Genomic DNA, 72,089 nt, shown 5'->3' on the forward strand with positions numbered 1-72,089 from the left:
TTCTAATATCGAGCTCTGTGTAACCCCGCTGTATTCTAATATCGAGCTCTGTGTAACCCCGCTGTATTCTAATATCGAGCTCTGTGTAACCCCGCTGTATTCTAATATCGAGCTCTGTGTAACCCCACTGTATACTAATATCGAGCTCTGTGTAACCCCGTTGTATTCTAATATCGAGCTCTGTGTAACCCCGCTGTATTCTAATATCGAGCTCTGTGTAACCCCACTGTATACTAATATCGAGCTCTGTGTAACCCCGCTGTATCCTAATATCAAGCTCTGTGTAATCCCGCTGTATATTAATGTAGAGCTCTGTGTAACCCCGCTGTATACTAATATTGAGCTCTGTGTAATCCCGCTGTATACTAATGTAGAGCTCTGTGTAACCCCGCTGTATACTAATATTGAGCTCTGTGTAATCCCGCTGTATACTAATGTAGAGCTCTGTGTAACCCCGCTGTATACTAATATTGAGCTCTGTGTAATCCCGCTGTATACTAATGTAGAGCTCTGTGTATCCCCGCTGTATACTAATATTGAGCTCTGTGTAATCCCGCTGTATACTAATATTGAGCTCTGTGTAATCCCGCTGTATACTAATGTAGAGCTCTGTGTAACCCCGCTGTATACTAATATTGAGCTCTGTGTAATCCCGCTGTATAATAATATAGAGCTCTGTGTAACCCCGCTGTATAGTAATATCGAGCTCTGTTTAACCCCGCTGTATTCTAATATCAAGCTCTGTGTAACCCCGCTGTATACTAATATCGAGCTCTGTGTAATCCCGCTGTATACTAATGTAGAGCTCTGTGTAACCCCGCTGTATACTAATATTGAGCTTTGTGTAATCCCGCTGTATACTAATATAGAGCTCTGTGTAACCCCGCTGTATACTAATATTGAGCTCTGTGTAACCCCGCTGTATACTAATATCGAGCTCTGTGTATCCCCGCTGTATACTAATATCTTGCTCTGTGTAACCCCGCTGTATACTAATATCGAGCTCTGTGTAACCCCGCTGTATACTAATATCGAGCTCTGTGTAATCCCGCTGTATACTAATATCGAGTACTGTGTAACCCCGCTGTATACTAATATAGAGCTCTGTCACCGCTGTATACTAATATCGAGCTCGATGTAACCCCGCTGTACACTAATATCGAGCTCTGTGTAACCCCGCTGTATACTAATATCGAGCTCTGTTTAACCCCGCTGTATACTAATAACGAGCTCTGTGTATCCACGCTGTATACTAACATAGAGCTCTGTGTAACCCCGCTGTATACTAATATAGAGCTTTGTGTAACCCCGCTGTTTACTAATATCGAGCTCTGTGTTACCCCGCTGTATTCTAATATCGAGCTCTGTGTAACCCCGCTGTATACTAATATCGAGCTCTGTGCCCCGCTGTATACTAATATTGAGCTCTGTGTAACCCCGCTGTATACGACTATCGAGCTCTGTGTCACCCCGCTGTACACTAATATCGAGCTCTGTGTAATCCCGCTGTATACTAATATCGAGTTCTGTGTAACCCCGCTGTATACTAATATCGAGCTCTGTGTAACCCGGCTGTATACAAATTTTGAGCTCTGTGTAACCCCGCTGTATACTAATATCGATCTCTGTGTAACCCCGCTGTATACTAATTTCGAGCTCTGTGTAATCCCGCTGTATACTAATATCGAGCTCTGTGTAACCCCGCTGTATACTAATATCGAGCTCTGTGTAACCCCGCTGTATACTAATATCGAGCTCTGTGTAACCCCGCTGTATACTAATATCGAGCTCTGTGTAACCCCGCTGTATACTAATATCGAGCTCTGTGTAACCCCGCTGTATACTAATATCGAGCTCTGTGTAACCCCGCTGTATACTAATATCAAGCTCTGTGTAATCACGCTGTATACTAATGAAGAGCTCTGTGTAACCCCGTTGTATACTAATATCGAGCTCTGTGTAACCCCGCTGTATACTAATATCGAGCTCTGTGTTATCCCGCTGTATACTAATATCGAGCTCTGTGTAACCCCGCTGTATACTAATATCGAACTCTGTGTAACCCCGCTGTATCCTAATATCGAGCTCTGTGTAACCCCGCTGTACACTAATATCGAGCTCTGTGTAACCCCGCTGTATACTAATATCGAGCTCCGTGTAACCCCGCTGTATACTAATATCGAGCCCTGTGTAACCCCGCTGTATAGTAATATCGAGCTCTGTGTAACCCCGCTGTACACTAATATCGAGCTCCGTGTAACCCCGCTGTATACTAATATCGAGCTCTGTGTAACCCCGCTGTATACTAATATCGAGCTCTGTGAAACCCCGCTGTATACTAATATTGAGCTCTGTGTAACCCCGCTGTATACTAATATTGAGCTCTGTGTAACCCCGCTGTATACTAATATCGAGCTCTGTGTAACCCCGCTGTACACTAATATCGAGCTCTGTGTAACCCCACTGTATACTAATATCGAGCTCTGTGTAACCCCGCTGTATACTAATATCAAGCTCTGTGTAATCCCACTGTATACTAATGAAGAGCTCTGTGTAACCCCGCTGTATACTAATATCGAGCTCTGTGTAATCCCGCTGTATACTAATATCGAGCTCTGTGTAACCCAGCTGTATACTAATATCGAGCTCTCTGTAACCCCGTTGTATACTAATATCAAGCTCTGTGTAATCCCGCTGTATACTAATGAAGAGCTCTGTGTAACCCAGCTGTATACTAATAGCGAGCTCTGTGTAATCCCGCTGTATACTAATATCGAGCTCTGTGTAACCCCGCTGTATACTAATATCGAGCTCTGTTCCCCGCTGTACACTAATATCGAGCTCTGTGTAACCCCGCTGTATACTAATATCGAGCCCTGTGTAACACCGCTGTATAATAATATCGAGCTCTGTGTAACCCCGCTGTGTACTAATATCGAGCTCTGTGTAACCCCACTGTATACTAATATCGAGCTCGGTGCAACCCCGCTGTACACTAATATCGAGCTCTGTGTAATCCCGCTGTATACTAATATCGAGCTCTGTGTAACCCCGCTGTACACTAATATCGAGCTCTGTGTAACCCCGCTGTATACGAAGATCGAGCTCTGTGTAACCCCGCTGTATACTAATATCGAGCCCTGTGTAACCCCGCTGCACACTAATATCGAGCTCTGTGTAATCCCGCTGTATACTAATATCGAGCTCTGTGTAACCCCGCTGTACACTAATATCGAGCTCTGTGTTATCCCGCTGCACACTAATATCGAGCTCTGTGTAACCCCGCTGTATACAAATATCGATCTCTGTGTAACCCCGCTGTATACTAATATCGAGCTCTGTGTAACCCCGCTGTGTACTAATATCGAGCTCTGTGTAACCCCGCTGTATACTAATATCGAGCTCTGTGTAACCCCGCTGTATACTAATATCGAGCTCTGTGTAACCCCGCTGTATACTAATATCGAGCTCTGTGTCACCCCGCTGTACACTAATATCGAGCTCTGTGTAATCCCGCTGTATACTAATATCGAGCTCTGTGTCACCCCGCTGTACACTAATATCGAGCTCTGTGTATCCCTGCTGTATACTAATATCGAGCTCTGTGTAACCCCGCTGTATACAAATTGCGAGCTCTGTGTAACCCCGCTGTATACTAATATCGATCTCTGTGTAACCCCGCTGTATACTAATATCGAGCTCTGTGTAATCCCGCTGTATACTAATATCGAGCTCTGTGTAACCCCGTTGTATACTAATATCGACCTCTTTGTAACCCCGCTGTATACTAATATCGAGCTCTGTTTCCCGCTGTATACTAATATCGAGCTCTGTGTAACCCCGCTGTATACTAATATCGAGCTCTGTTTCCCGCGGTATACTAATATCGAGCTCTGTGAAACCCCGCTGTGTACTAATATCGTGCTCTGTGTAACCGTACTGTATACTAATATCGAGCTCTGTGTTATCCCGCTGTATACTAATATGGAGATCTGTGTAACCCCGATGTATACTAATATCGAGCTCTGTTTCCCGCTGTATACTAATATCGAGCTCTGTGTAACCCCCCTGTATACTAATATCAAGCTCTGTGTTCCCCCACTGTATACTAATATCGAGCTCTGTGTAATCCCGCTGCATATTGATATCGAGCTCTGTGTAACCCCGCTGTATACTAATATCGAGCTCTGTGTAACCCCGCTGTATACTAATATCGAGCTCTGTGTAACCCCGCTGTATACTAATATCGAGCTCTGTTTAACCCCGCTGTATACTAATATCGAGCTCTGTGTATCCACGCTGTATACTAACATAGAGCTCTGTGTAACCCCGCTGTATACTAATATAGAGCTTTGTGTAACCCCGCTGTTTACTAATATCGAGCTCTGTGTTACCCCGCTGTATTCTAATATCGAGCTCTGTGTAACCCCGCTGTATACTAATATCGAGCTCTGTGCCCCGCTGTATACTAATATTGAGCTCTGTGTAACCCCGCTGTATACGACTATCGAGCTCTGTGTCACCCCGCTGTACACTTATATCGAGCTCTGTGTAATCCCGCTGTATACTAATATCGAGCTCTGTGTAACCCCGCTGTATACTAATATCGAGCTCTGTGTAACCCCGCTGTATACAAATTTCGAGCTCTGTGTAACCCCGCTGTATACTAATATCGATCTCTGTGTAACCCCGCTGTATACTAATATCGAGCTCTGTGTAATCCCGCTGTATACTAATATCGAGCTCTGTGTAACCCCGCTGTATACTAATATCGAGCTCTGTGTAACCCCGCTGTATACTAATATCTTGCTCTGTGTAACCCCGCTGTATACTAATATCGTGCTCTGTGTAACCGTACTGTATACTAATATCGAGCTCTGTGTTATCCCGCTGTATACTAATATCGAGCTCTGTTTCCCGCTGTATACTAATATCGAGCTCTGTGTAACCCCGATGTATACTAATATCGAGCTCTGTGTTATCCCGCTGTATACTAATATCGAGCTCTGTTTCCCGCTGTATACGACTATCGAGCTCTGTGTCACCCCGCTGTACACTAATATCGAGCTCTGTGTAATCCCGCTGTATACGAATATCGAGCTCTGTGTAACCCCGATGTATACTAATATCGAGCTCTGTGTAACCCCGCTGTATACTGATATCGAGGTCTGTGTAACCCCGCTGTATACTAATATCGAGCTCTGTGTAACCCCGCTGTATACTAATATCGAGCTCTGTGTTATCCCGCTGTATACTAATATCGAGCTCTGTGTAACCCCGCTGTATACTAATATCGAGCTCTGTGTAACCCCGCTGTATACTAATATCGAGCTCTGTTTCCCGCTGTATACTAATATCGAGCTCTGTGAAACCCCGCTGTGTACTAATATCGAGCTCTGTGTAACCCCGCTGTATACTAATATCGAGCTCTGTGTAACCCCCCTGTATACTAATATCGATCTCTGTGTAACCCCGCTGTATACTAATATCGAGCTCTGTGTAACCCCCCTGTATACTAATATCGATCTCTGTGTAACCCCGCTGTATACTAATATCGAGCTCTGTGTAATCCCGCTATATACTAATATCGAGCTCTGTGTAACCACGCTGTATACTAACATAGAGCTCTGTGTAACCCCGCTGTATACTAATATAGAGCTTTGTGTAACCCCGCTGTTTACTAATATCGAGCTCTGTGTTACCCCGCTGTATTCTAATATCGAGCTCTGTGTAACCCCGCTGTATACTAATATTGAGCTCTGTGTTACCCCGCTGTATTCTAATATCGAGCTCTGTGTAACCCCGCTGTATACTAATATCGAGCTCTGTGCCCCGCTGTATACTAATATTGAGCTCTGTGCCCCACTGTATACTAATATTGAGCTCTGTGCCCCGCTGTATGCTAATATTGAGCTCTGTGTAACAAGGCTGTATACGACTATCGAGCTCTGTGTAACCCCGCTGTATACTAATATCGAGCTCTGTGTAATCCCGCTGTATACTAATATCGAGCTGTGTGTAACCCCGCTGTATACAAATATCGAGCTCTGTGTAACCCCGCTGTATGCTAATATCGAGCTCTGTGTAACCCCGCTGTATACTAATATCGAGCTCTGTGTAACCCCACTGTATACTAATATCGAGCTCTGTGTAACCCCGCTGTATACTAATATTGAGCTCTGTGTAATCCCGCTGTATACTAATATCGAGCTGTGTGTAACCCCGCTGTATACAAATATCGAGCTCTGTGTAACCCCGCTGTATACTAATATCGAGCTCTGTGCCCCGCTGTATACTAATATTGAGCTCTGTGCCCCACTGTATACTAATATTGAGCTCTGTGCCCCGCTGTATACTAATATTGAGCTCTGTGTAACAACGCTGTATACGAATATCGAGCTCTGTGTAACCCCGCTGTATACTAATATAGAGCTCTGTGTAACCCCGCTGTATAGTAATATCGAGCTCTGTGTAACCCCGCTGTATTCTAATATTGAGCTCTGTGTAACCCCGCTGTATACTAATATCGAGCTCTGTGTAACCCCGCTGTATTCTAATATAGAGCTCTGTGTAACCCCGCTGTATTCTAATATCGAGCTCTGTGTAACCCCGCTGTATTCTAATATCGAGCTCTGTGTATCCCCGCTGTATTCTAATATCGAGCTCTGTGTAACCCCGCTGTATTCTAATATCGAGCTCTGTGTAACCCCGCTGTATCCTAATATCAAGCTCTGTGTAATCCCGCTGTATATTAATGTAGAGCTCTGTGTAACCCCGCTGTATACTAATATTGAGCTCTGTGTAATCCCGCTGTATACTAATGTAGAGCTCTGTGTAACCCCGCTGTATACTAATATTGAGCTCTGTGTAATCCCGCTGTATACTAATGTAGAGCTCTGTGTAACCCCGCTGTATACTAATATTGAGCTCTGTGTAATCCCGCTGTATACTAATGTAGAGCTCTGTGTAACCCCGCTGTATACTAATATTGAGCTCTGTGTAATCCCGCTGTATACTAATATTGAGCTCTGTGTAATCCCGCTGTATACTAATGTAGAGCTCTGTGTAACCCCGCTGTATACTAATATTGAGCTCTGTGTAATCCCGCTGTATACTAATATAGAGCTCTGTGTAACCCCGCTGTATAGTAATATCGAGCTCTGTTTAACCCCGCTGTATTCTAATATCAAGCTCTGTGTAACCCCGCGGTATACTAATATCGAGCTCTGTGTAATCCCGCTGTATACTAATGTAGAGCTCTGTGTAACCCCGCCGTATACTAATATTGAGCTTTGTGTAATCCCGCTGTATACTAATGTAGAGCTCTGTGTAACCCCGCTGTATACTAATATTGAGCTCTGTGTAACCCCGCTGTATACTAATATCGAGCTCTGTGTATCCCCGCTGTATACTAATATCTTGCTCTGTGTAACCCCGCTGTATACTAATATCGAGCTCTGTGTAACCCCGCTGTATACTAATATCGAGCTCTGTGTAATCCCGCTGTATACTAATATCGAGTACTGTGTAACCCCGCTGTATACTAATATAGAGCCCTGTCACCGCTGTATACTAATATCGAGCTCGGTGTAACCCCGCTGTACACTAATATCGAGCTCTGTGTAACCCCGCTGTATACTAATATCGAGCTCTGTTTAACCCCGCTGTATACTAATATCGAGCTCTGTGTATCCACGCTGTATACTAACATAGAGCTCTGTGTAACCCCGCTGTATACTAATATAGAGCTTTGTGTAACCCCGCTGTTTACTAATATCGAGCTCTGTGTTACCCCGCTGTATTCTAATATCGAGCTCTGTGTAACCCCGCTGTATACTAATATCGAGCTCTGTGCCCCGCTGTATACTAATATTGAGCTCTGTGTAACCCCGCTGTATACGACTATCGAGCTCTGTGTCACCCCGCTGTACACTAATATCGAGCTCTGTGTAATCCCGCTGTATACTAATATCGAGTTCTGTGTAACCCCGCTGTATACTAATATCGAGCTCTGTGTAACCCCGCTGTATACAAATTTTGAGCTCTGTGTAACCCCGCTGTATACTAATATCGATCTCTGTGTAACCCCGCTGTATACTAATTTCGAGCTCTGTGTAATCCCGCTGTATACTAATATCGAGCTCTGTGTAACCCCGCTGTATACTAATATCGAGCTCTGTGTAACCCCGCTGTATACTAATATCGAGCTCTGTTTCCCGCTGCATACTAATATCGAGCTCTGTGAAACCCCGCTGTGTACTAATATCGTGATCTGTGTAACCGTACTGTATACTAATATCGAGCTCTGTGTTATCCCGCTGTATACTAATATGGAGCTCTGTGTAACCCCGATGTATACTAATATCGAGCTCTGTGTAACCCCGCTGTATACTAATATCGAGCTCTGTGTAACCCCGCTGTATACTAATATCGAGCTCTGTGTAACCCCGCTGTATACTAATATCGAGCTCTGTGTAACCCCGCTGTATACTAATATCGAGCTGTGTGTAACCCCGCTGTATACAAATATCGAGCTCTGTGTAACCCCGCTGTATACTAATATCGAGCTCTGTGCCCCGCTGTATACTAATATTGAGCTCTGTGCCCCACTGTATACTAATATTGAGCTCTGTGCCCCGCTGTATACTAATATTGAGCTCTGTGTAACAACGCTGTATACGAATATCGAGCTCTGTGTAACCCCGCTGTATACTAATATAGAGCTCTGTGTAACCCCGCTGTATAGTAATATCGAGCTCTGTGTAACCCCGCTGTATACTAATATCGAGCTCTGTGTAACCCCGCTGTATTCTAATATCGAGCTCTGTGTAACCCCGCTGTATACTAATATCGAGCTCTGTGTAACCCCGCTGTATACTAATATAGAGCTCTGTGTAACCCCGCTGTATAGTAATATCGAGCTCTATGTAAACCCGCTGTATACTAATATCGAGCTCTGTGTAACCCCGCTGTATACTAATATCTTGCTCTGTGTAACCCCGCTGTATTCTAATATCGAGCTCTGTGTAACCCCGCTGTATTCTAATATCGAGCTCTGTGTAACCCCGCTGTATACTAATATCGAGCTCTGTGTAATCCCGCTGTATACTAATATCGAGCTCTGTGTAACCCCGCTGTATACTAATATCGAGCTCTGTGTAACCCCGCTGTATTCTAATATCGAGCTCTGTGTAACCCCGCTGTATCCTAATATCAAGCTCTGTGTAATCCCGCTGTATACTAATGTAGAGCTCTGTGTAACCCCGCTGTATACTAATATTGAGCTCTGTGTAATCCCGCTGTATACTAATGTAGAGCTCTGTGTAACCCCACTGTATACTAATATTGAGCTCTGTGTAATCCCGCTGTATACTAATATCTTGCTCTGTGTAACCCCGCTGTATACTAATATCGAGCTCTGTGTAACCCCGCTGTATACTAATATCGAGTGCTGTGTAACCCCGCTGTATACTAATATAGAGCTCTGTCACCGCTGTATACTAATATCGAGCTCGGTGTAACCCCGCTGTACACTAATATCGAGCTCTGTGTAACCCCGCTGTATACTAATATCGAGCTCTGTTTAACCCCGCTGTATACTAATATCGAGCTCTGTGTATCCACGCTGTATACTAACATAGAGCTCTGTGTAACCCCGCTGTATACTAATATAGTGCTTTGTGTAACCCCGCTGTTTACTAATATCGAGCTCTGTGTTACCCCGCTGTATTCTAATATCGAGCTCTGTGTAACCCCGCTGTATACTAATATCGAGCTCTGTGCCCCGCTGTATACTAATATTGAGCTCTGTGTAACCCTGCTGTATACGATTATCGAGCTCTGTGTCACCCCGCTGTACACTAATATCGAGCTCTGTGTAACCCCGCTGTATACTAATGTAGAGCTCTGTGTAACCCCGCTGTATACTAATATTGAGCTCTGTGTAATCCCGCTGTATACTAATATAGAGCTCTGTGTAACCCCGCTGTATAGTAATATCGAGCTCTGTGAAACCCCGCTGTATACTAATATCGAGCTCTGTGTAACCGCGCTGTATTCTAATATCAAGCTCTGTGTAACCCCGCTGTATCCTAATATCAAGCTCTGTGTAACCCCGCTGTATACTAATGTCGAGCTCTGTGTAATCCCGCTGTATTCTAATATCGAGCTCTGTCTAACGCCGCTGTATACTAATATCGAGCTCTGTGTAACCCCGCTGTATACTAATATTGAGCTCTGTGTAATCCCGCTGTATACTAATGTAGAGCTCTGTGTAACCCCGCTGTATACTAATTTCGAGCTCTGTGTAACCCCGCTGTATACTAATATTGAGCTCTGTGTAATCCCGCTGTATACTAATATAGAGCTCTGTGTAACCCCGCTGTATAGTAATATCGAGCTCTGTGAAACCCCGCTGTATACTAATATCGAGCTCTGTGTAACCGCGCTGTATTCTAATATCAAGCTCTGTGTAACCCCGCTGTATACTAATATCGAGCTCTGTGTAATCCCGCTGTATCCTAATATCAAGCTCTGTGTAATCCCGCTGTATACTAACGTAGAGCTCTGTGTAACCCCGCTGTATACTAATGTCGAGCTCTGTGTAATCCCGCTGTATTCTAATATCGAGCTCTGTCTAACGCCGCTGTATACTAATATCGAGCTCTGTGTAACCCCGCTGTATACTAATATTGAGCTCTGTGTAATCCCGCTGTATACTAATGTAGAGCTCTGTGTAACCCCGCTGTATACTAATTTCGAGCTCTGTGTAACCCCGCTGTATACTAATATTGAGCTCTGTGTAACCCCGCTGTATACTAATATCGAGCTCTGTGTATCCCCGCTGTATACTAATATCTTGCTCTGTGTAACCCCGCTGTATACTAATATCGAGCTCTGTGTAACCCCGCTGTATACTAATATCGAGTACTGTGTAACCCCGCTGTATACTAATATAGAGCTCTGTCACCGCTGTATACTAATATCGAGCTCGGTGTAACCCCGCTGTACACTAATATCGAGCTCTGTGTAACCCCGCTGTATACTAATATCGAGCTCTGTTTAACCCCGCTGTATACTAATATCGAGCTCTGTGTATCCACGCTGTATACTAACATAGAGCTCTGTGTAACCCCGCTGTATACTAATATAGAGCTTTGTGTAACCCCGCTGTTTACTAATATCGAGCTCTGTGTTACCCCGCTGTATTCTAATATCGAGCTCTGTGTAACCCCGCTGTATACTAATATCGAGCTCTGTGCCCCGCTGTATACTAATATCGAGCTCTGTGTAACCCCGCTGTATACGACTATCGAGCTCTGTGTCACCCCGCTGTACACTAATATCGAGCTCTGTGTAATCCCGCTGTATACTAATATCGAGCTCTGTGTAACCCCGCTGTATACTAATATCGAGCTCTGTGTAACCCCGCTGTATACAAATTTCGAGCTCTGTGTAACCCCGCTGTATACTAATATCGATCTCTGTGTAACCCCGCTGTATACAAATATCGAGCTCTGTGTAATCCCGCTGTATACTAATATCGAGCTCTGTGTAACCCCGCTGTATACTAATATCGAGCTCTGTGTAACCCCGCTGTATACTAATATCGAGCTCTGTTTCCCGCTGTATACTAATATCGAGCTCTGTGAAACCCCGCTGTGTACTAATATCGTGATCTGTGTAACCGTACTGTATACTAATATCGAGCTCTGTGTTATCCCGCTGTATACTAATATGGAGCTCTGTGTAACCCCGATGTATACTAATATCGAGCTCTGTGTAACCCCGCTGTATACTAATATCGAGCTCTGTGTAACCCCGCTGTATACTAATATCGAGCTGTGTGTAACCCCGCTGTATACTAATATCGAGCTCTGTGTAACCCCGCTGTATACTAATATCGTGATCTGTGTAACCGTACTGTATACTAATATCGAGCTCTGTTTCCCGCTGTATACTAATATCGAGCTCTGTGAAACCCCGCTGTGTACTAATATCGTGATCTGTGTAACCGTACTGTATACTAATATCGAGCTCTGTGTTATCCCGCTGTATACTAATATGGAGCTCTGTGTAACCCCGATGTATACTAATATCGAGCTCTGTGTAACCCCGCTGTATACTAATATCGAGCTCTGTGCCCCGCTGTATACTAATATTGAGCTCTGTGCCCCACTGTATACTAATATTGAGCTCTGTGCCCCGCTGTATACTAATATTGAGCTCTGTGTAACAACGCTGTATACTAATATAGAGCTCTGTGTAACCCGGCTGTATAGTAATATCGAGCTCTGTGTAACCCCGCTGTATACTAATATCGAGCTCTGTGTAACCCCGCTGTATTCTAATATCGAGCTCTGTGTAACCCCGCTGTATACTAATATCGAGCTCTGTGTAACCCCGCTGTATTCTAATATCGAGCTCTGTGTAACCCCGCTGTATACTAATATCGAGCTCTGTGTAACCCCGCTGTATACTAATATAGAGCTCTGTGTAACCCCGCTGTATAGTAATATCGAGCTCTATGTAACCCCGCTGTATACTAATATCGAGCTCTGTGTAACCCCGCTGTATTCTAATATCGAGCTCTGTGTAACCCCGCTGTATTCTAATATCGAGCTCTGTGTAACCCCGCTGTATCCTAATATCAAGCTCTGTGTAATCCCGCTGTATACTAATGTAGAGCTCTGTGTAACCCCGCTGTATACTAATATTGAGCTCTCTGTAATCCCGCTGTATACTAATGTCGAGCTCTGTGTAACCCCGCTGTATACTAATATTGAGCTCTGTGTAACCCCGCTGTATACTAATATCGAGCTCTGTGTATCCCCGCTGTATACTAATATATTGCTCTGTGTAACCCCGCTGTATACTAATATCGAGCTCTGTGTAACCCCGCTGTATACTAATATCGAGCTCGGTGTAACCCCGCTGTACACTAATATCGAGCTCTGTGTAACCCCGCTGTATACTAATATCGAGCTCTGTTTAACCCCGCTGTATACTAATATCGAGCTCTGTGTATCCACGCTGTATACTAACATAGAGCTCTGTGTAACCCCGCTGTATACTAATATAGTGCTTTGTGTAACCCCGCTGTTTACTAATATCGAGCTCTGTGTTACCCCGCTGTATTCTAATATCGAGCTCTGTGTAACCCCGCTGTATACTAATATCGAGCTCTGTGCCCCGCTGTATACTAATATTTAGCTCTGTGTAACCCCGCTGTATACGACTATCGAGCTCTGTGTCACCCCGCTGTACACTAATATCGAGCTCTGTGTAATCCCGCTGTATACTAATATCGAGCTCTGTGTAACCCCGCTGTATACTAATATCGAGCTCTGTGTAACCCCGCTGTATACTAATATCGAGCTCTGTTTCCCGCTGTATACTAATATCGAGCTCTGTGAAACCCCGCTGTGTACTAATACCGTGCTCTGTGTAACCGTACTGTATACTAATATCGAGCTCTGTGTTATCCCGCTGTATACTAATATGGAGCTCTGTGTAACCCCGATGTATACTAATATCGAGCTCTGTGTAACCCCGCTGTATACTAATATCGAGCTCTGTGTAACCCCGCTGTATTCTAATATCGAGCTCTGTGTAACCCCGCTGTATACTAATATCGAGCTCTGTGTAACCCCGCTGTATACTAATATAGAGCTCTGTGTAACCCCGCTGTATAGTAATATCGAGCTCTATGTAACCCCGCTGTATACTAATATCGAGCTCTGTGTAACCCCGCTGTATTCTAATATCGAGGTCTGTGTAACCCCGCTGTATTCTAATATCGAGCTCTGTGTAACCCCGCTGTATCCTAATATCAAGCTCTGTGTAATCCCGCTGTATACTAATGTAGAGCTCTGTGTAACCCCGCTGTATACTAATATTGAGCTCTCTGTAATCCCGCTGTATACTAATGTCGAGCTCTGTGTAACCCCGCTGTATACTAATATTGAGCTCTGTGTAACCCCGCTGTATACTAATATCGAGCTCTGTGTATCCCCGCTGTATACTAATATATTGCTCTGTGTAACCCCGCTGTATACTAATATCGAGCTCTGTGTAACCCCGCTGTATACTAATATCGAGCTCGGTGTAACCCCGCTGTACACTAATATCGAGCTCTGTGTAACCCCGCTGTATACTAATATCGAGCTCTGTTTAACCCCGCTGTATACTAATATCGAGCTCTGTGTATCCACGCTGTATACTAACATAGAGCTCTGTGTAACCCCGCTGTATACTAATATAGTGCTTTGTGTAACCCCGCTGTTTACTAATATCGAGCTCTGTGTTACCCCGCTGTATTCTAATATCGAGCTCTGTGTAACCCCGCTGTATACTAATATCGAGCTCTGTGCCCCGCTGTATACTAATATTTAGCTCTGTGTAACCCCGCTGTATACGACTATCGAGCTCTGTGTCACCCCGCTGTACACTAATATCGAGCTCTGTGTAATCCCGCTGTATACTAATATCGAGCTCTGTGTAACCCCGCTGTATACTAATATCGAGCTCTGTGTAACCCCGCTGTATACTAATATCGAGCTCTGTTTCCCGCTGTATACTAATATCGAGCTCTGTGAAACCCCGCTGTGTACTAATACCGTGCTCTGTGTAACCGTACTGTATACTAATATCGAGCTCTGTGTTATCCCGCTGTATACTAATATGGAGCTCTGTGTAACCCCGATGTATACTAATATCGAGCTCTGTGTAACCCCGCTGTATACTAATATCGAGCTCTGTGTAACCCCGCTGTATACTAATATCGAGCTCTGTGTAACCCCGCTGTATACTAATATCGAGCTCTGTGTAATCCCGCTGTATACTAATATCGAGCTCTGTGTAACCCCGCTGTATACTAATATCGAGCTTGTGTAACCCCGCTGTATACTAATATCGAGCTCTGTTTCCCGCTGTATACTAATATCGAGCTCTGTGAAACCCAGCTGTGTACTAATATCGAGCTCTGTGTAATCCCCCTGTATACTAATATCAAGCTCTGTGTTCCCCCGCTGTATACTAATATCGAGCTCTGTGTAACCCCGCTGTATACTAATATCGAGCTCTTTGTAATCCCGCTGCATATTGATATCGAGCTCTGTGTAACCCCGCTGTATACTAATATCGAGCTCTGTGTAACCCCGCTGTATACTAATATCGAGCTCTGTGTAACCCCGCTGTATACTAATATCGAGCTCTGTGTAACCCCGCTGTATACTAATATCGAGCTCTGTGTAACCCCGCTGTATACTAATATCGAGCTCTGTGTAATCCCGCTGTATACTAATATCGAGCTCTGCGTAACCCCGCTGTATTCTAATATCGAGCTCTGTGTAACCCCACTGTATACTAATATCGAGCTCTTTGTAATCCCGCTGCATATTGATATCGAGCTCTGTGTAACCCCGCTGTATACTAATATCGAGCTCTGTGTAACCCCGCTGTATACTAATATCGAGCTCTGTGTAACCCCGCTGTATACTAATATCGAGCTCTGTGTAACCCCGCTGTATACTAATATCGAGCTCTGTGTAATCCCGCTGTATACTAATATCGAGCTCTGCGTAACCCCGCTGTATTCTAATATCGAGCTCTGTGTAACCCCACTGTATACTAATATCGAGCTCTTTGTAATCCCGCTGCATATTGATATCGAGCTCTGTGTAACCCCGCTGTATACTAATATCGAACTCTGTGTAACCCCGCTGTATACTAATATCGAGCTCTGTGTAACCCCGCTGTATACTAATATCGAGCTCTGTTTAACCCCGCTGTATACTAATATCGAGCTCTGTGTAACCACGCTGTATACTAACATAGAGCTCTGTGTAACCCCGCTGTATTCTAATATAGAGCTTTGTGTAACCCCGCTGTTTACTAATATCGAGCTCTGTGTTACCCCGCTGTATTCTAATATCGAGCTCTGTGTAACCCCGCTGTATACTAATATTGAGCTCTGTGCCCCACTGTATACTAATATTGAGCTCTGTGTAACAACGCTGTATACGACTATCGAGATCTGTGTAACCCCGCTGTATACTAATATAGAGCTCTGTGTAACCCCGCTGTATACTAATATTGAGCTCTGTGTAATCCCGCTGTATTCTAATATCGAGCTCTGTGTAACCCCGCTGTATTCTAATATCGAGCTCTGTGTAACCGTGCTGTATCCTAATATCAAGCTCTGTGTAATCCCGCTGTATACTAATGTAGAGCTCTGTGTAACCCCGCTGTATACTAATATCGAGCTCTGTGTAATCCCGCTGTATACTAATATCGAGCTCTGTGTAACCCCGCTGTATACTAATATCGAGCTCTGTGTAACCCCGCTGTATTCTAATATCGAGCTCTGTGTAACCCCGCTGTATCCTAATATCAAGCTCTGTGTAATCCCGCTGTATACTAATGTAGAGCTCTGTGTAACCCCGCTGTATACTAATATTGAGCTCTGTGTAATCCCGCTGTATACTAATGTAGAGCTCTGTGTAACCCCACTGTATACTAATATTGAGCTCTGTGTAATCCCGCTGTATACTAATATCTTGCTCTGTGTAACCCCGCTGTATACTAATATCGAGCTCTGTGTAACCCCGCTGTATACTAATATCGAGTGCTGTGTAACCCCGCTGTATACTAATATAGAGCTCTGTCACCGCTGTATACTAATATCGAGCTCGGTGTAACCCCGCTGTACACTAATATCGAGCTCTGTGTAACCCCGCTGTATACTAATATCGAGCTCTGTTTAACCCCGCTGTATACTAATATCGAGCTCTGTGTATCCACGCTGTATACTAACATAGAGCTCTGTGTAACCCCGCTGTATACTAATATAGTGCTTTGTGTAACCCCGCTGTTTACTAATATCGAGCTCTGTGTTACCCCGCTGTATTCTAATATCGAGCTCTGTGTAACCCCGCTGTATACTAATATCGAGCTCTGTGCCCCGCTGTATACTAATATTGAGCTCTGTGTAACCCTGCTGTATACGATTATCGAGCTCTGTGTCACCCCGCTGTACACTAATATCGAGCTCTGTGTAACCCCGCTGTATACTAATGTAGAGCTCTGTGTAACCCCGCTGTATACTAATATTGAGCTCTGTGTAATCCCGCTGTATACTAATATAGAGCTCTGTGTAACCCCGCTGTATAGTAATATCGAGCTCTGTGAAACCCCGCTGTATACTAATATCGAGCTCTGTGTAACCGCGCTGTATTCTAATATCAAGCTCTGTGTAACCCCGCTGTATCCTAATATCAAGCTCTGTGTAACCCCGCTGTATACTAATGTCGAGCTCTGTGTAATCCCGCTGTATTCTAATATCGAGCTCTGTCTAACGCCGCTGTATACTAATATCGAGCTCTGTGTAACCCCGCTGTATACTAATATTGAGCTCTGTGTAATCCCGCTGTATACTAATGTAGAGCTCTGTGTAACCCCGCTGTATACTAATTTCGAGCTCTGTGTAACCCCGCTGTATACTAATATTGAGCTCTGTGTAATCCCGCTGTATACTAATATAGAGCTCTGTGTAACCCCGCTGTATAGTAATATCGAGCTCTGTGAAACCCCGCTGTATACTAATATCGAGCTCTGTGTAACCGCGCTGTATTCTAATATCAAGCTCTGTGTAACCCCGCTGTATACTAATATCGAGCTCTGTGTAATCCCGCTGTATCCTAATATCAAGCTCTGTGTAATCCCGCTGTATACTAACGTAGAGCTCTGTGTAACCCCGCTGTATACTAATGTCGAGCTCTGTGTAATCCCGCTGTATTCTAATATCGAGCTCTGTCTAACGCCGCTGTATACTAATATCGAGCTCTGTGTAACCCCGCTGTATACTAATATTGAGCTCTGTGTAATCCCGCTGTATACTAATGTAGAGCTCTGTGTAACCCCGCTGTATACTAATTTCGAGCTCTGTGTAACCCCGCTGTATACTAATATTGAGCTCTGTGTAACCCCGCTGTATACTAATATCGAGCTCTGTGTATCCCCGCTGTATACTAATATCTTGCTCTGTGTAACCCCGCTGTATACTAATATCGAGCTCTGTGTAACCCCGCTGTATACTAATATCGAGTACTGTGTAACCCCGCTGTATACTAATATAGAGCTCTGTCACCGCTGTATACTAATATCGAGCTCGGTGTAACCCCGCTGTACACTAATATCGAGCTCTGTGTAACCCCGCTGTATACTAATATCGAGCTCTGTTTAACCCCGCTGTATACTAATATCGAGCTCTGTGTATCCACGCTGTATACTAACATAGAGCTCTGTGTAACCCCGCTGTATACTAATATAGAGCTTTGTGTAACCCCGCTGTTTACTAATATCGAGCTCTGTGTTACCCCGCTGTATTCTAATATCGAGCTCTGTGTAACCCCGCTGTATACTAATATCGAGCTCTGTGCCCCGCTGTATACTAATATCGAGCTCTGTGTAACCCCGCTGTATACGACTATCGAGCTCTGTGTCACCCCGCTGTACACTAATATCGAGCTCTGTGTAATCCCGCTGTATACTAATATCGAGCTCTGTGTAACCCCGCTGTATACTAATATCGAGCTCTGTGTAACCCCGCTGTATACAAATTTCGAGCTCTGTGTAACCCCGCTGTATACTAATATCGATCTCTGTGTAACCCCGCTGTATACAAATATCGAGCTCTGTGTAATCCCGCTGTATACTAATATCGAGCTCTGTGTAACCCCGCTGTATACTAATATCGAGCTCTGTGTAACCCCGCTGTATACTAATATCGAGCTCTGTTTCCCGCTGTATACTAATATCGAGCTCTGTGAAACCCCGCTGTGTACTAATATCGTGATCTGTGTAACCGTACTGTATACTAATATCGAGCTCTGTGTTATCCCGCTGTATACTAATATGGAGCTCTGTGTAACCCCGATGTATACTAATATCGAGCTCTGTGTAACCCCGCTGTATACTAATATCGAGCTCTGTGTAACCCCGCTGTATACTAATATCGAGCTGTGTGTAACCCCGCTGTATACTAATATCGAGCTCTGTGTAACCCCGCTGTATACTAATATCGTGATCTGTGTAACCGTACTGTATACTAATATCGAGCTCTGTTTCCCGCTGTATACTAATATCGAGCTCTGTGAAACCCCGCTGTGTACTAATATCGTGATCTGTGTAACCGTACTGTATACTAATATCGAGCTCTGTGTTATCCCGCTGTATACTAATATGGAGCTCTGTGTAACCCCGATGTATACTAATATCGAGCTCTGTGTAACCCCGCTGTATACTAATATCGAGCTCTGTGCCCCGCTGTATACTAATATTGAGCTCTGTGCCCCACTGTATACTAATATTGAGCTCTGTGCCCCGCTGTATACTAATATTGAGCTCTGTGTAACAACGCTGTATACTAATATAGAGCTCTGTGTAACCCGGCTGTATAGTAATATCGAGCTCTGTGTAACCCCGCTGTATACTAATATCGAGCTCTGTGTAACCCCGCTGTATTCTAATATCGAGCTCTGTGTAACCCCGCTGTATACTAATATCGAGCTCTGTGTAACCCCGCTGTATTCTAATATCGAGCTCTGTGTAACCCCGCTGTATACTAATATCGAGCTCTGTGTAACCCCGCTGTATACTAATATAGAGCTCTGTGTAACCCCGCTGTATAGTAATATCGAGCTCTATGTAACCCCGCTGTATACTAATATCGAGCTCTGTGTAACCCCGCTGTATTCTAATATCGAGCTCTGTGTAACCCCGCTGTATTCTAATATCGAGCTCTGTGTAACCCCGCTGTATCCTAATATCAAGCTCTGTGTAATCCCGCTGTATACTAATGTAGAGCTCTGTGTAACCCCGCTGTATACTAATATTGAGCTCTCTGTAATCCCGCTGTATACTAATGTCGAGCTCTGTGTAACCCCGCTGTATACTAATATTGAGCTCTGTGTAACCCCGCTGTATACTAATATCGAGCTCTGTGTATCCCCGCTGTATACTAATATATTGCTCTGTGTAACCCCGCTGTATACTAATATCGAGCTCTGTGTAACCCCGCTGTATACTAATATCGAGCTCGGTGTAACCCCGCTGTACACTAATATCGAGCTCTGTGTAACCCCGCTGTATACTAATATCGAGCTCTGTTTAACCCCGCTGTATACTAATATCGAGCTCTGTGTATCCACGCTGTATACTAACATAGAGCTCTGTGTAACCCCGCTGTATACTAATATAGTGCTTTGTGTAACCCCGCTGTTTACTAATATCGAGCTCTGTGTTACCCCGCTGTATTCTAATATCGAGCTCTGTGTAACCCCGCTGTATACTAATATCGAGCTCTGTGCCCCGCTGTATACTAATATTTAGCTCTGTGTAACCCCGCTGTATACGACTATCGAGCTCTGTGTCACCCCGCTGTACACTAATATCGAGCTCTGTGTAATCCCGCTGTATACTAATATCGAGCTCTGTGTAACCCCGCTGTATACTAATATCGAGCTCTGTGTAACCCCGCTGTATACTAATATCGAGCTCTGTTTCCCGCTGTATACTAATATCGAGCTCTGTGAAACCCCGCTGTGTACTAATACCGTGCTCTGTGTAACCGTACTGTATACTAATATCGAGCTCTGTGTTATCCCGCTGTATACTAATATGGAGCTCTGTGTAACCCCGATGTATACTAATATCGAGCTCTGTGTAACCCCGCTGTATACTAATATCGAGCTCTGTGTAACCCCGCTGTATTCTAATATCGAGCTCTGTGTAACCCCGCTGTATACTAATATCGAGCTCTGTGTAACCCCGCTGTATACTAATATAGAGCTCTGTGTAACCCCGCTGTATAGTAATATCGAGCTCTATGTAACCCCGCTGTATACTAATATCGAGCTCTGTGTAACCCCGCTGTATTCTAATATCGAGGTCTGTGTAACCCCGCTGTATTCTAATATCGAGCTCTGTGTAACCCCGCTGTATCCTAATATCAAGCTCTGTGTAATCCCGCTGTATACTAATGTAGAGCTCTGTGTAACCCCGCTGTATACTAATATTGAGCTCTCTGTAATCCCGCTGTATACTAATGTCGAGCTCTGTGTAACCCCGCTGTATACTAATATTGAGCTCTGTGTAACCCCGCTGTATACTAATATCGAGCTCTGTGTATCCCCGCTGTATACTAATATATTGCTCTGTGTAACCCCGCTGTATACTAATATCGAGCTCTGTGTAACCCCGCTGTATACTAATATCGAGCTCGGTGTAACCCCGCTGTACACTAATATCGAGCTCTGTGTAACCCCGCTGTATACTAATATCGAGCTCTGTTTAACCCCGCTGTATACTAATATCGAGCTCTGTGTATCCACGCTGTATACTAACATAGAGCTCTGTGTAACCCCGCTGTATACTAATATAGTGCTTTGTGTAACCCCGCTGTTTACTAATATCGAGCTCTGTGTTACCCCGCTGTATTCTAATATCGAGCTCTGTGTAACCCCGCTGTATACTAATATCGAGCTCTGTGCCCCGCTGTATACTAATATTTAGCTCTGTGTAACCCCGCTGTATACGACTATCGAGCTCTGTGTCACCCCGCTGTACACTAATATCGAGCTCTGTGTAATCCCGCTGTATACTAATATCGAGCTCTGTGTAACCCCGCTGTATACTAATATCGAGCTCTGTGTAACCCCGCTGTATACTAATATCGAGCTCTGTTTCCCGCTGTATACTAATATCGAGCTCTGTGAAACCCCGCTGTGTACTAATACCGTGCTCTGTGTAACCGTACTGTATACTAATATCGAGCTCTGTGTTATCCCGCTGTATACTAATATGGAGCTCTGTGTAACCCCGATGTATACTAATATCGAGCTCTGTGTAACCCCGCTGTATACTAATATCGAGCTCTGTGTAACCCCGCTGTATACTAATATCGAGCTCTGTGTAACCCCGCTGTATACTAATATCGAGCTCTGTGTAATCCCGCTGTATACTAATATCGAGCTCTGTGTAACCCCGCTGTATACTAATATCGAGCTTGTGTAACCCCGCTGTATACTAATATCGAGCTCTGTTTCCCGCTGTATACTAATATCGAGCTCTGTGAAACCCAGCTGTGTACTAATATCGAGCTCTGTGTAATCCCCCTGTATACTAATATCAAGCTCTGTGTTCCCCCGCTGTATACTAATATCGAGCTCTGTGTAACCCCGCTGTATACTAATATCGAGCTCTTTGTAATCCCGCTGCATATTGATATCGAGCTCTGTGTAACCCCGCTGTATACTAATATCGAGCTCTGTGTAACCCCGCTGTATACTAATATCGAGCTCTGTGTAACCCCGCTGTATACTAATATCGAGCTCTGTGTAACCCCGCTGTATACTAATATCGAGCTCTGTGTAACCCCGCTGTATACTAATATCGAGCTCTGTGTAATCCCGCTGTATACTAATATCGAGCTCTGCGTAACCCCGCTGTATTCTAATATCGAGCTCTGTGTAACCCCACTGTATACTAATATCGAGCTCTTTGTAATCCCGCTGCATATTGATATCGAGCTCTGTGTAACCCCGCTGTATACTAATATCGAGCTCTGTGTAACCCCGCTGTATACTAATATCGAGCTCTGTGTAACCCCGCTGTATACTAATATCGAGCTCTGTGTAACCCCGCTGTATACTAATATCGAGCTCTGTGTAATCCCGCTGTATACTAATATCGAGCTCTGCGTAACCCCGCTGTATTCTAATATCGAGCTCTGTGTAACCCCACTGTATACTAATATCGAGCTCTTTGTAATCCCGCTGCATATTGATATCGAGCTCTGTGTAACCCCGCTGTATACTAATATCGAACTCTGTGTAACCCCGCTGTATACTAATATCGAGCTCTGTGTAACCCCGCTGTATACTAATATCGAGCTCTGTTTAACCCCGCTGTATACTAATATCGAGCTCTGTGTAACCACGCTGTATACTAACATAGAGCTCTGTGTAACCCCGCTGTATTCTAATATAGAGCTTTGTGTAACCCCGCTGTTTACTAATATCGAGCTCTGTGTTACCCCGCTGTATTCTAATATCGAGCTCTGTGTAACCCCGCTGTATACTAATATTGAGCTCTGTGCCCCACTGTATACTAATATTGAGCTCTGTGTAACAACGCTGTATACGACTATCGAGATCTGTGTAACCCCGCTGTATACTAATATAGAGCTCTGTGTAACCCCGCTGTATACTAATATTGAGCTCTGTGTAATCCCGCTGTATTCTAATATCGAGCTCTGTGTAACCCCGCTGTATTCTAATATCGAGCTCTGTGTAACCGTGCTGTATCCTAATATCAAGCTCTGTGTAATCCCGCTGTATACTAATGTAGAGCTCTGTGTAACCCCGCTGTATACTAATATTGAGCTCTGTGTAATCCCGCTGTATACTAATGTAGAGCTCTGTGTAACCCCGCTGTCTACTAATATCGAGCTCTGTGTATCCCCGCTGTATACTAATATCTTGCTCTGTGTAACCCCGCTGTATACTAATATCGAGCTCTGTGTAACCCCGCTGTATACTAATATCGAGTACTGTGTAACCCCGCTGTATACTAATATAGAGCTCTGTCACCGCTGTATACTAATATCGAGCTCGGTGTAACCCCGCTGTACACTAATATCGAGCTCTGTGTAACCGCGCTGTATACTAATATCTTGCTCTGTGTGACCCCGCTGTATACTAATATCGAGCTCTGTGTAACCCCGCTGTCTACTAATATCGAGCTCTGTGTATCCCCGCTGTATACTAATATCTTGCTCTGTGTAACCCTGCTGTATACTAATATCGAGCTCTGTGTAATCCCGCTGTATACTAATATCGAGCACTGTGTAACCCCGCTGTATACTAATATAGAGCTCTGTCACCGCTGTATAATAATATCGAGCTCGGTGTAACCCCGGTGTACACTAATATCGAGCTCTGTGTGACCTCGCTGTATACTAATATCGAGCTCTGTGTAGCCTCCTGTATACTAATATCGAGCCCTGTGTAACCCCGCTGTATACTAATATAGAGCTCTGTGTAACCTTGCTGTATACTAATATCGAGCTCTGTGTAGCCCCGCTGTATACTAATATCGAGCTCTGTGTAACCCCGCTGTATACTAATATCGATATCTGTGTAACCCCGCTGTATACTAATATCGAGCTCTGTGTAACCCCGCTGTATACTAATATTGAGCTCTGTGTAACCGTACTGTATACTAATATCGAGCTCTGTGTTATCCCGCTGTATACTAATATCGAGCTCTGTGTAACCCCGCTGTATACAAATATTGAGCTCTGTGTAACCCCGCTATATACTAATATCGATCTCTGTGTGACCCCACTGTATACTAATATTGAGCTCTGTGTAACCCCGCTGTATACTAATAGCGAGCTCTGTCTAACCCCGCTGTATACTAATATCGAGCCCTGTCTAACCCCGCTGTATACTAATAGCGAGCTCTGTGTAACCCTGCTGTACACTAATATCGAGCTCTGTGTAACCCCGCTGTATACTAATATCGAGCTCTGTGTAACCCCGCTGTATACTAATATCGAGCTCTGTGTAATCCCGCTGTATACTAATATCGAGCTCTGTCTAACCCCGCTGTATACTAATATCAAGCTCTGTGTAATCCCGCTGGAAATTGATATCGAGCTCTGTGTAATACCGCTGTATACTAATATCGAGCTCTGTGTAACCCCGCTGTATACTAATATCGAGCTCTGTGTAACCCCGCTGCATACTAATATCGAGCTCTGAGTAACCCCGCTGTATACTAATATCGAGCTCTGTGTAATCCCGCTGTACACTAATATCGAGCTCTGTGTAATCCCACTGTATACTAACATAGAGCTCTGTGTAACCCCGCTGTATACTAATATCGAGCTCTGAGTAACCCCGCTGTATACTAATATCAAGCTCTGTGTAACCCCGCTGTACACTGATATCGAGCTCTGTGTAACCCCGCTGTATACTAATATCGAGCTCTGTGTAACCCCGCTGTATACTAATATCGAGCTCTGTGTAACCCCGCTGTATACTAATATCGAGCTCCGTGTAACCCCGCTGTATACTAATATCAAGCTCTGTGTAACCCCGCTGTGTACTAATATCGAGCTCTGTGTAACCCCGCTGTGTACTAATATCGAGCTCTGTGTAAACCCGCTGTATACTAATGAAGAGCTCTGTGTAACCCCGCTGTAAACTAATATCTTGCTCTGTGTAACCCCGCTGTATACTAATATCGAGCTCCGTGTGACCTCGCTGTATACTAATATCGAGCTCTGTGTAACCCCGCTGTATACTAATATCGAGCTCTGTGTAACCCCGCTGTATACTAATATCGAGCTCTGTGTAACCCAGCTGTATACTAATATCGAGCTCTGTGTAACCCCGCTGTATACGAACATAGAGCTCTGTGTAACCCCGCTGTATACTAATATCGAGCTCTGTGTAACCCCGCTGTATACTAATATCGAGCTCTGTGTAACCCCGCTGTATACTAATATCGAGCTCTGTGTAACCCCGCTGTATACTAATATCGAGCTCTGTGTAACCCCGCTGTATACTAATATCGAGCTCTGTGTAACCCCGCTGTATACTAATATCGAGCTCTGTGTAACCCCGCTGTATACTAATATCGAGCTCTGTGTAACCCCGCTGTATACTAATATCGAGCTCTGTGTAACCCCGCTGTATACTAATATCGAGCTCTGTGTAACCCCGCTGTATACTAATCTCGAGCTCTGTGTAACCCCGCTGTATACTAATATCGAGCTCTGTGTAACCCCGCTGTATACTAATATCGAGCTCTGTGTAACCCCGCTGTATACTAATATCGAGCTCTGTGTAACAACGCTGTATACGACTATCGAGATCTGTGTAACCCCGCTGTATACTAATATAGAGCTCTGTGTAACCCCGCTGTATACTAATATTGAGCTCTGTGTAATCCCGCTGTATTCTAATATCGAGCTCTGTGTAACCCCGCTGTATTCTAATATCGAGCTCTGTGTAACCGTGCTGTATCCTAATATCAAGCTCTGTGTAATCCCGCTGTATACTAATGTAGAGCTCTGTGTAACCCCGCTGTATACTAATATTGAGCTCTGTGTAATCCCGCTGTATACTAATGTAGAGCTCTGTGTAACCCCGCTGTCTACTAATATCGAGCTCTGTGTATCCCCGCTGTATACTAATATCTTGCTCTGTGTAACCCCGCTGTATACTAATATCGAGCTCTGTGTAACCCCGCTGTATACTAATATCGAGTACTGTGTAACCCCGCTGTATACTAATATAGAGCTCTGTCACCGCTGTATACTAATATCGAGCTCGGTGTAACCCCGCTGTACACTAATATCGAGCTCTGTGTAACCGCGCTGTATACTAATATCTTGCTCTGTGTGACCCCGCTGTATACTAATATCGAGCTCTGTGTAACCCCGCTGTCTACTAATATCGAGCTCTGTGTATCCCCGCTGTATACTAATATCTTGCTCTGTGTAACCCCGCTGTATACTAATATCGAGCTCTGTGTAATCCCGCTGTATACTAATATCGAGCACTGTGTAACCCCGCTGTATACTAATATAGAGCTCTGTCACCGCTGTATAATAATATCGAGCTCGGTGTAACCCCGGTGTACACTAATATCGAGCTCTGTGTGACCTCGCTGTATACTAATATCGAGCTCTGTGTAGCCTCCTGTATACTAATATCGAGCCCTGTGTAACCCCGCTGTATACTAATATAGAGCTCTGTGTAACCTTGCTGTATACTAATATCGAGCTCTGTGTAGCCCCGCTGTATACTAATATCGAGCTCTGTGTAACCCCGCTGTATACTAATATCGATATCTGTGTAACCCCGCTGTATACTAATATCGAGCTCTGTGTAACCCCGCTGTATACTAATATTGAGCTCTGTGTAACCGTACTGTATACTAATATCGAGCTCTGTGTTATCCCGCTGTATACTAATATCGAGCTCTGTGTAACCCCGCTGTATACAAATATTGAGCTCTGTGTAACCCCGCTATATACTAATATCGATCTCTGTGTGACCCCACTGTATACTAATATTGAGCTCTGTGTAACCCCGCTGTATACTAATAGCGAGCTCTGTCTAACCCCGCTGTATACTAATATCGAGCCCTGTCTAACCCCGCTGTATACTAATAGCGAGCTCTGTGTAACCCTGCTGTACACTAATATCGAGCTCTGTGTAACCCCGCTGTATACTAATATCGAGCTCTGTGTAACCCCGCTGTATACTAATATCGAGCTCTGTGTAATCCCGCTGTATACTAATATCGAGCTCTGTCTAACCCCGCTGTATACTAATATCAAGCTCTGTGTAATCCCGCTGGAAATTGATATCGAGCTCTGTGTAATACCGCTGTATACTAATATCGAGCTCTGTGTAACCCCGCTGTATACTAATATCGAGCTCTGTGTAACCCCGCTGCGTACTAATATCGAGCTCTGAGTAACCCCGCTGTATACTAATATCGAGCTCTGTGTAATCCCGCTGTACACTAATATCGAGCTCTGTGTAATCCCACTGTATACTAACATAGAGCTCTGTGTAACCCCGCTGTATACTAATATCGAGCTCTGAGTAACCCCGCTGTATACTAATATCAAGCTCTGTGTAACCCCGCTGTACACTGATATCGAGCTCTGTGTAACCCCGCTGTATACTAATATCGAGCTCTGTGTAACCCCGCTGTATACTAATATCGAGCTCTGTGTAACCCCGCTGTATACTAATATCGAGCTCCGTGTAACCCCGCTGTATACTAATATCAAGCTCTGTGTAACCCCGCTGTGTACTAATATCGAGCTCTGTGTAACCCCGCTGTGTACTAATATCGAGCTCTGTGTAAACCCGCTGTATACTAATGAAGAGCTCTGTGTAACCCCGCTGTAAACTAATATCTTGCTCTGTGTAACCCCGCTGTATACTAATATCGAGCTCTGTGTGACCTCGCTGTATACTAATATCGAGCTCTGTGTAACCCCGCTGTATACTAATATCGAGCTCTGTGTAACCCCGCTGTATACTAATATCGAGCTCTGTGTAACCCCGCTGTATACTAATATCGAGCTCTGTGTAACCCCGCTGTATACGAACATAGAGCTCTGTGTAACCCCGCTGTATACTAATATCGAGCTCTGTGTAACCCCGCTGTATACTAATATCGAGCTCTGTGTAACCCCGCTGTATACTAATATCGAGCTCTGTGTAACCCCGCTGTATACTAATATCGAGCTCTGTGTAACCCCGCTGTATACTAATATCGAGCTCTGTGTAACCCCGCTGTATACTAATATCGAGCTCTGTGTAACCCCGCTGTATACTAATATCGAGCTCTGTGTAACCCCGCTGTATACTAATATCGAGCTCTGTGTAACCCCGCTGTATACTAATATCGAGCTCTGTGTAACCCCGCTGTATACTAATCTCGAGCTCTGTGTAACCCCGCTGTATACTAATATCGAGCTCTGTGTAACCCCGCTGTATACTAATATCGAGCTCTGTGTAACCCCGCTGTATACTAATATCGAGCTCTGTGTAACCCCACTGTATACTAATATCGAGCTCTGTGTAACCCCGATGTATACTAATATCGAGCTCTGTGTAACCCCGCTGTATACTAATATCGAGCTCTGTGTAACCCCGCTGTATACTAATATCGAGCTCTGTGTAACCCCGCTGTATACTAATATCGAGCTCTGTGTAACCCCGATGTATACTAATATCGAGCTCTGTGTAACCCCGCTGTATACTAATATCGAGCTCTGTGTAACCCCGCTGTATACTAATATCGAGCTCTGTGTAACCCCGCTGTATACTAATATCGAGCTCTGTGTAACCCCGCTGTATACTAATATCGAGCTCTGTGTAACCCCGCTGTATACTAATATCGAGCTCTGTGTAACCCCGATGTATACTAATATCGAGCTCTGTGTAACCCCGCTGTATACTAATATCGAGCTCCGTGTAACCCCGCTGTATACTAATATCGAGCTCTGTGTAACCCCGCTGTGTACTAATATTGAGCTCTGTGTAACCCCGCTGTATACTAATATCGAGCTCTGTGTAACCCCGCTGTATACTAATGTAGAGCTGTGTGTAACCCCGCTGTATCCTAATATCGAGCTCTGTGTAATCCCGCTGTATACTAATGTAGAGCTGTGTGTAACCCCGCTGTATACTCATATTGAGCTCTGTGTAATCCCGCTGTATACTAATATCGAGCACTGTGTAACCCCGCTGTATACTAATATAGAGCTCTGTCCCCGCTGTCTACTAATATCGAGCTCGGTGTAACCCCGCTGTATACTAATAACGAGCTCTGTGTAATCCCGCTGTATACTAATATAGAGCTCTGTGTAACCTCGCTGTATACTAATATCGAGCTCTGTGTAGCCCCACTGTATTCTAATATCGATCTCTGTGTAACCCCGCTGTATACTAATATCGAGCTCTGTGTAACCCCGCTGTATACTAATATCGAGCTCTGTGTAACCCCGCTGTATACTAATAACGAGCTCTGTGTAACCCCGCTGTATACTAATATCGAGCTCTGTGTAATCCCGCTGTATACTAATATCGAGCTCTGTGTAACCCCGCTGTATACTTATAACGAGCTCTGTGTATCCCCGCTGTGTACTAATATTGAGCTCTGTGTAATCCCGCTGTATACTAATATAGAGCTCTGTCCCCGCTGTCTACTAATATCGAGCTCTGTGTAACCCCGCTGTATACTAATATCGAGCCCTGTGTAACCCCGCTGTATACTAATATCGAGCTCTGTGTAACCCCGCTATATACTAATATCGAGCTCTGTGTAATCCCGCTGTATACTAATATCGAGCGCTGTGTAACCCCGCTGTATACTAATATCGAGCTCTGTGTAACCCCGCTGTATACTAATATAGAGCTCTGTGTAACCCCGCTGTATACAAATATCGAGCTCTGTGTAACCCCGCTGTATACTAATATCGAGCTCTGTGTAACCCCGCTGTACACTAATATCGAGCTCTGTGTAACCCCACTGTATACTAATATCGAGCTCTGTCCCCGCTGTCTACTAATATCGAGCTCGGTGTAACCCCGCTGTATACTAATATCGAGCTCTGTGTAACTCCGCTGTATACTAATATCGAGCTCTGTGAAACACCGCTGTATACTAATATCGAGCTCTGTATAACCCCGCTGTATACTAATATCGAGCTCTTTGTAACCCCGCTGTATACTACTATCGAGCCCTGTGTAACCCCGCTGTATACTAATATCGAGCTCTGTGTAACCCCGCTGTATACTAATATCGAGCTCTGTCCCCGCTGTCTACTAATATCGAGCTCGGTGTAACCCCGCTGTACAGTAATATCGAGCTCGGTGTAACCCCGCTGTATACTAATATCGAGCTCTGTGTAACACCGCTGTATACAAATATCGAGCTCTGTGAAACCCCGCTGTATACTAATATTGAGCTCTGTGTAACCCCGCTGTATACTAATATCGAGCTCTGTGTAACCCCGCTGTATACTAATATCGAGCTCTGTGAAACCCCGCTGTACACTAATATCGAGCTCTGTGTAATCCCGCTGTATATTAATATCGAGCTCTGTGTAACCCCGCTGTATACTAATATCGAGCTCTGTGTTATCCCGCTGTATACTAATATCGAGCTCTGTGTAATACCGCTGTATACTAATATCGAGCTCTGTGTAACCCCGCTGTATACTAATATTGAGCTCTGTGTAACCCCGCTGTGTACTAATATCGAGCTCTGTGTAACCCCGCTGTACACTAATATCGAGCTCTGTGTAACCCCGCTGTATACTAATATCGAGCTCTGTGTAACCCCGCTGTATACTAATATCGAGCTCTGTGTTATCCCGCTGTATACTAATATCGAGCTCTGTGTAATACCGCTGTATACTAATATGGAGCTCTGTGTAACCCCGCTGTGTACTAATATCGAGCTCTGTGTAACCCTGCTGTACACTAATATCGAGCTCTGTGTAACCCCGCTGTATACTAATATCGAGCTCTGTGAAACCCCGCTGTATACTAATATTGAGCTCTGTGTAACCCCGCTGCACACTAATATCAAGCTCTGTGTAACCCCGCTGTATACTAATATCGAGCTCTGTGTAACCCCGCTGTACACTAATATCGAGCTCTGTGTAACCCCGCTGTAAACTAATATCGAGCTCTGTGTAACCCCGCTGTATACTAATATCGAGCTCTGTGTTATCCCGCTGTATACTAATATCGAGCTCTGTGTAATACCGCTGTATACTAATATCGAGCTCTGTGTAACCCCGCTGTATACTAATATCGAGCTCTGTGAAACCCCGCTGTATACTAATATTGAGCTCTGTGTAACCCCGCTGTACACTAATATCGAGCTCTCTGTAACCCCGCTGTATACTAATATCGAGCTCTGTGTAACCCCGCTGTATACTAATATCGAGCTCTGTGTAACACCGCTGTATACTAATATCGAGCTCTGTGTAACCCCGCTGTATACTAATATCGAGCTCTGTGTAATCCCGCTGTATAATAATATCGAGCTTTGTGTAACCCCGCTGTGTACTAATATCGAGCTCTGTGTAACCCCGCTGTATACTAATATCGAGCTCTGTGTAACCCCGTTGTGTACTAATATCGAGCTCTGTGTAACCCCGCTGTATACTAATATCGAGCTCTGTGTAACCCCGCTGTATACTAATATCGAGCTCTGTGTAACCCCGCTGTATACTAATATCGAGCTCTGTGTAATCCCGCTGTATACTAATATCGAGCTCTGTGTAACCCCGCTGTATACTAATATCAAGCTCTGTGTAATCCCGCTGTATACTAATGAAGAGCTCTGTGTAACCCCGTTTTATACTAATATCGAGCTCTGTGTAACCCCGCTGTGTACTAATATCGAGCTCTGTGTAACCCCGCTGTATACTAATATCGAGTTCTGTGTAACCCCGCTGTATACTAATATCGAGCTCTGTGTAATCCCGCTGTATACTAATATCGAGCTCTGTGTAACCCCGCTGTATACTAATATCAAGCTCTGTGTAACCCCGCTGTATACTAATGAAGAGCTCTGTGTAACCCCGTTGTATACTAATATCGAGCTCTGTGTAACCCCGCTGTATACTAATATCGAGCTCTGTGTTATCCCGCTGTATACTAATATCGATCTCCGTGTAACCCCGCTGTATACTAATATCGAGCTCTGTGTAAGCCCGCTGTATACTAATATCGAGCTCTGTGTAACCCCGCTGTATACTAATATCGAGCTCTGTGTAACCCCGCTGTATACTAATATCGAGCTCTGTGTAATCCCGCTGTATACTAATATCGAGCTCTGTGTAACCCCGCTGTATACTAATATCAAGCTCTGTGTAACCCCGCTGTATACTAATGAAGAGCTCTGTGTAACCCCGCTGTATAATAATATCGAGCTCTGTGTAACCCCGCTGTGTACTAATATCGAGCTCTGTGTAACCCCGCTGTATACTAATATCGAGCTCTGTGTAACCCCGCTGTATACTAATATCAAGCTCTGTGTAATCCCGCTGTATACTAATGAAGAGCTCTGTGTAATCCCGCTGTATACTAATGAAGAGCTCTGTGTAACCCAGCTGTATACTAATAGCGAGCTCTGTGTAATCCCGCTGTATACAATTATCGAGCTCTGTGTAACCCCGCTGTATACTAATATCGAGCTCTGTTCCCCGCTGTACACTAATATCGAGCTCTGTGTAACCCCGCTGTATACTAATATCGAGCCCTGTGTAACCCCGCTGTATAATAATATCGAGCTCTGTGTAACCCCGCTGTGTACTAATATCGAGCTCTGTGTAACCCCGCTGTATACTAATATCGAGCTCGGTGCAACCCCGCTGTACACTAATATCGAGCTCTGTGTAATCCCGCTGTATACTAATATCGAGCTCTGTGTAACCCCGCTGTACACTAATATCGAGCTCTGTGTAACCCCGCTGTATACGAAGATCGAGCTCTGTGTAACCCCGCTGTATACTAATATCGAGCCCTGTGTAACCCCGCTGTACACTAATATCGAGCTCTGTGTAATCCCGCTGTATACTAATATCGAGCTCTGTGTAACCCCGCTGTACACTAATATCGAGCTCTGTGTTATCCTGCTGCACACTAATATCGAGCTCTGTGTAACCCCGCTGTATACTAATATCGAGCTCTGTTTCCCGCTGTATACTAATATAGTGCCCTGTGAAACCCCGCTGAGTACTAATATCGAGCTCTGTGTAACCCCGCTGTATACTAATATCGAGCTCTGTGAAACCCCGCTGTATACTAATATCAAGCTCTGTGCAACCCCGCTGTATACTAATATCGAGCTCTGTGTAACCCCGCTGTATACTAATATCGAGCTCTGTGTAACCCCGCTGTATACTAATATCGAGCTCTGTGTAATCCCGCTGTATACTAATATCGAGCTCTGTGTAACCCCGCTGTATACTAATATCGAGCTCTGTGTAACCCCGCTGTATACTAATATCGAGCTCTGTGTAACCCCGCTGTATACTAATATGGTGCTCTGTGTAACCGTACTGTATACTAATATCGAGCACTGTGTAACCCCGCTGTATACTAATATCAAGCTCTGTGTTCCCCCGCTGTATACTAATATCGAGCTCTGTGTAATCCCGCTGCATATTGATATCGAGCTCTGTGTAACCCCGCTGTATACTAATATCGATCTCTGTGTAACCCCGCTGTATACTAATATCGAGTTCTGTGTAATCCCGCTGTATACTAATATCGAGCTCTGTGTAACCCCGTTGTATACTAATATCGAGCTCTGCGTAACCCCGCTGTATACTAATATCGAGCTCTGTTTCCCGCTGTATACTAATATCGAGCTCTGTGAAACCCCGCTGTGTACTAATATCGTGCTCTGTGTAACCGTACTGTATACTAATATCGAGCTCTGTGTTATCCCGCTGTATACTAATATGGAGCTCTGTGTAACCCCGATGTATACTAATATCGAGCTCTGTGTAACCCCGCTGTATACTAATATCGAGCTCTGTGTAACCCCGCTGTATACTAATATCGAGCTCTGTGTAATCCCGCTGTCTACTAATATCGAGCTCTGTGTAACCCCGCTGTATACTAATATCGAGCTCTGTGTAACCCCGCTGTATACTAATATCGAGCTCTGTTTCCCGCTGTATACTAATATCGAGCCCTGTGAAACCCCGCTGTGTACTAATATCGAGCTCTGTGTAACCCCGCTGTATACTAATATCGAGCTCTGTGTAACCCCGCTGTATACTAATATCAAGCTCTGTGCAACCCCGCTGTATACTAATATCGAGCTCTGTGTAACCCCGCTGTATACTAATATCGAGCTCTGTGTAACCCCGCTGTATACTAATATCGAGCTCTGTGTAATCCCGCTGTATACTAATATCGAGCTCTGTGTAACCCCGCTGTATACTAATATCGAGCTCTGTGTAACCCCGCTGTATACTAATATAGAGCTCTGTGTAACCCCGCTGTATACTAATATGGTGCTCTGTGTAACCGTACTGTATACTAATATCGGGCTCTGTGTAACCCCGCTGTATACTAATATCAAGCTCTGTGTTCCCCCGCTGTATACTAATATCGAGCTCTGTGTAATCCCGCTGCATATTGATATCGAGCTCTGTGTAACCCCGCTGTATACTAATATCGAGCTCTGTGTAACCCCGCTGTATTCTAATATGGAGCTCTGAGTAACCCCGCTGTATACTAATATCGAGCTCTGTGTAACCCCGCTGTATACTAATATCGAGCTCTGTGTAACCCCGCTGTATTCTAATATGGAGCTCTGAGTAACCCCGCTGTATACTAATATCGAGCTCTGTGTAACTCCGCTGTATACTAATATCGAGCTCTGTGTAACCCCGCTGTATACTAATATCGAGCTCTTTGTATCCACGCTGTATACTAACATAGAGCTCTGTGTAACCCCGCTGTATACTAATATCGAGCTCTGTGTAACCCCGCTGTATACTAATATCGAGCTCTGTGTAATCCCGCTGCATATTGATATCGAGCTCTGTGTAACCCCGCTGTATACTAATATCGAGCTCTGTGTAACCCCGCTGTATACTAATATCGAGCTCTGTGTAACCCCGCTGTATTCTAATATGGAGCTCTGAGTAACCCCGCTGTATACTAATATAGAGCTTTGTGTAACCCCGCTGTTTACTAATATAGAGCTCTGTGTAAACCCGCTGTATACTAATATCGAGCTCTGTGTAACCCCACTGTATACTAATATCGAGGTCTGTGTAACCCCGCTGTATACTAATATAGAGCTCTGTGTAACACCGCTGTATACTAATATCGAGCTCTGTGCCCCGCTGTATACTAATATTGAGCTCTGTGTAACCCCGCTGTATACGACTATCGAGCTCTGTGTCACCCCGCTGTATACTAATATCGAGGTCTGTGTAACCCCGCTGTATACTAATATAGAGCTCTGTGTAACACCGCTGTATACTAATATCGAGCTCTGTGCCCCGCTGTATACTAATATTGAGCTCTGTGTAACCCCGCTGTATACGACTATCGAGCTCTGTGTAACCCCGCTGTATACTAATATCGAGGTCTGTGTAACCCCGCTGTATACTAATATAGAGCTCTGTGTAACACCGCTGTATACTAATATCGAGCTCTGTGCCCCGCTGTATACTAATATTGAGCTCTGTGTAACCCCGCTGTATACGACTATCGAGCTCTGTGTCACCCCGCTGTATACTAATATCGAGCTCTGTGTAACCCCGCTGTACACTAATATCGAGCTCTGTGTAATCCCGCTGTATACTAATATCGAGCTCTGTGTAACCCCGCTGTATACTAATATCGAGCTCTGTGTAACCCCGCTGTATACAAATTTCGAGCTCTGTGTAACCCCGCTGTATACTAATATCGATCTCTGTGTAACCCCGCTGTATACTAATATCGAGCTCTGTGTAATCCCGCTGTATACTAATATCGAGCTCTGTGTAACCCCGCTGTATACTAATATCGAGCTCTGTGTAACCCCGCTGTATACTAATATCGAGCTCTGTTTCCCGCTGTATACTAATATCGAGCTCTGTGAAACCCCGCTGTGTACTAATATCGTGCTCTGTGTAACCGTACTGTATACTAATATCGAGCTCTGTGTTATCCCGCTGTATACTAATATGGAGCTCTGTGTAACCCCGATGTATACTAATATCGAGCTCTGTGTAACCCCGCTGTATACTAATATCGAGCTCTGTGTAACCCCGCTGTATACTAATATCGAGCTCTGTGTAACCCCGCTGTATACTAATATCGAGCTCTGTGTAATCCCGCTGTATACTAATATCGAGCTCTGTGTAACCCCGCTGTAGACTAATATCGAGCTCTGTGTAACCCCGCTGTATACTAATATCGAGCTCTGTTTCCCGCTGTATACTAATATCAAGCTCTGTGTTCCCCCGCTGTATACTAATATCGAGCTCTGTGTAACCCCGCTGTATACTAATATCGAGCTCTTTGTAATCCCGCTGCATATTGATATCGAGCTCTGAGTAACCCCGTTGTATACTAATATCGATCTCTGTGTAATCCCGCTGTATACTAATATCGAGCTCTGTGTAACCACGCTGTATACTAACATAGAGCTCTGTGTAACCCCGCTGTATACTAATATAGAGCTTTGTGTAACCCCGCTGTTTACTAATATCGAGCTCTGTGTAACCCTGCTGTACACTAATATCGAGCTCTGTGTAACCCCGCTGTATACTAATATCGAGCTCTGTGTAACCCCGCTGTATACTAATATCGAGCTCTGTGTAATCCCGCTGTATACTAATATCGAGCTCTGTGTAACCCCGCTGTATACTAATATCAAGCTCTGTGTAATCCCGCTGTATACTAATATCGAGCCCTGTGTAACCCCGCTGTATACAAATATCTTGCTCTGTGTAACCCCGCTGTATACTAATATCGAGCTCTGTGTAACCCCGCTGTATACTAATATCGAGCTCTGTGTAACCCCGCTGTATACTAATATCGAGCACTGTGTAACCCCGCTGTATACTAATATAGAGCTTTGTGTAACCCCGCTGTATACTAATATCGAGCTCTGTGTTACCCCGCTTTATACTAATATAGAGCTCTGTGTAACCCCGCTGTATACTAATATCGAGCTCTGTGCCCCGCTGTATACTAATATCGAGCTCTGTGTAACCCCACTGTATACTAATATCGAGCTCTGTGTAACCCCGCTGTATACTAATATCGAGCTCTGTGTAACCCCACTGTATACTAATATCGAGCTCTGTGTAGCCACGCTGTATACTAATATCGAGCTCTGTGTAACCCCACTGTATACTAATATCGAGCTCTGTGTAACCCCGCTGTATACTAATATCGAGCTCTGTGTAACCCCCCTGTATACTAATATCGAGCTCTGTGTAACCCCGCTGTACAATAATATCGAGCTCTGTGTAACACCGCTGTATACTAATATCGAGCTCTGTGTAACCCCGCTGTATACTAATATCGAGCTCTGTGTAACCCCGCTGTATACTAATATCGAGCTCTGTGTAACCCCGCTGTATACTAATATCGAGCTCTGTGTAACCCCACTGTATACTAATATCAAGGTCTGTGTAATCCCGCTGTATACTAATATCGAGCTCTGTGTAACCCCGCTGTATACTAATGTAGAGCTCTGTGTAATCCCGCTGTATACTAATATTGAGCTCTGTGTAATCCCGCTGTATACTAATGTAGAGCTCTGTGTAACCCCGCTGTATACTAATATCGAGCTCTGTGTAACCCCGCTGTATACTAATATCGAGTACTGTGTAACCCCGCTGTATACTAATATAGAGCTCTGTCACCGCTGTATACTAATATCGAGCTCGGTGTAACCCCGCTGTACACTAATATCGAGCTCTGTGTAACCGCGCTGTATACTAATATAGAGCTCTGTGTAACCCCGCTGTCTACTAATATCGAGCTCTGTGTATCCCCGCTGAATACTAATATCTTGCTCTGTGTAACCCCGCTGTATACTAATATCGAGCTCTGTGTAATCCCGCTGTATACTAATATCGAGCACTGTGTAACCCCGCTGTATACTAATATTGAGCTCTGTCACCGCTGTATACTAATATTGAGCTCGGTGTAACCCCGGTGTACACTAATATCGAGCTCTGTGTGACCTCGCTGTATACTAATATCGAGCTCTGTGTAGCCTCCTGTATACTAATATCGAGCCCTGTGTAACCCCGCTGTATACTAATATAGAGCTCTGTGTAACCTCGCTGTATACTAATATCGAGCTCTGTGTAGCCCCGCTGTATACTAATATCGATATCTGTGTAACCCCGCTGTATACTAATATTGAGCTCTGTGTAACCCCGCTGTATACTAATAGCGAGCTCTGTCTAACCCCGCTGTATACTAATATCGAGCCCTGTCTAACCCCGCTGTATACTAATAGCGAGCTCTGTGTAACCCTGCTGTACACTAATATCGAGCTCTGTGTAACCCTGCTGTACACTAATATCGAGCTCTGTGTAACCCCGCTGTATACTAATATCGAGCTCTGTGTAACCCCGCTGTATACTAATATCGAGCTCTGTGTAATCCCGCTGTATACTAATATCGAGCTCTGTGTAACCCCGCTGTATACTAATATCAAGCTCTGTGTAATCCCGCTGGAAATTGATATCGAGCTCTGTGTAATACCGCTGTATACTAATATCGAGCTCTGTGTAACCCCGCTGTATACTAATATCGAGCTCTGTGTAACCCCGCTGTATACTAATATCGAGCTCTGTGTAACCCCGCAGTATACTAATATCGAGCACTGTGTAACCCCGCTGTATACTAATATAGAGCTTTGTGTAACCCCGCTGTATACTAATATCGAGCTCTGTGTTACCCCTCTGTATACTAATATAGAGCTCTGTGTAACCCCGCTGTATACTAATATCGAGCTCTGTGCCCCGCTGTATACTAATATCGAGCTCTGTGTAACCCCACTGTATACTAATATCGAGCTCTGTGTAACCACGCTGTATACTCATATCGAGCTCTGTGTAACCCCACTGTATACTAATATCGAGCTCTGTGTAACCCCGCTGTATACTAATATCGAGCTCTGTGTAACCCCCCTGTATACTAATATCGAGCTCTGTGTAACCCCGCTGTACACTAATATCGAGCTCTGTGTAACCCCGCTGTATACTAATATCGAGCTCTGTGTAACCCCGCTGTATACTAATATCGAGCTCTGTGTAACCCCGCTGTATACTAATATCGAGCTCTGTGTAACCCCGCTGTATACTAATATCGAGCTCTGTATAACCCCGCTGTATACTAATATCAAGCTCTGTGTAACCCCGCTGTATACTAATGTAGAGCTCTGTGTAACCCCGCTGTATACTAATATCGAGCTCTGTGTAACCCCGCTGTATACTAATATCGAGCTCTGTGTAACCCCGCTGTATACTAATATCAAGCTCTGTGTAACCCCGCTGTATACTAATATCGAGCTCTGTGTAACCCCGCTGTATACTAATATCGAGCTCCGCGTAACCCCGCTGTGTACTAATATCGAGCTCTGTGTAACCCCGCTGTATACTAATGAAGAGCTCTGTGTAACCCCGCTGTATACTAATATCGAGCTCTGTGTAACCCCGCTGTGTACTAATATCGAGCTCTGTCTAACCCCGTTGTATACTAATATCGAGCTCTGTGTAACCCCGCTGTATACTAATATCGAGCTCTGTGTAACCCCGCTGTATACTAATATCTTGCTCTGTGTAACCCCGCTGTATACTAATATCGAGCTCTGTGTAACCCCGCTGTATACTAATATCGAGCTCTGTGTAACCCCGCTGTATACTAATATCGAGCTCTGTGTAACCCCGCTGTATACTAATATCGAGCTCTGTGTAACCCCGCTGTATACTAACATAGAGCTCTGTGTAACCCCGCTGTATACTACTATCGAGCTCTGTGTAAACCCGCTGTATACTAATATCTTGCTCTGTGTAACCCCGCTGTATACTAATATCGAGCTCTGTGTAACCCCGCTGTATACTAATATCGAGCTCTGTGTAACCCCGCTGTACACTAATATCGAGCTCTGTGTAACCCCGCTGTATACTAATATCGAGCTCTGTGTAACCCCGCTGTATACTAATATCGAGCTCTGTGTAACCCCGCTGTATACTAATATCGAGCTCTGTGTAACCCCGCTGTATACTAATATCGAGCTCTGTGTAACCCCACTGTATACTAATATCAAGGTCTGTGTAATCCCGCTGTATACTAATATCGAGCTCTGTGTAACCCCGCTGTATACTAATGTAGAGCTCTGTGTAATCCCGCTGTATACTAATATTGAGCTCTGTGTAATCCCGCTGTATACTAATGTAGAGCTCTGTGTAACCCCGCTGTCTACTAATATCGAGCTCTGTGTATCCCCGCTGTATACTAATATCTTGCTCTGTGTAACCCCGCTGTATACTAATATCGAGCTCTGTGTAACCCCGCTGTATACTAATATCGAGTACTGTGTAACCCCGCTGTATACTAATATAGAGCTCTGTCACCGCTGTATACTAATATCGAGCTCGGTGTAACCCCGCTGTACACTAATATCGAGCTCTGTGTAACCGCGCTGTATACTAATATAGAGCTCTGTGTAACCCCGCTGTCTACTAATATCGAGCTCTGTGTATCCCCGCTGAATACTAATATCTTGCTCTGTGTAACCCCGCTGTATACTAATATCGAGCTCTGTGTAATCCCGCTGTATACTAATATCGAGCACTGTGTAACCCCGCTGTATACTAATATTGAGCTCTGTCACCGCTGTATACTAATATTGAGCTCGGTGTAACCCCGGTGTACACTAATATCGAGCTCTGTGTGACCTCGCTGTATACTAATATCGAGCTCTGTGTAGCCTCCTGTATACTAATATCGAGCCCTGTGTAACCCCGCTGTATACTAATATAGAGCTCTGTGTAACCTCGCTGTATACTAATATCGAGCTCTGTGTAGCCCCGCTGTATACTAATATCGATATCTGGGTAACCCCGCTGTATACTAATATTGAGCTCTGTGTAACCCCGCTGTATACTAATAGCGTTCTCTGTCTAACCCCGCTGTATACTAATATCGAGCCCTGTCTAACCCCGCTGTATACTAATAGCGAGCTCTGTGTAACCCTGCTGTACACTAATATCGAGCTCTGTGTAACCCTGCTGTACACTAATATCGAGCTCTGTGTAACCCCGCTGTATACTAATATCGAGCTCTGTGTAACCCCGCTGTATACTAATATCGAGCTCTGTGTAATCCCGCTGTATACTAATATCGAGCTCTGTGTAACCCCGCTGTATACTAATATCAAGCTCTGTGTAATCCCGCTGGAAATTGATATCGAGCTCTGTGTAATACCGCTGTATACTAATATCGAGCTCTGTGTAACCCCGCTGTATACTAATATCGAGCTCTGTGTAACCCCGCTGTATACTAATATCGAGCTCTGTGTAACCCCGCAGTATACTAATATCGAGCACTGTGTAACCCCGCTGTATACTAATATAGAGCTTTGTGTAACCCCGCTGTATACTAATATCGAGCTCTGTGTTACCCCTCTGTATACTAATATAGAGCTCTGTGTAACCCCGCTGTATACTAATATCGAGCTCTGTGCCCCGCTGTATACTAATATCGAGCTCTGTGTAACCCCACTGTATACTAATATCGAGCTCTGTGTAACCCCGCTGTATACTAATATCGAGCTCTGTGTAACCCCACTGTATACTAATATCGAGCTCTGTGTAACCACGCTGTATACTAATATCGAGCTCTGTGTAACCCCACTGTATACTAATATCGAGCTCTGTGTAACCCCGCTGTATACTAATATCGAGCTCTGTGTAACCCCCCTGTATACTAATATCGAGCTCTGTGTAACCCCGCTGTACACTAATATCGAGCTCTGTGTAACCCCGCTGTATACTAATATCGAGCTCTGTGTAACCCCGCTGTATACTAATATCGAGCTCTGTGTAACCCCGCTGTATACTAATATCGAGCTCTGTGTAACCCCGCTGTATACTAATATCGAGCTCTGTGTAACCCCGCTGTATACTAATATCAAGCTCTGTGTAACCCCGCTGTATACTAATGTAGAGCTCTGTGTAACCCCGCTGTATACTAATATCAAGCTCTGTGTAACCCCGCTGTATACTAATATCGAGCTCTGTGTAACCCCGCTGTATACTAATATCGAGCTCCGTGTAACCCCGCTGTGTACTAATATCGAGCTCTGTGTAACCCCGCTGTATACTAATGAAGAGCTCTGTGTAACCCCGCTGTATACTAATATCGAGCTCTGTGTAACCCCGCTGTGTACTAATATCGAGCTCTGTCTAACCCCGCTGTATACTAATATCGAGCTCTGTGTAACCCCGCTGTATACTAATATCGAGCTCTGTGTAACCCCGCTGTATACTAATATCTTGCTCTGTGTAACCCCGCTGTATACTAATATCGAGCTCTGTGTAACCCCGCTGCATACTAATATCGAGCTCTGTGTAACCCCGCTGTATACTAATATCGAGCTCTGTGTAACCCCGCTGTATACAAATATCGAGCTCTGTGTAACCCCGCTGTATACTAACATAGAGCTCTGTGTAACCCCGCTGTATACTAATATCGAGCTCTGTGTAACCCCGCTGTATACTAATATCTTGCTCTGTGTAACCCCGCTGTATACTAATATCGAGCTCTGTGTAACCCCGCTGTTTTCTAATATCGAGCTCTGTGTAACCCCGCTGTATACTAATATCGAGCTCTGTGTAACCCCGCTGTATACTAATATCGAGCTCTGTGTAACCCCGCTGTATACTAATATCGAGCTCTGTGTAACCCCGCTGTATACTAATATCGAGCTCTGTGTAACCCCGCAGTATACTAATATCGAGCTCTGTGTAACCCCGCTGTATACTAATATCGAGCTCTGTGTAACCCCGCTGTATTCTAATATCGAGCTCTGTGTAACCCCGCTATATACTAAAATCGAGCTCTGTGTAACCCCGCTGTATACAAATATCGAGCTCTGTGTAACCCCGCTGTATACTAATATCGAGCTCTGTCTAACCCCGCTGTATACTAATATCGAGCTCTGTGTAACCCCGCTGTATACTAATATCGAGCTCTGTGTAACCCCGCTGTATACTAATATCGAGCTCTGTGTAACCCCGCAGTATACTAATATCGAGCTCTGTGTAACCCCGCTGTATACTAATATCGAGCTCTGTGTTACCCCGCTGTATTCTAATATTGAGCTCTGTGTAACCCCGCTGTATACTAATATCGAGCTCTGTGTAACCCCGCTGTATACAAATATCGAGCTCTGTGTAACCCCGCTGTATACTAATATCGAGCTCTGTCTAACCCCGCTGTATACTAATATCGAGCTCTGTGTAACCCCGCTGTATACTAATATCGAGCTCTGTGTAACCCCGCTGTATACTAATATCGAGCTCTGTGTAACCCCGCTGTATACTAATATCGAGCTCTGTGTAACCCCGCAGTATACTAATATCGAGCTCTGTGTAACCCCGCTGTATACTAATATCGAGCTCTGTGTTACCCCGCTGTATTCTAATATCGAGCTCTGTGTAACCCCGCTGTATACTAATATCGAGCTCTGTGTAACCCCGCTGTATACTAATATCGAGCTCTGTGTAACCCCGCTGTATACTAATATCGAGCTCTGTGTAACCCCGCTGTATACTAATATCGAGCTCTGTGTAACCCCGCTGTATACTAATCTCGAGCTCTGTGTAACCCCGATGTATACTAATATCGAGCTCTGTGTAAACCCGCTGTATACTAATATCGAGCTCTGTGTAACCCCGCTGTATACTAATATCGAGCTCTGTGTAACCCCGCTGTATACTAATATCGAGCTCTGTGTAACCCCGATGTATACTAATATCGAGCTCTGTGTTACCCCGCTGTATACTAATATCGAGCTCTGTGTAACCCCGCTGTATACTAATATCGAGCTCTGTGTAACCCCGCTGTATACTAATATCGAGCTCTGTGTAACCCCGCTGTATACTAATATCGAGCTCTGTGTAAACCCGCTGTATACTAATATCGAGCTCTGTGTAACCCCGATGTATACTAATATCGAGCTCTGTGTAACCCCGCTGTATACTAATATCGAGCTCCGTGTAACCCCGCTGTATACTAATATCGAGCTCTGTGTAACCCCGCTGTGTACTAATATTGAGCTCTGTGTAACCCCGCTGTACACTAATATCGAGCTCTGTGTAACCCCGCTGTATACTAATGTAGAGCTGTGTGTAACCCCGCTGTATCCTAATATCGAGCTCTGTGTAATCCCGCTGTATCCTAATGTAGAGCTGTGTGTAACCCCGCTGTATACTAATATTGAGCTCTGTGTAATCCCGCTGTATACTAATATCGAGCACTGTGTAACCCCGCTGTATACTAATATAGAGCTCTGTCCCCGCTGTCTACTAATATCGAGCTCGGTGTAACCCCGCTGTATACTAATAACGAGCTCTGTGTAACCCCGCTGTATACTAATATAGAGCTCTGTGTAACCTCGCTGTATACTAATATCGAGCTCTGTGTAGCCCCACTGTATTCTAATATCGATCTCTGTGTAACCCCGCTGTATACTAATATCGAGCTCTGTGTAACCCCGCTGTATACTAATATCGAGCTCTGTGTAACCCCGCTGTATACTAATATCGAGCTCTGTGTAATCCCGCTGTATACTAATATCGAGCTCTGTGTAACCCCGCTGTATACTAATAACGAGCTCTGTGTAGCCCCGCTGTGTACTAATATTGAGCTCTGTGTAAACCCGCTGTATACTAATATAGAGCTCTGTCCCCGCTGTCTACTAATATCGAGCTCTGTGTAACCCCGCTGTATACTAATATCGAGCTCTGTCCCCGCTGTCTACTAATATCGAGCTCTGTGTTACCCCGCTGTATACTAATATCGAGCTCTGTGTAATCCCGCTGTATACTAATATCGAGCGCTGTGTAACCCCGCTGTATACTAATATCGAGCTCTGTGTAACCCCGCTGTATACTAATATAGAGCTCTGTGTAACCCCGCTGTATACAAATATCGAGCTCTGTGTAACCCCGCTGTATACTAATATCGAGCTCTGTGTAACCCCGCTGTACACTAATATCGAGCTCTGTGTAACCCCACTGTATACTAATATCGAGCTCTGTCCCCGCTGTCTACTAATATCGAGCTCGGTGTAACCCCGCTGTATACTAATATCGAGCTCTGTGTAACTCCGCTGTATACTAATATCGAGCTCTGTGAAACACCGCTGTATACTAATATAGAGCTCTATGCAACCCCACTGTATACTTATATCGAGCTCTGTCCCCGCTGTCTACTAATATCGAGCTCGGTGTAACCCCGCTGTACAGTAATATCGAGCTCTGTGTAACCTCGCTGTATACTAATATCGAGCTCTGTGTAGCCCCACTGTATACTAATATCGATCTCTGTGTAACCCCGCTGTATACTAATATCGAGCTCTGTGTAACACCGCTGTATACTAATATCGAGCTCTGTGTAACCCCGCTGTACACTAATATCGAGCTCAGTATAATCCCGCTGTATACTAATATCAAGCTCTGTGTAACCGCGCTGTATACTAATATCGAGCTATGTGTAACCCCGCTGTGTACTAATATCGAGCTCTGTGTAACCCCGCTGTATACTAATATCGAGCTCTGTGTAACCCCGCTATATACTAATATCAAGCTCTGTGTAATCCCGCTGTATACTAATATCGAGCTCTGTGTAACCCCGCTGTATACTAATATCGAGCTCTGTGTAACCCCGCTGTATACTAATATCGAGCTCTGTGTAATCCCGCTGTATACTAATGTCGTGCTCTGTGTAACCCCGCTGTATACTAATATCGAGCTCTGTGTAATCCCGCTGTATACTAATATCGAGCTCTGTGTAACCCCGCTGTATACTAATATCGAGCTCTGTTTCCCGCTGAAAACAAAGATCGAGCTCGGTGTAACCCCGCTGTACACTAATATCGAGCTCTGTGTAACCTCGTTGTATACTAATATCGAGCTCTGTGTAGCCCCGCTGTATACTAATATCGAGCTCTGTGTAGCCCCGCTGTATACAAATATCGAGCTCTGTGTAACCCCGCTGTATACTAATATCGAGCTCTGTGTAACCCCGCTGTATACTAATATCGAGCTCTGTGTAACCCCGCTGTATACTATTATCGAGCTCTGTGTATTGCCGCTGTATACTAATATCGAGCTCTGTGTAACCCCGCTGTATACAAATATCGAGCTCTGTGTAACCCCGCTGTATACTAATATCGAGCTCTGTGTAACCCCGCTGTATACTAATATCGAGCTCTGTGTAACCCCACTGTATACTAATATCGAGCTCTGTGTAAGCCCGCTGTATACTAATATCGAGCTCTGTGTAACCCCGCTGTATACTAATATCGAGCTCTGTGTAATCCCGCTGAATACTAATATCGAGCTCTGTGTAACCCCGCTGTATACTAATAACGAGCTCTGTGTAGCCCCGCTGTGTACTAATATTGAGCTCTGTGTAATCCCGCTGTATACTAATATAGAGCTCTGTCCCCGCTGTCTACTAATATCGAGCTCTGTGTAACCCCGCTGTATACTAATATCGAGCCCTGTGTAACCCCGCTGTATACTAATATCGAGCTCTGTGTTACCCCGCTGTATACTAATATCGAGCTCTGTGTAATCCCGCTGTATACTAATATCGAGCGCTGTGTAACCCCGCTGTATACTAATATCGAGCTCTGTGTAACCCCGCTGTACACTAATATAGAGCTCTGTGTAACCCCGCTGTATACAAATATCGAGCTCTGTGTAACCCCGCTGTATACTAATATCGAGCTCTGTGTAACCCCGCTGTACACTAATATCGAGCTCTGTGTAACCCCACTGTATACTAATATCGAGCTCTGTCCCCGCTGTCTACTAATATCGAGCTCGGTGTAACCCCGCTGTATACTAATATCGAGTTCTGTGTAACTCCGCTGTATACTAATATCGAGCTCTGTCCCCGCTGTATACTAATATCGAGCTCGGTGTAACCCCGCTGTATACTAATATAGAGCTCTATGCAACCCCACTGCATACTAATATCGAGCTCTGTGTAACCCCGCTGTATACTAATATCGAGCTCTGTCCCCGCTGTCTACTAATATCGAGCTCGGTGTAACCCCGCTGTACAGTAATATCGAGCTCTGTGTAACCTCGCTGTATACTAATATCGAGCTCTGTGTAGCCCCACTGTATACTAATATCGATCTCTGTGTAACCCCGCTGTATACTAATATCGAGCTCTGTGTAACACCGCTGTATACTAATATCGAGCTCTGTGTAACCCCGCTGTACACTAATATCGAGCTCTGTATAATCCCGCTGTATACTAATATCAAGCTCTGTGTAACCGCGCTGTATACTAATATCGAGCTATGTGTAACCCCGCTGTGTACTAATATCGATCTCTGTGTAACCCCGCTGTATACTAATATCGAGCTCTGTGTAACCCCGCTATATACTAATATCAAGCTCTGTGTAATCCCGCTGTATACTAATGTAGAGCTGTGTGTAACCCCGCTGTATACTAATATCGAGCTATGTGTAACCCCGCTGTGTACTAATATCGATCTCTGTGTAACCCCGCTGTATACTAATATCGAGCTCTGTGTAACCCCGCTATATACTAATATCGAGCTCTGTGTAACCCCGCCGTATACTAATATCGAGCTCTGTGTAATCCCGCTGTATACTAATATCGTGCTCTGTGTAACCCCGCTGTATACTAATATCGAGCTCTGTGTAATCCCGCTGTATACTAATATCGAGCTCTGTGTAACCCCGCTGTATACTAATATCGAGCTCTGTTTCCCGCTGTATACTAATATCGAGCTCTGTGTAATCCCGCTGTATACAAAGATCGAGCTCGGTGTAACCCCGCTGTACACTAATATCGAGCTCTGTGTAACCTCGTTGTATACTAATATTGAGCTCTGTGTAGCCCCGCTGTATACGAATATCGAGCTCTGTGTAGCCCCGCTGTATACAAATATCGAGCTCTGTGTAACCCCGCTGTATACTAATATCGAGCTCTGTGTAACCCCGCTGTATACTAATATCGAGCTCTGTGTAACCCCGCTGTATACTATTATCGAGCTCTGTGTATTGCCGCTGTATACTAATATCGAGCTCTGTGTAACCCCGCTGTATACAAATATCGAGCTCTGTGTAACCCCGCTGTATACTAATATCGAGCTCTGTGTAACCCCGCTGTATACAAATGTAGAGCTCTGTGTAACCCCGCTGTATACTAATATAGAGCTCTGTGTAACCCCGCTGTATACTAATAGCGAGCTCTGTCTAACCCCGCTGTATACTAATATCGAGCCCTGTCCAACCCCGCTGTATACTAATAGCGAGCTCTGTGTAACCCCGCTGTATACTAGTATCGAGCTCTGTGTAACCCCGCTGTATACTAATATCGAGCTCTGTGTAATCCCGCTGTATACTAATATCGAGCTCTGTGTAACCCCGCTGTATTCTAATATAGAGCTCTGTGTAATCCCGCTGTATACTAATATCGAGCTCTGTGTAACCCCGCTGTATTCTAATATAGAGCTCTGTGTAATCCCGCTGTATACTAATATCGAGCTCTGTGTAACCCCGCTGTATACTAATATCGAGCTCTGTGTAACCCCGCTGTATTCTAATATAGAGCTCTGTGTAATCCCGCTGTATACTAATATCGAGCTCTGTGTAACCCCGCTGTATACTAATATAGAGCTTTGTGTAACCCCGCTATATACTAATATCGAGCTCTGTGTTACCCCGCTGCATACTAATATCGAGCTCTGTGTAACCCCGCTGTGTACTAATATCGAGCTCTGTGTAACCCCGCTGTATACTAATATAGAGCTTTGTGTAACCCCGCTGTATACTAATATCGAGCTCTGTGTAACCCCGCTGTATACTAATATAGAGCTTTGTGTAACCCCGCTGTATACTAATGTCGAGCTCTGTGTAACCCCGCTGTATACTAATATCGAGCTCTGTGTAACCCCGCTGTATACTAATATAGAGCTTTGTGTAACCCCGCTGTATACTAATATCGAGCTCTGTGTTACCCCGCTGCATACTAATATCGAGCTCTGTGTAACCCCGCTGTGTACTAATATCGAGCTCTGTGTAACCCCGCTGTATACTAATATCGAGCTCTGTGTAACCCCGCTGTATACTAATATAGAGCTCTGTGTAACCCCGCTGTATACTAATATCGAGCTCTGTGTAACCCCGCTGTGTACTAATATCGAGCTCTGTGTAACGCCGCTGTATACTAATATCGAGCTCTGTGTAACCCCGCTGTATAGTAATATCGAGCTCTGTGTAACCCCGCTGTGTACTAATATAGAGCTTTGTGTAACCCCGCTGTATACTAATATAGAGCTTTGTGTAACCCCGCTGTATACTAATATCGAGCTCTGTGTTACCCCGCTGTATACTAATATCGAGCTCTGTGTAACCCCGCTGTATACTAATATCGAGCTCTGTGTAACCCCGCTGTATACTAATATCGAGCTCTGTGAAACTCCGCTGTATACTAATATCGAGCTCTGTGTAACCCCGCTGTGTACTAATATCGAGCTCTGTGAAACCCCGCTGTATACTAATATCGAGCTCTGTGTAACCCCGCTGTATACTAATATCGAGCTCTGTGTAACCCCGCTGTATATGAATATCGAGCTCTGTGTAACCCCGCTGTATACTAATATAGAGCTCTGTGTAACCCCGCTGTATACTAATATCGAGCTCTGTGTAACCCCGCTGTATACTAATATAGAGCTTTGTGTAACCCCGCTGTATACTAATATCGAGCTCTGTGTAACCCCGCTGTATACTAATATAGAGCTTTGTGTAACCCCGCTGTATACTAATATAGAGCTTTGTGTAACCCCGCGGTATACTAATATCGAGCTCTGTGTTACCCCGCTGTATACTAATATCGAGCTCTGTGTAACCCCGCTGTATATGAATATCGAGCTCTGTGTAACCCCGCTGTATACTAATATAGAGCTCTGTGTAACCCCGCTGTATAGTAATATCGAGCTCTGTGTAACCCCGCTGTATACTAATATCGAGCTCTGTGTAACCCCGCTGTATACTAATATCGAGCTCTGTGTAACCCCGCTGTATTCTAATATAGAGCTCTGTGTAATCCCGCTGTATACTAATATCGAGCTCTGTGTAACCCCGCTGTATACTAATATAGAGCTTTGTGTAACCGCGCTGTATACTAATATCGAGCTCTGTGTTACCCCGCTGCATACTAATATCGAGCTCTGTGTAACCCCGCTGTGTACTAATATCGAGCTCTGTGTAACCCCGCTGTATACTAATATAGAGCTTTGTGTAACCCCGCTGTATACTAATATCGAGCTCTGTGTAACCCCGCTGTATACTAATATAGAGCTTTGTGTAACCCCGCTGTATACTAATGTCGAGCTCTGTGTAACCCCGCTGTATACTAATATCGAGCTCTGTGTAACCCCGCTGTATACTAATATAGAGCTTTGTGTAACCCCGCTGTATACTAATATCGAGCTCTGTGTTACCCCGCTGCATACTAATATCGAGCTCTGTGTAACCCCGCTGTGTACTAATATCGAGCTCTGCGTAACCCCGCTGTATACTAATATCGAGCTCTGTGTAACCCCGCTGTATACTAATATAGAGCTCTGTGTAACCCCGCTGTATACTAATATCGAGCTCTGTGTAACCCCGCTGTGTACTAATATCGAGCTCTGTGTAACCCCGCTGTATACTAATATCGAGCTCTGTGTAACCCCGCTGTATAGTAATATCGAGCTCTGTGTAACCCCGCTGTGTACTAATATAGAGCTTTGTGTAACCCCGCTGTATACTAATATAGAGCTTTGTGTAACCCCGCTGTATACTAATATCGAGCTCTGTGTTACCCCGCTGTATACTAATATCGAGCTCTGTGTAACCCCGCTGTATACTAATATCGAGCTCTGTGTAACCCCGCTGTATACTAATATCGAGCTCTGTGAAACCCCGCTGTAGACTAATATCGAGCTCTGTGTAACCCCGCTGTGTACTAATATCGAGCTCTGTGTAACCCCGCTGTATACTAATATAGAGCTTTGTGTAACCCCGCTGTATACTAATATCGAGCTCTGTGTAACCCCGCTGTATACTAATATAGAGCTTTGTGTAACCCCACTGTATACTAATATAGAGCTTTGTGTAACCCCGCTGTATACTAATATCGAGCTCTGTGTTACCCCGCTGTATACTAATATCGAGCTCTGTGTAACCCCGCTGTATATGAATATCGAGCTCTGTGTAACCCCGCTGTATACTAATATAGAGCTCTGTGTAGCCCCGCTGTATAGTAATATCGAGCTCTGTGTAACCCCGCTGTATACTAATATCGAGCTCTGTGTAACCCCGCTGTATACTAATATCGAGCTCTGTGTAGCCCCGCTGTGTACTAATATCGAGCTCTGTGTAACCCCGCTGTATACTAATATAGAGCTCTGTGTAACCCCGCTGTATAGTAATATCGAGCTCTGTGTAACCCCGCTGTGTACTAATATTGAGCTCTGTGTAACCCCGATGTATACTAATATCGAGCTCTGTGTAACCCCGCTGTATACTAATATCGAGCTCTGTGTAACCCCGCTGTGTACTAATATCGAGCTCTGTGTAACCCCGCTGTATACTAATATCGAGCTCCGTGTAACCCCGCTGTATACTAATATCGAGCTCTGTGTAACCCCGCTGTGTACTAATATTGAGCTCTGTGTAACCCCGCTGTATACTAATGTAGAGCTGTGTGTAACCCCGCTGTATCCTAATATCGAGCTCTGTGTAATCCCGCTGTATACTAATGTAGAGCTGTGTGTAACCCCGCTGTATACTAATATTGAGCTCTGTGTAATCCCGCTGTATACTAATATCGAGCACTGTGTAACCCCGCTGTATATTAATATAGAGCTCTGTCCCCGCTGTCTACTAATATCGAGCTCGGTGTAACCCCGCTGTATACTAATAACGAGCTCTGTGTAACCCCGCTGTATACTAATATAGAGCTCTGTGTAACCTCGCTGTATACTAATATCGAGCTCTGTGTAGCCCCACTGTATTCTAATATCGATCTTTGTGTAACCCCGCTGTATACTAATATCGAGCTCTGTGTAACCCCGCTGTATACTAATATCGAGCTCTGTGTAACCCCGCTGTATACTAATATTGAGCTCTGTGTAATCCCGCTGTATACTAATATAGAGCTCTGTCCCCGCTGTCTACTAATATCGAGCTCTGTGTAACCCCGCTGTATACTAATATCGAGCCCTGTGTAACCCCACTGTATACTAATATCGAGCTCTGTGTAACCCCGCTGTATACTAATATCGAGCTCTGTGTAAATCCGCTGTATACTAATATCGAGCGCTGTGTAACCCCGCTGTATACTAATATCGAGCTCTGTGTAACCCCGCTGTATACTAATATAGAGCTCTGTGTAACCCCGCTGTATACAAATATCGAGCTCTGTGTAACCCCGCTGTATACTAATATCGAGCTCTGTGTAACCCCGCTGTACACTAATATCGAGCTCTGTGTAACCCCACTGTATACTAATATCGAGCTCTGTCCCCGCTGTCTACTAATATCGAGCTCGGTGTAACCCCGCTGTATACTAATAACGAGCTCTGTGTAACTCCGCTGTATACTAATATCGAGCTCTGTGAAACACCGCTCTATACTAATATAGAGCTCTATGCAACCCCACTGCATACTAAAATCGAGCTCTGTGTTTCCCCGCTGTATACTAATATCGAGCTCTGTCCCCGCTCTCTACTAATATCGAGCTCGGTGTAACCCCGCTGTACAGTAATATCGAGCTCTGTGTAACCTCGCTGTATACTAATATCGAGCTCTGTGTAGCCCCACTGTATACTAATATCGATCTCTGTGTAACCCCGCTGTATACTAATATTGAGCTCTGTGTAACACCGCTGTATACTAATATCGAGCTCTGTGTAACCCCGCTGTACACTAATATCGAGCTCTGTATAATCCCGCTGTATACTAATATCAAGCTCTGTGTAACCGCGCTGTATACTAATATCGAGCTATGTGTAACCCCGCTGTGTACTAATATCGAGCTCTGTGTAACCCCGCTGTATACTAATATCGAGCTCTGTGTAACCCCGCTGTATACTAATATCAAGCTCTGAGTAATCCCGCTGTATACTAATGTAGAGCTCTGTGTAACCCCGCTGTATACTAATATCGAGCTCTGTGTAATCCCGCTGTATACTAATATCGTGCTCTGTGTAACCCCGCTGTATACTAATATCGAGCTCTGTGTAATCCCGCTGTATACTAATATCGAGCTCTGTGTAACCCCGCTGTATACTAATATCGAGCTCTGTTTCCCGCTGTATACTAAGATCGAGCTCGGCGTAACCCCGCTGCACACTAATATCGAGCTCTGTGTAACCTCGTTGTATACTAATATCGAGCTCTGTGTAGCCCCGCTGTATACTAATATCGAGCTCTGTGTAGCCCCGCTGTATACAAATATCGAGCTCTGTGTAACCCCGCTGTATACTAATATCGAGCTCTGTGTAACCCCGCTGTATACTAATATCGAGCTCTGTGTAACCCCGCTGTATACTATTATCGAGCTCTGTGTATTGCCGCTGTATACTAATATCGAGCTCTGTGTAACCCCGCTGTATACAAATATCGAGCTCTGTGTAACCCCGCTGTATACTAATATCGAGCTCTGTGTAACCCCGCTGTATACAAATGTAGAGCTCTGTGTAACCCCGCTGTATACTAATATCGAGCTCTGTGTAACCCCACTGTAGACAAATATCGAACTCTGTGTAACCCCGCTGTATACGAAGATCGAGCTCTGTGTAACCCCGCTGTATACTAATATCGAGCTCTGTGTTATCCCGCTGCACACTAATGTCGAGCTCTGTGTAACCCCGCTGTATACAAATATCGAGCTCTGTGTAACCTTGCTGTATACTAATATCGAATTCTGTGTAACCCCGCTGTATACAAATATCGAGCTCTGTGTAACCCCGCTGTACACTAATATCGAATTCTGTGTAACCCCGCTGTATACTAATATCGAGCTCTGTGTAACCCCGCTGTATACTAATATCGTGCTCTGTGTAACCGTACTTTATACAAATATCGAGCTCTGTGTAACCCCGCTGTATACTAATATCGAATTCTGTGTAACCCCGCTGTATACAAATATCGAGCTCTGTGTAACCCCGCTGTATACTAATATCGATTTCTGTGTAACCCCGCTGTATACTAATATCGAGCTCTGTGTAACCCCGCTGTATACTAATATCGTGCTCTGTGTAACCGTACTGTATACTAATATCGAGGTCTGTGTTATCCCGCTAAATACTAACATGGAGCTCTGTGTAACCCCGATGTATACTAATATCGAGCTCTGTGTAACCCCGCTGTATACAAATATCGAGCTCTGTGTAACCCCGCTGTATACTAATTTCGAGCTCTGTGTAACCCCGCTGTATACTAATATCGAGCTCTGTGTAATCCCGCTGTATACTAATATCGAGCTCTGTGTAACCCCGCTGTATACTAATAGCGAGCTCTGTGTAACCCCGCTGTATACAAATATCGAGCTCTGTGTAACCCCGCTGTATACAAATATCGAGCTCTGTGTAACCCCGCTGTATACTAATATCGAGCTCTGTGAAACCCCGCTGTATACAAATGTAGAGCTCTGTGTAACCCCGCTGTATACTAATATCGAGCTCTGTGTAACCCCACTGTAGACAAATATCGAACTCTGTGTAACCCCGCTGTATACGAAGATCGAGCTCTGTGTAACCCCGCTGTATACTAATATCGAGCTCTGTGTAACCCCACTGTAGACAAATATCGAACTCTGTGTAACCCCGCTGTATACGAAGATCGAGCTCTGTGTAACCCCGCTGTATACTAATATCGAGCTCTGTGTAACCCCGCTGTATACTAATATTGAGCTCTGTGTAATCCCGCTGTATACTAATATCGAGCTCTGTGTAACCCCGCTGTATACTAACATAGAGCTCTGTGTAACCCCGCTGTATACTAATCTATAGCTTTGTGTAACCCCGCTGTATACTAATATCGAGCTCTGTTACCCCGCTGTATACTAATATCGAGCACTGTGTAACCCCGCTGTATACTAATATCGAGCTCTGTGCCCCGCTGTACACTAATATCGAGCTCTGTGTAATCCAGCTGTATACGAATATCGAGCTCTGTGTAACCCCGCTGTATACTAATATAGAGCTCTGTGTAACCCCGCTGTATACTAATATCTTGCTCTGTGTAACCCCGCTGTATACTAATATCGAGCTCTGTGTAACCCCGCTGTATACTAATATAGATCTCTGTCCCCGCTTTATACTAATGTCGAGCTCGGTGTAACCCCGCTGTACACTAATATCGAGCTCTGTGTAACCTCGCTGTATACTAATATCGAGCTCTGTGTAGCCTCCTGTATACTAATATCGAGCTCTGTGTAGCCCCGCTGTATACTAATATCGATCTCTGTGTAACCCCGCTGTATACTAATATCGAGCTCTGTGTAACCCCGCTGTATACTAATATCGAATTCTGTGTAACCCCGCTGTATACAAATATCGAGCTCTGTGTAACCCCGCTGTACACTAATATCGAATTCTGTGTAACCCCGCTGTATACTAATATCGAGCTCTGTGTAACCCCGCTGTATACTAATATCGTGCTCTGTGTAACCGTACTGTATACAAATATCGAGCTCTGTGTAACCCCGCTGTATACTAATATCGAATTCTGTGTAACCCCGCTGTATACTAATATCGAGCTCTGTGTAACCCCGCTGTATACTAATATCGTGCTCTGTGTAACCGTACTGTATACTAATATCGAGGTCTGTGTTATCCCGCTATATACTAACATGGAGCTCTGTGTAACCCCGATGTATACTAATATCGAGCTCTGTGTAACCCCGCTGTATACTAATTTCGAGCTCTGTGTAACCCCGCTGTATACTAATATCGAGCTCTGTGTAACCCCGCTGTATACAAATATCGAGCTCTGTGTAACCCCGCTGTATACTAATTTCGAGCTCTGTGTAACCCCGCTGTATACTAATATCGAGCTCTGTGTAATCCCGCTGTATACTAATATCGAGCTCTGTGTAACCCCGCTGTATACTAATAGCGAGCTCTGTGTAACCCCGCTGTATACAAATATCGAGCTCTGTGTAACCCCGCTGTATACTAATATCGATCTCTGTGTAACCCAGCTGTATACTAATATGGTGCTCTGTGTAACCGTACTGTATACTAATATCGAGCTCTGTGTTATTCCGCTGTATACTAATATGGAGCTCTGTGTAACCCCGATGTATACTAATATCGAGCTCCGTGTAACTCCGCTGTATACTAATATCGCGCTCTGTGTAACCCCGCTGTATACTAATATCGAGCTCTGTATAACCCCGCTGTATACTAATATCGAGCTCTGTGTAATCCCGCTGTATACTAATATCGAGCTCTGTGTAACCCCGCTGTATACTAATATCGAGCTCTGTGTAATCCCGCTGTCTACAAATATCGAGCTCTGTGTAACCCCACTGTACACTAATATCGAGCTCTGTGTAATCCCGCTGTACACTAATATCGAGCTCTGTGTAATCCCACTGTACACTAATATCGAGCTCTGTGTAACCCCGCTGTATACTAATATCGAGCTCTGTGAAACCCCGCTATATACTAATATCGAGCTCTGTGTAACCCCGCTGTATACTAATATCGAGCTCTGTCTATCCCCGCTGTATACTAATATCGAGCTCTGTGTAACCCCGCTGTATACTAATATCGAGCTCTGTGTAACCCCGCTGTATACTAATATCGAGCTCTGTGTAACCCCGCTGTATACTAATATCGAGCTCTGTGTAACCCCGCTGTATACTAATATTGAGCTCTGTGTAACCCCGCTGTATACTAATATCGAGCTCTGTGTAATCCCGCTGTATACTAATATCGAGCTCTGTGTAACCCCGCTGTATACTAATATCGAGCTCTGTGTAACCCCGCTGTATACTAATATCGAGCTCTGTGTAACCCCGCTGTATACTAATATCGAGCTCTGTGTAACCCCGCTGTATACTAATATCGAGCTCTGTGTAACCGCGCTGAATACAAATATCGAGCTCTGTGTAACCCCGCTGTATACTAATATCGAGCTCTGGTGATCCCGCTGTATACTAATATCGAGCTCTGTGTAACCCAGCTGTATACTAATATCGAGCTCTGGTGATCCCGCTGTATACTAATATCGAGCTCTGTGTAATCCCGCTGTATACTAATATCGAGCTCTGTGTAACCCCGCTGTATACTAATATCGAGCTCTGGTGATCCCGCTGTATACTAATATCGAGCTCTGTGTAACCCCGATGTATACTAATATCGAGCTCTGTGTAATCCCGCTGTATACTAATATCGAGCTCTGTGTAACCCCGCTGTATACTAATATCGAGCTCTGGTGATCCCGCTGTATACTAATATCGAGCTCTGTGTAACCCCGCTGTATACTAATATCGAGCTCTGTGTAACCCCGCTGTATACTAATATCGAGCTCTGTGTTATCCCGCTGTATACTAATATCGAGCTCTGGTGATCCCGCTGTATACTAATATCGAGCTCTGTGTAACCCCGCTGTATACTAATATCGAGCTCTGTGTAACCCCGCTGTATACTAATATAGAGCTCTGTGTAATCCCGCTATATACTAATATCGAGCTCTGTGTAACCCCGCTGTATACTAATATCGAGCTCTGTCTAACCCCGCTGTATACTAATATCGAGCTCTGTGTAACCCCGCTGTATACTAATATCGAGCTCTGTGTAACCCCGCTGCATTATAATGTAGAGCTCTGTGTAACCCCGCTGAATACTAATTTCGAGCTCTGTGTAACCCCGCTGTATACTAATATCGAGCTCTGGTAATCGCGCTGTATACTAATATCGAGCTCTGTCTAACCCCGCTGTATACTAATATAGAGCTCTGTGTAACCCCGCTGTATACTAATATCGAGCTCTGTCTAACCCCGCTGTATACTAATATAGAGCTCTGTGTAACCCCGCTGTATACTAATATCGAGCTCTGTGTAATCCCGCTATATACTAATATCGAGCTCTGTGTAACCCCGCTGTATAATAATATCGAGCTCTGTCTAACCCCGCTGTATTATAATGTAGAGCTCTGAGTAACCCCGCTGTATACTAATATCGAGCTCTGTGTAACCCCGCTGTATACTAATATCGAGCTCTGTCTAACCCCGCTGTATTATAATGTAGAGCTCTGAGTAACCCCGCTGTATACTAATATCGAGCTCTGTGTAACCCCGCTGTATACTAATATCGAGCTCTGTGTAACCCCGCTGTATACTAACATAGAGCTCTGTGTAACCCCGCTGTATACTAATCTATAGCTTTGTGTAACCCCGCTGTATACTAATATCGAGCTCTGTTACCCCGCTGTATACTAATATCGAGCTCTGTGTAACCCCGCTGTATACTAATATCGAGCTCTGTGCCCCGCTGTACACTAATATCGAGCTCTGTGTAATCCAGCTGTATACGAATATCGAGCTCTGTGTAACCCCGCTGTATACTAATATAGAGCTCTGTGTAACCCCGCTGTATACTAATATCTTGCTCTGTGTAACCCCGCTGTATACTAATATCGAGCTCTGTGTAACCCCGCTGTATACTAATATAGATCTCTGTCCCCGCTTTATACTAATGTCGAGCTCGGTGTAACCCCGCTGTACACTAATATCGAGCTCTGTGTAACCTCGCTGTATACTAATATCGAGCTCTGTGTAGCCTCCTGTATACTAATATTGAGCCCTGTGTAACCCCGCTGTATACTAATATAGAGCTCTGTCTAACCTCGCTGTATACTAATATCGAGCTCTGTGTAGCCCCGCTGTATACTAATATCGATCTCTGTGTAACCCCGCTGTATACTAATATCGAGCTCTGTGTAACCCCACTGTATACTAATATCGAGCTCTGTGTAATCCCGCTGTATACTAATCTCGAGCTCTGTGTAACCCCGCTGTATACTAATATCGAGCTCTGTGTTATCCCGCTGTATACTAATATTGAGCTCTGTGTAACCCCGTTATATACTAATATCGAGCTCTGTGTAACCCCGCTGTATACTAATATAGAGCTCTGTGTAACCCCGCTGTATACTAATATCGAGCTCTGTGTAACCCCGCTGTATACTAATATCTAGCTATGTGTAACCCCGCTGTACACTAATATCGAGCTCTGTGTAACCCCGCTGTATACTAATATCGAGCTCTGTGAAACACCGCTGTATACTAATATTGAGCTCTGTGCAACCCCGCTGTATACTAATACCGAGCTCTGTGTAACCCCGCTGTATACTAATATCGAGCTCTGTGTAACCCCGCTGTATACTAATATCGAGCTCTGTGTAAGCCCGCAATATACTAATATCGAGCTCTGTGTAATCCCGCTGTACACTAATATCGAGCTCTGTGTAACCCCGCTGTATACTAATATCGAGCTCTGTGTAATCCCGCTGTACACTAATATCGAGCTCTGTGTAACCCCGCTATATACTAATATCGAGCTCTGTGTAATCCCGCTGTATACTAATATCAAGCTCTGTGTAACCCCGCTGTATACTAATATCGAGCTCTGTGTAACCCCGCTGTATACTAATATCGAGCTCTGTGTAATCCCGCTGTATACTAATATTGAGCTCTGTGTAACCCCGCTGTATACTAATATCGAGGTCAGTGTAACTGCGCTGTATACTAATATCGAGCTCTGTGTAATCCCGCTGGATACTAATTTCGAGCTCTGTGTAACCCCGCTGTATACTAACATCGAGCTCTGCGTAATCCCGCTGTATACTAATATCGAGCTCTGTGTAACCCCACTGTATACTAATATCGAGCTCTGTGTAATCCCGCTGTATACTAATATCGGGCTCTGTGTAATCCCGATGTATACAAATATCGAGCCCTGTGTAACCCCGCTGTATACTAATATCGAGCTCTGTGTCACCCCGCTGTATACTAATATCGATCTCTGTGTAACCCCGCTGTATACTAATATCGAGCTCTGTGTAACCCCACTGTATATTAATATCGAGCTCTGTGTAACCCCAGTGCATACTAATATCGAGCTCTGTGTAATGCCGCTGTATACTAATATCGAGCTCTGTGTAACCCCGCAGTATACAAATATCGCGCTCTGTGTAACCCCGCTGTATTCCAATATCGAGCTCTGTGTAACCCCACTGTATACTAATATCGAGCTCTGTGTAATCCCGCTGTATACTAATATCGAGCTCTGTGTAAACCCGCTGTATACTAATATCGAACTCTGTGTAATCCCGCTGTATACTAATTTCGAGCTCTGTGTAACCCCGCTGTATACTAATATCAAGCTCTGTGTAGCCCCGCTGTATACTAAGATCGTGCTCTGTGTAACACCGCTGTATACTAATATCGAGCTCTGTGTAATCCCGCTGTATACTAATATCGAGCTCTGTGTTATCCCGCTGTATACTAATATCGAGCTCTGTGTAATGCCGCTGTATACTAATATCGAGCTCTGTGTAATCCCGCTGTATACTAATATCGAGCCCTCTGTAATGCCGCTGTATACTAATATCGAGCCCTGTGTTATCCCGCTGTACACTAATATCGAGCTCTGTGTAATGCCGCTGTATACTAATATCGAGCCCTGTGTAACCCCGCTGTATTCTAATATAGAGCTCTGTGTAACCTCGCTGTATACTAATATCGACCTCTGTGTAATCCCGCTGTATACTAATATCGAGCTCTGTGTAACCCCGCTGTATACTAATATCGAGCTCTGTGTAATCCCGCTGTATACTATTATCGAGCTCTGTGTAACCCCGCTGTATACTAATATCGAGCTCTGTGTAACCCCGCTGTATACTAATATCGAGCTCTGTGTAATCCCACTGGATAGTAATATCGAGCTCTGTGTAACCCCGCTGTATACTAATATCGAGCTCTGTGTAAACCCGCTGTATACTAATATCGCGCTCTGTGTAATCCCGGTGTATACTAATATCGAGCTCTGTGTAACCCCACTGTATACTAATATCGAGCTCTGTGTTACCCCGCTGTATACTAATATCGAGCTCTGTGTAAACCCGCTGTATACTAATATCGAGCTCTGTGTAATCCCACTGTATACTAATTTTGAGCTCTGTGCAACCCCGCTGTATACTAATATCGAGCTCTGTGTAATCCCACTGTATACTAATATCGAGCTCTGTGTTATCCCGCTGTATACTAATATCGAGCTCTGTGTAATGCCGCTGTATACTAATATCGAGCTCTGTGTTATCCCGCTGTATACTAATATCGAGCCCTGTGTAATGCCGCTGTATACTAATATCGAGCTCTGTGTAATCCCGCTGTATACTTATTTCGAGCTCTGTGTAACCCCGCTGTATACTAATATCGAGCTCTGTTCCCCGCTGTATACTAATATCGAGCTCTGTGTAACCCCGCTGTATATATTAATATCGAGCTCTGTGAAACCCCGCTGTATCCTAACATCGAGCTCTGTGTAACCACGCTGGATATTAATATCGAGCTCTGTGTAACCCCACTGTATACTAATATTGAGCTCTGTGTAATCCCGCTGTATACTAATATCGAGCTCTGTGTAAACCCGCTGTTTTCCAATATCGAGCTCTGTGAAACCCCGCTGTATACTAATATAGAGCTCTGTGTACCCCCGCTGTATACTAATATCGAGCTCTGTGTAACCCCGCTGGAAACGAATATCGAGCTCTGTGTAACCCCGCTGTATACAAATATTGAGGTCTGTCTAACCCCGCTGTATACTAATATCGAGATCTGTGTAATCCCGATGTATACAAATATCGAGCTCTGTGTAACCCCGCTGTCTACTAATATCGAGCTCTGTGTAACCCCGCAGTATACTAATATCGAGCTCTGTGCAACCCCACTGTATACTAATATCGAGCTCTGTGTAACCCCACTGCATACTAATATCGAGCTCTGTGTAATGCCGGTGCACACTAACATTGAGCTCCGTGTAATCCCGCTGTATACTAATATCGAGCTCCGTTTAATCCCGCTGTACACTAATATCGAGCTCTGTGTAACCCCGCTGTATATTAATATCGAGCTCTGTGAAACCCTGCTGTATACTAATATAGAGCTCTGTGTACCCCCGCTGTATACTAATATCGAGCTCTGTGTAACCCCGCTGTATACTAATATCGAGCTCTGTGAAACCCTGCTGTATACTAATATAGAGCTCTGTGTAACCCCGCTGTATACTAATATCGAGCTCTGTGTAACCCCGCTGGAAACGAATATCGAGCTCTGTGTAACCCCGCTGTATACAAATATTGAGGTCTGTCTAACCCCGCTGTATACTAATATAGAGCTCTGTGTAACCCCGCTGTATACTAATATCGAGCTCTGTGTAAACCCGCTGTATACTAATATCGAGCTCTGTGCAACCCCACTGTATACTAATATCGAGCTCTGTGTAACCCCACTGCATACTAATATCGAGCTCTGTGTAATGCCGGTGCACACTAACATTGAGCTCCGTGTAATCCCGCTGTATACTAATATCGAGCTCCGTGTAATCCCACTGTACACTAATATCGAGCCCTGTGTAACCCCGCTGTATACTAATATCGAGCCCTGTGTAACCCCGCTGTATACTAATATCGAGCTCTGTGTAACCCCGCTGTATACTAATATCGAGCTCTGTGTAACCCCGCTGTATACTAATATCGAGCTCTGTGTATCCCCGCTGTATACTAATATTGAGCTCTGTGTAACCCCGCTGTATACTAATATCGAACTCTGTGTAACCCCGCTGTATACTAATATCGAGCTCTGTGTAACCCCGCTCTATACTAATATCGAGCTCTGTGTAACCCCGCTGTATACTAATATCGATCTCTTGTGTAATCCCGATTTATACTAATATCGAGCTCTGTGTAACCCCTTTGCATACTAATATCCATTGCTTTGTTGCTCTGTTGTATACTCATCCCAAGCCATGCGTAACCGTGCTGTATACTAAAAGAGACAGGTGTAGCCTTGCTGTATACTAGTATCTAGTGCTGTATAAACTGGTGTATATTGCCTTCCAGCCTTAAATCAATCTCGCACCAGTCTTTCCTGCCTTTCAATCAGTCAGCTTGTTTCATATCCCTACTGCCTTGCTCCTATCAATCCAACGTGTTACAATCGCAATAGAGGATCAAAGCCTTAGAAAGATGTTTGGGTTCCTCGTGACTGACTAAAGGTCAGCACAACAAGATTTTACATTTTAAGGCTTTTACTGTAACAAATTACTTGAAATTGATACGACCTAAACATTACTTAATAGGCAATTAATATTCTGAACAATAAAAATGCTATCTCTTATCACTGTCTTAACAAATGTCCTAACCCTGTGCCACCTTCATACAGTATAGCATATATTCTTGACAGGACCCCGTCCAAAGTTACTCCCAGCTTCCATGGGCTCATTTTCCCCCATTTCACAGAGTCTTCAAGTCCAGTGACCATCAGAGGTTCTTTCCCTCATTCTTCCAAGAAATCCTGAACTTATCTCCAACGGCACATTTCATCCTAATGATTCCTAACTATGGCCTTGCCGGGATGAATCTTTCACAGCCATTTACAGCTGTTGACAGCCCATGTTTATGACTGAATAATAATAATCTTTTTTATTGTCACAAGTAGGCTTACATTAACACTGCAATGAGGTTACTGTGAAAAGCCCCTTGTCGCCACATTCTGGCACCTGTTCGGGTACACTGAGGAGGAATTCAGAATGTCCAATTCACCTAACAAGCATGTCTTTCGGGACCTGTGATTGTTTGATTGATTGATTTGTTTTATTGTCACCTGTACCGAAGTACAGTGAGAAATATTTTTCTGTGGCCGAGGGAACGTACACAGTACGTACTTAGTAGACAAAAAGAATAATTAACAGAGAATATTGACAAATGGTACATCAACAAACAGGGATTAGTTACAGTGCGGAACAAGGGCGCCAAACAAAGCAAATACATGAGCAAGAGCAGCATAGGGCGTTGTGAATAGTGTTCTTACAGGGAACAGATCAGTCCGAGGGGGAGATGTTGAGGAGTCTGGTAGCTGTGGGGAAGAAGCTGTTCCTCTGTCTGGATGTGCGAGTCTTCAGACTTCTGTACCTTCTGCCTGATGGAAGGGTCTGGAAGAAGGCAATGCCTGGGTGGGAGGGGTCTCTGAGAATACTGTCTGCCTTCCAGAGGCAGCGAGAGGTGTATACAGAATCAATGGGAGGGCGGCAAGCTTGTGTGATGGGTTGGGCTGAGTGCACCACAGTCTGCAGTTTCTTGCGATCTTGGACTGAGCAGTTGCCATACCAGGCTGTGATGAGGAAACCGGAGCACCCGGAGGAAACCCACGCAGACACGGGGAGAACGTGCAGACTCCGCACAGACAGTGACCCAGCGGGGAATCGAACCCGGGGACACTGGTGCTGTGAAGCAACAGTGCTAACCACTGTGTTACCGTGCCGCCACAGATAAAAAGACAGAGAATATGGTATCGAAGGTGGCTGGTAATGCCAAGCTAGGTGGGAAGGTAAGCTGTGGGGGGAACATAGAGGGGCTGCAAAGAGATATAGGCAGGTTAAGTGAATGGTTAACAAGCTGGTAAATGGAGCATAATGTAGAGAAATGTGACATCATTCAGTTTGGTCGTCGGAATAGAAAAGCATAATTTTTTTAAAGGTGAGAACTTAAGTGTAGATGATCAGAGAGACTTGGGTGCATCGGAAAGTTAGTATACAGATACAACAGACAGTTAGGAAGGAAATGGTATGTGGCCTTTAGTACAAGAGGATTGAAGTATAGGAATAATGAATTGAGGCTGCAGTTGTACAGGTTTCTGGTGAGATCAAATCTGGAATAGATGTGTGGTTTTAGTCTCCACGTTTAAGAGAGGAGATACTTGCAGGGGAGGCGATACAGCGAATGTTCACTAGATTGGTGCCTGGGATGAGGGGGTTGTTTCACATTCTCTGGAGTTTAGCAGAATGAGTGGCGATTTCACTGAAACCTACAAAATTGTGAAAGCTCGATAGGGCGGACGCTGACAGATTGTTCCCGCTGGTTGGGGAATCTGAAACACGGGGGTACTGGAATTCTCTACCCCAGAGGGTTGTGAATGACCCATCATTGAATATATTTCAGGCTGGGATAGAGAGAGCTTTGGGCTCTCTGGGAATTAAGGGATATGGGGAGAGGAGGAAGATGGAGCTGAAACCCAAGATCAGCTCAACCACGATCAGATTGAATGGCGGGGACGGCTCGAGGGGATACATAGTCAATTCCTGCTCCTATTCTTTGTGTTCTTAAATTCCCATGTCTTCCATCTCTTTGACCAGGGGTAGTTTTTCGATCAGCATCCTGTCTTGCAGTCAAGAGCGACAAACGGACCTTCTTGCTTCTACTGACCACAGCACTGCTCTTTGTCCATCTCTGTACAGGACTCTCTCTCTCTTTCTCTCTGCTCAAAGCCCCCGTGAGCATAAATCTTCAATAGCAAAAACATCTCCCTCTCTCTTTCTGGTCATATGCATTTCAACAGCACTCGACCCAGGTCCTTGGCCCCATGGTAACCAGGTGACACAGGCTGGACATCAGTCAAAACCCATAGCAGGTCACATGCCTCTCTTCATTGCTCCATTTTACCTGAAATTAAAGAGACAGTTTAAAACATAACTTTTGTAAGGGCCACGAAGAATCCAGCACGAGTTTTAAGGATACAAAGTAATAACATTTATTCACTATAACATATATACATAACAGTAGCAGTAACCTCCCTTGCTGCATACTCCTTCCTGCTGGTTCCTGAACTGGCCAGCTTTATTTATACTAGGAGTTTACTAGTGGTTTCTCTGCCCCCCTCATTGGGGAAGCTCATACTCCCACAGGATTGTGGGATAGTCATTAGTCCCCAGCCAATGGTAAGTAGGCAGGTTATAACAATAACCATCTCATAAAACCTTGCATTTATAACACAACGGCTTTAATTTTGCTAACAAGTCTTTCATGTGGCACTTTGTCATCACCTTTTGTAACCTCACATTCACAACATAAACCGCACTGCCCTCGGAAACCTTCCCTGTTACTTCACCAAAGGACACAATCAAGTTAACAAATCCATGCTGGCTTTCATTAATTAACCTACAATCTTCTAAATGTTAACGTGGCTGAACTCAGTGAAATGGGGAAAAGTGAGCCCTTGGAAGCTGGGCATGACTGTGATGACTCTAAGCCTGTGTAGGGTTTGCTGCAACATATGAATGCAGTGCAGGGTTATCAATTGTGTTAAGACATTGATAACAGATATCTCTTTTGTAGTTTAGCATATTAGTTGCCGTCTAAGTAATGCTTAGTCGATGTTGACTTTAGATCATTTGTTACAGTAAAAGTCTTCAATGATGAACTTTTGTTGTGTAATCCCTTATGTCAGTCACTGGGAACACAAATATCCTTTTTATCCAATATTATTGTTGTCCATGAGCTTCCCAAACCATGAACATTCATCTGATTGGCCTGTAATTATTGAGTTTCCCCCTTTCCAATTTTTGAACTATGTTCGGACCCCTGGGCTAGTGCACGGTCAATTTCAGCCCCACTGGCCAAGAGTCGCAACGCATCTGAAACTAATAAATAATTCTTAGAAGATACCCAAGTCTCTGGTCTATGGCTGCCCAATAATTACAGTCACCAGGTTTGTAAATTTAAACACGATTAATTTCATTAATAACAATAGTTATAGTTGAATCTGCAGGAAATACAACAAGTTAACTATTGTATAATTCATAACCTCCCCACTCTTTAACTTGCCCCATTATTTACACACACACAATACAGACAAACAAAGAGGGGTGTAAAAATAATAATAAAAAAGGAAGAGCCTTTGTTTCAAATGCTTGTCTTCTAGCACACTTTCCTTCAATCTAGGCTTGCAAAGTAATGATTTTCACACTGTAGATTAATTCAGGTCTCTGCAGTTCCAGCAATATAGTAGCTATATAGCTTTTCAACAGGAGACAATGGGGGTGGGGGGGTGGGGGGTGGGGAGGAGAGAGGGGGTGGAAAAAGAGAGAGAAGAGAGAGAGAGGAAGAGAGAAAGAAAGAGGGAGAGAGAAAGAGTGAGAGAGAAAGAGTGAGAGAGGAAGAGAGAGAGAGAGCGTGTTCAGGATACATGTCCATTAAACATCCTTGAATTGAAATGGTAACAGCCAAGATAAAGAAATGGGAAAATAAGGGAACCAATCAGACTCATAGAACCCTTACAGCCCATCGAGTCTGCACCAACCTGTTATATTATTGTTTGGTCATATATTGTTACTCTTTGCTTTGCAATCCAGAACGGTCTGATGGTGTGATTAAAAATAAACCACTAATCTCTAACTTAAAGCAAAACTGATTTATTGAATAATGATTGATTAATATTGCGTTTGCACACTGCACAGAGCTATAACTAGTAATCAAGTGATCTATATTTAAGTAACAACTAATGTAAACGACACGTGCTGCTTTAACTATGCTGTGATCTATCTCTCTTACAATCTACTGTCTAGACTCTCCTGGCTAGAAGTACCCCAGATCCCCTGTGTTCTTATATTTATAGTGGGAACTAGTGGTGCCCTCTGGTGGTTGTGTTACACTGATATGTAATAATTAACCCTTTACTTGTCTACATATATACATATCATTACACGACTCTCAGAACGAGCACTCTACCCAAGCACCCTGTGAGGCAGCAGTGCTAACCACTGTGCCACCGTGCTGCCCTCTGTGCTGGCTATTGGTCAGAAACAGGCACTGAGAGGTCAGAGGGGCCACGTGGAACTAAACGCAGGCGGCATCTCGAGCAGATCGTTTCGATGAAGCAAGTCGTCCAATTCAAACACCGTTCACCGGGTTACACGGCCATCTCAGCCGGGCGATTTTACCATCGACCCTGGCAGCCGGGCGATTTTACCATCGACGCTGGCAGCCGGGCGATTTTACCATCGACCCTGGCAGGATTCGAACCAGGAGCCCAGAGCACTGCACTCAGTTTATAGTCTCCCAGTTCACTGGGCCGCAGGAGGAAGCCACATTCGGCTTGGGGATAGCTGTGTGCAATCACTGCGGCAATTGGTGCATTTACAGAACACACACACTCATTCTGCTATCAGCCCTCATTTGGTTAATCACCAGTTTAATTAATCTAATTAAATCCATTTGCAAAACTATTCAAGTGTAAAATGCTGTTTGGTAAACAGAGTTCTGTCTGCCAGCTCCACGAATAGCGAATGCAGGGATTATTGTTCAAATGTTCCAGACATTGGAACCAGTTAGACAGTCAGAAACCTGCTCATGCCAGTCTCACAGGCAATACAATTCAGTTCAAGTTGTGCTCAGTAATTCTAAACATCCAGCAATTGAGAGTATTCCATAATGAGAAGATGTATTTGGGCAGTTGTGCCTGGAAAAAGGTACATTTGGGGTCACTCTGTCCCCTCAGGATAGGAGACACGGTTAGAATAATTTATGTACAAATATATGTCATGGGACACTCCTTGTTTGAGTATATGCAAGGTGCAAGTCCCCTCATGATGAAAGAGTTTAATGCATGGCCCCCACAAAACCAGTGGTACCTCATGTTGTCATTGTTGGTCTTTGAGGGAAATCTCTGCACCTCTGACCCTCCTCTGGGCAAGTTGGATGTTGTGGGTTTAGTGCAGATGGTACTCGAAACAGGCTGAACCAAATTTCAGTGCTTGCCTCCATGTGGACAAGCACAGCCCCAGTCTTTCCCCAAACGAGGAGATTTGTAATGTGCGTTTTTAGAGTCTCCTTCATTTGTACTGACCGCCTTGGTGTTGTTTACCCCGAGGCAGTTCATCACAGAAGATCTGTTTGTGGATTCTGGAGTCATCCAGGAGGGAGGGATTTTACATGTCTATCCAAATTGAATTTTCTGTGTTATTGAACCATCGAACAGTGCAGAAGGAGGCCATCAGGTCTGCATCGACCCTCTGAAAGAGCATCCTACCTAGGCCTACTCCCCCATCCTATCTCTGTAACCCCACCGAACCTGCCATCTTGGGACACTAAGGGCAATTTATCACGGCCAATCCACCTAACCTGCACGTCTTTGGACTGTGGGAGGAAACCGGAGTGCCCGGAGGAAACGCACGCACACACGGGGAGAACGTGCAGACTCCGCAGTCACCCAAGGTTGGAATCGAACACGGGTCCCTGGCGTTGTGAGGCAGCAGTGCTAACCAATGTGCTGTCAGCATTGGGCCCGGGACGATGAAGAAACTCAGTGGCCGTGAATCTCTGTTCTGTTGACGCCAACGTAGGATTTGTGGACTTTCACAACAGAAAAACTAGCGCCACGCCTGTGCCAATTCTGCGGCCGTTTAGGAGCTAGCACAGGGGCCGCGCGGAACACAATCAATCCCACTGGGAAAAGGTGCCGGATTTGCCGGTTCCGTGATTGACACTCGGAAGGCTGACAAGCTGCAGCCGCAGATACACACTTCCCGCCCCACACACCCCACCATCCCAGCCAACAAGATGGCAGCGAGGAGCGCAGACCCGAGGTTCACTGATGCCGAGCTGCAGACCCTCTTGGATGCGGTGGAGGAGAGATGGATGTCCTTGTACCCCGGCCCGGGAAGGAGGCTGCCAGCTGCCGCCATTCGCCATGCCTGGACGCAGTTGGCAGAGTCGGTCAGTACCGTGGGCAACGTAGTCCGGACCGGCCAACATTGCCGTAAAAAACGCACAACCTCCTCAGGCCGGCTGGGTGAGTAGGCAACACCGTGTCCCTGGCATTAACCCCCGTCCCACACACCCGTAACCCGACCCCCACCCCACCCGATCCCACCATCCCCCACATCACCATTCCCCCCGTCCCGCAGTCGAACCACGCATTCTGTCTTGTGTCTTGCAGGACCTGCTGGAGATGGGGCGGATCCGTCAAGCGTCCCCCTCCCCCAGCCAGTGCCACAGCCGGAGCGCCCCCCCCCCCACCACAGGGGGCCGAGGAGAGCAGCCCAGACACCAGCCCGCCGCCCAAGACCCAGGACGCCCCGGAGCCCGTGTCGGAGGATGACACGGATTTCCCGTCGCAGCTGTCTCCAACACCCTCCACCATCCCAGAGACACTCACCTCGGTCGGGCACTTTTGTGAAGAGGCTCCTGGGACACTCTCTGGTGTGCGCACCACAAACAGCTGATCCGGTACAGCAGGTGGAGGTGGGAACACCCGAGGGGGCGGACGGTTGGAGGGGAGGCCGACCCCAGGAACTAGCTGCCGTCCAGATGGGTTCCACTTACCAGTAGGCTTCTGGAACAGATAGTCCCATCGATTGTGGAGATGCAGTCACAGAGCCAGGGACTACATGAGGGGTTGTCGTCGAACACCCAGTACCTGCAGGCGCAGGTGGCGGAGTCCAGGACGTGGTGCCGACAATGTGCGCCACCCAGGCCAACACCGCACAGGTGGTGTCCATGGTAGGGGCATTGGGGATTCGGTTCCGGCTGCGGATCAGCGTGTCCAAGGCCTGGGGAATTCTGTGCAGGCACCGGCTGTGGCTCAGGACAGGGCTACCGTCTCCCAGGCAACCATGTCCCAGAGCCACCTGGACATCGCTGCGGGCTCCTGAGTTTGGCCCAGTCCCAGCAGGCCGTGGCTGGGAACACCAGCTGGCCGATGTGGCGCAGACACAGAGGGAGGTGGCCCAGTCCCAGACGGAGATGGCGCAGTCACTGGCTGATGTGACACAATCCCGGGAGGTGGTGACATAGCAGACAGGTCACAGCAGAGGTAAACAAGGTCAAAGTGGAACTGATAACATTAACCTGAGAGATCAACACTCCCTTATGAACAATGTTAAAGTGGAACAACGCTAACTGAGTCACCTTCCCACAGGGTGTTATGTTCACCACTCCAAACCTCTGGTACCTTCCCCTTTCCTGGGATACATTGGAAGAGTTCCACTAACTCCACTCACACTTTCTTCAGCAACCTGTGCTGTAAACCATCTGGACCTGACGACTTATCCACACTAAGCTTTACCAGTACGTCCTTTCCATCACTTTCCACCCCATCTATTCCCTCTACCATCTTTGCTGCTTCTGATATTTTGCCAGTTTCATTTTCCTTAATAAACTTCGATACGATGCACCCATTAAAGATTTGAGTTATGTCCTGCATCTCTACATAACCGCCTCCTTTGATCATGAATGCACGGGACGGCCAGCGTGATCTCGCGCATGCGCGGACCAGCCCGTGTATTTCCGCGCATGCGCGGGGGTCCTCGTCTCCGCGCCGGCCCCCGGGCAATATGGCGGAGCCCTGCAGGGGCCCGGCGCGGAGGAGAGAAGTCCCCCCATGGAACCAGCCCACCCACAGATCAGTAGGCCTGATCGCGGGCCATGCCACCGTGGGGGCCCCTCTGGGGTCGGATCCCCCCCGAGACCCCCCCCCCCCCCCCACCCCGAGAACCGCCCCCGCACACTTACCTGCCAGATCCCACCGTGCTTGAGGTGAGTAATTCACGCCGGTGGGACTGGCCAAAAATGGACGGCCGGTCGGCCCAGCGGGCCT

Source organism: Scyliorhinus torazame, chromosome 30, assembly GCF_047496885.1.
Source record: "Scyliorhinus torazame isolate Kashiwa2021f chromosome 30, sScyTor2.1, whole genome shotgun sequence".
NCBI lineage: Eukaryota > Metazoa > Chordata > Chondrichthyes > Carcharhiniformes > Scyliorhinidae > Scyliorhinus > Scyliorhinus torazame.